This window comes from Chenopodium quinoa, unplaced genomic scaffold (assembly GCF_001683475.1).
Source record: "Chenopodium quinoa cultivar QQ74 unplaced genomic scaffold, ASM168347v1, whole genome shotgun sequence".
Taxonomy (NCBI): Eukaryota; Viridiplantae; Streptophyta; class Magnoliopsida; order Caryophyllales; family Amaranthaceae; genus Chenopodium; species Chenopodium quinoa.
In genome coordinates, this window is record NW_018742598.1 from 488,281 (window position 1) to 560,369 (window position 72,089).

The following is a 72,089-nucleotide window of genomic DNA, read 5'->3' on the forward strand; positions in this document are numbered from 1 at the left end:
TGGTAAGTGCCCTAATTATTTTTTGTATTCAGTTATTGGGTTTGTTGTTGTTATTGAGTTTGTTGTTGTTATTGAGTTTCAGAATTGTATGTATGTGTTGTTGTTGTTGGTTTTGGTTGTGTTGTTGTTGTTAGTGTTCTTGTTTATTGTCGTTGTTATTGAGTTTCGGTTTTGGTTGTGTTGTTGTTGTTAGTGTTCTTGTTTATTGTTGTTGTTATTGAGTTTCAGAATTGTATGTATGTTTGTGGTTGGTTTTGGTTGTTGTTGTTGATTTACTTACCTTACATATAACCCTTGTAGAATTATTAATGGTTTCGATCACATTACTCAGTTTAGGTTGCTATAATTGCTGATTTTGAAAGTGAAAATAGAGCTTCTATACACAAAGTACATGAGCTCAAAGTACATGTAGTCATGACTTATGCCCATGTTGAGCTTCAAGAGGTATTAAGACCTTCATAGCTCAGTTTAGGTTGCTATAATTGTGTAGTTTGCTTGCTTGATGTTAGGACATTGCCACACTGTTAATGAATTTTTGCAATCTAATATCTTTGATTAATAATGGTCTTTTCTAGAATGAAACATGGAGGTTCCGAACTACCCTCTATATTGCTATTGGGGTGGAGAAATTGTCCACAAAGATAGCGATATAACGTATAGGGGTGGGAATCAAAAATTTGTGTTTGTACATTCTGCGATGACATATTCACAAGTTCTGAACAAGCTATATGAAGAATTGAGTGTTGATCCTAGAGGTGTGGAGTTGAAGGTGGTTATGCGTTATCCTATGGCTGGGGCATATGTTGCAATTCCGTTAAATGCCGACAACGCTGTTAGAGCTATGTGGATTGCTGTGACTCAGAGTTCTTCTGTTGCAATGCAATTGTTCATTGAACAAGTTCCAAAGGAGCCAGTTGTGCAAACTAACACTGGTTCCTTTCCGGGGATGGATTTTTTTGGTAGTGTGGATCAACCGTTTTCCACTGGTGTTCAAAGTGTGGGCATAGGGTCATTCACAAGAATGCTTGTTGATCCACATTATGTCAGTGACCATCTCTCACAGTTTAGGTCTCCGGCCTCATCGCCTAATGTTGGAACCTCGACAAGCACACAACCACAAGGCATTCTTGATTCTCTTGACCCAAACAATGTTGATGTATTTGGCGATGCAGAGATGAATGACACTGATGAAGATGATGATGAAGAGGTAATTGAAGCTCGTGATAAGGCAATTAAAGGAAGCGCCCCCACTTCAGACTTCAATGAAGTGGCGCAAGTTGATCCTCGTTTGAATAACTCATGGATGTCTTGGTTAGGAAATGAGACATATAACAATGGGGGAGAATTTGAGGTTGGTCAGCAGTTTGACTCATTGCAACAACTGAAAGATGCTGTGAAATCTTACTCCATAGCTAGAAATCAAACAATTCGAGTTGTGGAGGCAGAGCCAGAGAAATATGTTGTTGAGTGCAAGAGGAAAGAACAATGTAGTTGTTCGTGGAGGCTTAGAGGAGTGAAAGATCCAACACTCTCTACGTTTAAAATTGTGAGGTACAACGGCCCTCATGAAAGTAACTGTGTTGGTGACATCGACTCGGGAGATCATAAGCTACTGACTTCCGAGTTCGTTTGCAATGCTCTTCTAGATGTCATTCGCGTTGATCCTTCATTGAAAATCAAGACAATGGTGCAACTTGTGAAAGAGAAATTTGACATCAAATTTCTCTTTCACAAGTTGCACCATTGTCTTGATTTTCAATGAAGGATCAACGCGAATGACATCTAGAAGAGCATTGCAAACGAACTCGGAAGTCAGTAGCTTATGATCTCCCGAGTCGATGTCACCAACACAGTTACTTTCATGAGGGCCGTTGTACCTCACAATTTTAAACGTAGAGAGTGTTGGATCTTTCACTCCTCTAAGCCTCCACGAACAACTACATTGTTCTTTCCTCTTGCACTCAACAACATATTTCTCTGGCTCTGCCTCCACAACTCGAATTGTTTGATTTCTAGCTATGGAGTAAGATTTCACAGCATCTTTCAGTTGTTGCAATGAGTCAAACTGCTGACCAACCTCAAATTCTCCCCCATTGTTATATGTCTCATTTCCTAACCAAGACATCCATGAGTTATTCAAACGAGGATCAACTTGCGCCACTTCATTGAAGTCTGAAGTGGGGGCGCTTCCTTTAATTGCCTTATCACGAGCTTCAATTACCTCTTCATCATCATCTTCATCAGTGTCATTCATCTCTGCATCGCCAAATACATCAACATTGTTTGGGTCAAGAGAATCAAGAATGCCTTGTGGTTGTGTGCTTGTCGAGGTTCCAACATTAGGCGATGAGGCCGGAGACCTAAACTGTGAGAGATGGTCACTGACATAATGTGGATCAACAAGCATTCTTGTGAATGACCCTATGCCCACACTTTGAACACCAGTGGAAAACGGTTGATCCACACTACCAAAAAAATCCATCCCCGGAAAGGAACCAGTGTTAGTTTGCACAACTGGCTCCTTTGGAACTTGTTCAATGAACAATTGCATTGCAACAGAAGAACTCTGAGTCACAGCAATCCACATAGCTCTAACAGCGTTGTCGGCATTTAACGGAATTGCAACATATGCCCCAGCCATAGGATAACGCATAACCACCTTCAACTCCACACCTCTAGGATCAACACTCAATTCTTCATATAGCTTGTTCAGAACTTGTGAATATGTCATCGCAGAATGTACAAACACAAATTTTTGATTCCCACCCCTATACGTTATATCGCTATCTTTGTGGACAATTTCTCCACCCCAATAGCAATATAGAGGGTAGTTCGGAACCTCCATGTTTCATTCTAGAAAAGACCATTATTAATCAAAGATATTAGATTGCAAAAATTCATTAACAGTGTGGCAATGTCCTAACATCAAGCAAGCAAACTACACAATTATAGCAACCTAAACTGAGCTATGAAGGTCTTAATACCTCTTGAAGCTCAACATGGGCATAAGTCATGACTACATGTACTTTGAGCTCATGTACTTTGTGTATAGAAGCTCTATTTTCACTTTCAAAATCAGCAATTATAGCAACCTAAACTGAGTAATGTGATCGAAACCATTAATAATTCTACAAGGGTTATATGTAAGGTAAGTAAATCAACAACAACAACCAAAACCAACCACAAACATACATACAATTCTGAAACTCAATAACAACAACAATAAACAAGAACACTAACAACAACAACACAACCAAAACCGAAACTCAATAACAACGACAATAAACAAGAACACTAACAACAACAACACAACCAAAACCAACAACAACAACACATACATACAATTCTGAAACTCAATAACAACAACAAACTCAATAACAACAACAAACCCAATAACTGAATACAAAAAATAATTAGGGCACTTACCACAAACAAGAAGATCAGCACGTTTCTTCTGAAATTAGCGAAGCCGACCACTAAAGTCGAACCCTCGGCGTCAACAGCGGCGGCCTTCGTTGCTGAGGAATGCTCCGGCGGCGTCGGTGGATTCCTTGGCTGCGCCGGCTTCCGTTGAAGGAGGTGTGATTTTGGTGGAAGGCGTGGATGGGATTTTGGTGAGAAGACGAAAATGAAAGAGGAAAGTGAAATCGGGAAATTATACCTGCTAGAAAACCGCTACTTGAAGTAGCGGTTTATTAAACAAAAACCGCTACTTGAAGTAGCGGTTTATTAAAAAGAAACCGCTACCTGAAGTAGCGGTTTATTAGTAAAAACCGCTACTTCAGGTAGCGGTTTTGCTGTAGACCGGATTTAAAATTTCTTCCCCCTGAACCGGTGACGTGGACGGTACTTTGGGAATTCTTAAAACTTTGGCTGCAATTTGGGAATTGCGGCTAATGTTGATGTGGGCATCATTTCATTGGTACTGTATGTTGGGACCACATATGTATGTGTATCATTGTCCGTGTAAAGTAGGTCAACCCAAACATATTAATTAGAATATGAAGTTAGCGATGTTTATATATAATCATTGATTCTTGAATCATTGGCAAGTAACAATACACAACCAATTAATAAAAGAAAAAAAGAATTAATATTTTGTTAGATTGATAGACGACGACCATGTTGAGACTTGGAATTGACTGACTTTTCACCAAGCAGACAGAAGTGGAGGTAAATTGTGGTGGCCGGTGTGTTTTGTGGAATATGGAGCAAACAGTAAAGAGATGAAATGTAAAAAAGAGATGGGATTTGAGACAGCCACAACATTTGAAGTTTGAGGAAGTGACAACACTGGAAAAAAGGAAAGGTTATATATACTCAGGGTTACGTTGAGAGTTTATTTTGGGCTGAATTTGTTGGCAGGTTGGATTAGTTTTACACTTGGTTTTGACACATGATTATTTTCGTGTTGCATGGGTCGTTTTCGGGTTGAAATTTTCAACCTTAACCGTCCCTTTAATTATCAAGTCGGGTTCGTGTCAACCCATTTAAGTTTCGGGTCAAAAACCTCAATCCAAATCTGTTATTTTTAGGTCGGGTTTTCGGGTCGTGTCATTTTTTGCCAGCCCTAGTGCCAATGGTGCATTTTCTAAGTTCTTAATAAGAGTGATGAACTGGCTTAGACTTGTTCTTTTGAGCTTCTTTATTCAGCCCTGCTGAAATCTGTTATGCTCTGCTGAAATATGCTCTGCCCTGCTCTACAGTGTGTGGAAACCATGTTTTGTCTGCTCTGCTGAAATATGCTCTGCCCTGCTTACAGTGTGTGGAAACCATGTTTTGTTTGCTCTGCTGAAACCATGTTTTGTCTACTCTACTCTGCCCTATTCTGTCATACCTTGCTAGAAGCTCAAAAGAACGGGGCCTTACAACTATAGATTTCATATAAGGTGTACAAAATAGATGGATTTAAGGCGTTGAAGGATGGAAGAAGAATGATACAATTGCGGTTGAAGTTGCAGCAACTAGGGGTGTGCATATATAGAAACAAATCAGACTAGATCAGTCCATTAAGATCGGTGCCCAATCCTAAGAAAAGTGCGATTTTGGGTTTTCAATACAATCTGGGTTAAAATCTATATTTTTTTTAGTTTTGAATGAAAACCCGATTCAATTGAGAGGGTAGCTTATGTATGGGTGGATGATATTCTTATTGTGCACCAAATACAAGCAATGAATTACATCTGATCAATCAAAGTTGTCCTAACAATAGCTCTATTAAATTGTACAAATAAGCCGCTAATCCAAATAAACTGTTGGCGACTCTACTAACCTAAACATCCAACTTAAGACTAGAACACTGGATCACCTAAAAAGGAGGTGAAACTATCTTCCAACTTCCAACCATACATAACAAAAATGCTTGAACCTTTCAACATTTTCTATTTCCAAAATTGATATCAATGATTATAAATAATATACAAGCCACAGAGTAGCTTCTGATTTTTGGTGGAAACCCAAGTACTTAGATCAACACATACATGTGATGCAGAACCAAGTTCCAGCATATTCAATTATGTGGACTGCAGCACAGTGAGATAAAAGGATTGGCCTGGAAAGATCCCAGAAGACTGCTTAGAGTCTGCATCACAAACATCACCTTCCGATTGCAACAATTCCCAGTGCAATTGGTAATTAGATATATCATAAGTGCCCGGTGCAAATACACAAATTTGAATTGGTACTTCGGTTGTGGACAATGGTGCCACTTTGACTCTGGTAGAGCTTGATCCACACCACATAAATGGGGATGCATTCTCTCCAGACATTTGCTGGTCATGTCGAGTGTTTCCAAGGGTATCTGAGGTGATCTTACCTTCAGAAGCCACGGAAACTTCATGCCATCCAGCTCGGTTTTCAGAAGAGACTGCATTAGAATTATTTGACTGGCTGGTGCTAGAGCCAGATTCGTTTGGATCAATGCGCACAGACACTGCAGCGTCAAGAGAGTTGTGGATTCTAATCCTTAAATTTATTTCACATAAAGAGGTACCAAAATTATGGTAAATCATTCTGGGCCCATCCATCATCCAACAAAGAGGGCCATTACTTGCAACACTACAAAGAAGGAAGCAGTTAGCGCTAGAAAAAGGAGGAAGTGGTTTCAATAGGCAAAAGATGGAAAACTAAAACTATACAGAACGGATAATTAATCTTGACACAGATCTAACCTGGAAAGACAAATGTGATGAGAAAAAAGCCGAGAATGATCTGCAGACTCAGTGCTCATATTATGAGGATGAGAGATTAAGATGAAATCCACTGTTTCAGCATATCTCCGCTGATGAGCCAAAAGTAAACTAAGTCAAATCATATACAACAACAAAATTCCAAGATCCTTAGTTCTTATCTAAATCTATAAATCTTAACCCAATTTCTATTTTGTAGATCAATACATTAACAACAAATCACATTCACGAGTTCATGATACGGCAATGTTACAGCACAATATACTAAAGTGATAGTCAAGCAATATCTACGAAATTTTCTTCTAGATTGACCCAAATTTACTTATTTAAAGATAACCAATTTAACTTGACAATGCAGTGATTCTTAACAAGTTTGGTAGCTTCTTCCGATGAAACATACTTGTCAGTAACAAAATTGCATTTAGGAGGGCAAGGGCCCTCAGGGCAACAACAGCTAGATGTATGCATCCTTATTTTTAAGGCAAAGACGCTATCTCCTAGATGTTATACAGAGCTAGTGAAGCTAAAATTTAGTCAAATTTATTTTCAACATGTGATCTATCAGCGTACAAAAGTCAATTATAATGGTAAATTTTGCAAGGCAAAAGCCATACAAACCTGTAACCAAGAACTGAAAATGCATAAAATTACAGCCATATTAGGTTTGATGGGTTGGAGTTGTAGAAAAGAATATGCAAAAGATGGTGAATTTGGGTGCAAATTACTTACATAGAATCATAGATTACTGGAGTGGCCTGTAGCATGGGTTATCTATCAATGGTGTTAGGCAAGAAATGGTGAAATAACAATCACTCTGTACAATGGTTCATGCAAGTGTAGCGCTGAAGGCAGACGCAAACAATTAAAAAGGAACATACCTGTTGACCTATATATTTCCCTTGGTTTCTATATTTCCTTGCACTTTATTTTATTTTTTATTTTTTTATTTTTTTTTAAAAAAAATGTATACACCGCTCTATTCAGATATAGTTCACTTTTCCTCTGTTGTAAATCCCAAATTAATTGCTAAGTTCTCTGTGGTAAGTTGGTAACAATTAAAGCATTTAATAAACTTATACAAAACTAAAGATACATAGCTATAAAAGAAAATTTCCATAATTTATTTCATTTTCCAAGTACTTAAGAAAAAAGTCAATTTTCCAAAGTTTTACTCACTTAATGTAGCTCTAATAACTAAGATTCCAATTTAAACAAATCTTTGATATTGTCAGATTGAACAAAACAAATGCTAAAAAAGATAATCTTAGATGCCACAGGACATTAAGGTAGGGGGTGATTCAGTGATTCTTTCTCATGTTTGCAAAGACTGCACCATCTGATGGGACTAAAGCTCCTCTTAAAACTCTTAAGCAAAAAATTTCCCCACTACTGCAGCTCTAGTAATAATAAGCTACAATCAAAATGTCCTTTGAGGGGCTACAACAAAATTTAAAAGAGACTAAATCTAACAAGACTTTCAAGGCATTACTCCTAGAAAAGAATACAAGGGAGAAAACTACATAAACTAAAAACGTTCAGAAGGCTTGAGGTTTTTATCCCATGATGTTTGTTCTTGTGCAGGAAAAATCCATCATTAAGTTTCTCTGAAAGAAAAGATGATGCTATTTTATATCTAGATACGCTAAGTACACCAATAATATAGCCAAGTTTCTTTTTTCCTATGGCTTTTAAAAAGACTTCAGATGCTTGTTCGGCTGTTCCTAACTACCCTCAAGGCCTTGAGAAATAGTTATCAGAGATAACCAAGTTAGTTTTCTCTTAGATAGTTCACACAATTCAGAAGGTAACTAAGTATGAGTCAAAAAATTTGTGTTAAGGAAACCAGTAAATATTGGCTCACATTGATTGTCATTGATGCAGCCTTTTCGCAGATAGATACGTGGATCATACAAGTTTAATTTGTTAAGGAGCCAAAGGAGAGAAAATTAACCTGCTCAAGTTTTTCTTCATGAAATCTTTCATGCTTATGGAAATCAGCAAAAGGTGAGGCAGATACATCAAACAAATCTTCATTGTGAGCCTTAGCACCTAATCTTACATGGCTTCCTCTGCTTTCAAAATGAGAAGTTTCATCTTCTTTGACGGTTGCTTTCCTGCCATCCTAAAACCAAGGAAAAGAAACAGTTTAAGGAAATCGAATGATCAGGTATTTTCTTCTCTCCTTCAACTTTTCTTCCACTAATAATTACATTTTCTGATGTGGAGTCCATGGGTGGATAAGGGGAGTTAATAATTTTTATTTTTTGGGGTCGGGTGGGGAGTGGTGTATGTTTTCTTTTTGAAACAAGAGGAACAATGAGATCTCATAGCATGTACCAGAAACTGTTTAACTGACCTGAAGCTTGAAAAAGCAAGATAATGCTTGGCCTGCCATTATAGGAGACGGGATGTTCATAGGTTGGAGCATTGTGATGTCCCACTGGTCTCCTAAACATGATAACTGATGAATTTCAAAACTCTGTGAACTAGCTTTGTTTACAAGATCCATGTGTACAAGAAATTCCCGCAATCTTGATGGGCAACGGCTGACATGGAAAGACACATCCAGCGATGGCAAAACCTATTGTACAAAGATTTTTTAGTTGGCCAATTTGTTACCAGGCACAGGTGGTCATGTGTTAACCAAACATATATGACACTTTATTAACAGTCTTACTTAAAAGAAAAGACAGCTGAGCCTAAACTTCCCAAATTTTGGTAAAATGGAAAAGTATCATTAGTTTCTTACAAGTAGCAAGAGTATACTAGTTAGAGAAGATCTGCATAACACAGCATGAGAGAAGGGAGTGGTTTACCTCACAAATATGACACATACGAAGGGTACGATATCTCATGACGCTTGATTCATCTCCCACCTCATAATAAATTGTTAAATACAAAGAAATCATTCCTGGTAAAGCAGCTCTAAACCATATAGGCCACAAGACTGGTTCTTCTCCTTGAATCACAAAATCCTGGAAAACAACCAACATGTAATAAATATAATGCACAGCAACTACTAATCAAGCATTACCTTATAGAGAACTGCTTTTACAGACCTCAGGAAATTGGAAAAGGGAAGCCGTTTCATCACTCTGAACAGCATGACCAAGTTTTTCATTATTATCCATCCGAAGACTAGCAGGAAACTCCAAATTCAAAGCTTCTCGACTTCCAAAAGCCAGGAATCTAGGATGACTGATCCTCACCTTCAGATTCTGCAAGGCATCCGCCTCAAATAAAGCTCACACATATAGGCAAAATGTTTATACTACAAACATACAAAATTCAGCTTATCCCTTTTTCATATTGATGTTCAATTGGAGAAACAAATCAGTAATAATAAAGGTCAATCATGAAGAATGATACTGGGCTAGCTAAATGTTAGAATTGCTTCCTGTCAGAAAACAATTCCTAAAACATGAAACACCTTGAAACAGTGAAAAAAAAGTGCAATGGAAATTTTCTAGCTTAGTGGCATTAAGCCATATACTGTAAAATTTACAACTCTTTGCAACGAAAGTATATAGACTTTCCTCATTGTATTTAACCACCGTTGCAAATTCTTTAGTAGCAAAACCGAATTAAGATCAATTAGCCCAAATAGTAGATCCGATTAATCTACAATGAAAGGTAACTTATTAAATCTAATCGAGTAATAATAGTTTATGAACAGTTCATCAGACAGGAGAGGGCATATAGTGTCAATAATTTCACAATGATTAGGAAGAACGTTGGGTGTACACCTATTAAATATAAGATGAGAAGAATTTATTAAGGTGGTCAGGGGCGGCGCTGGCACGGTGCACGTTGGGTGACCGCACAGGACCCCACAATTAGTGGGGCCCCAACATTATATATAATCTTATTTTGAGTATATTGACTGATATAAGTTTCCTTGGTTCATTGGTAAGGTGCTAGTACATAGAAAGGAAGGTTAGGGGATCAAATACTGATTCTAACAATTTTTTTTTTTTTGAAAAAAAGAGCCATTTAATTTGTCAGTTGTACCCTATTCACCTATTGTCCCCTAGTTGTAGTGTCGTACAGCGGTAAAACGGTAACTTTTTTTGTTTTTACCTTATTTAAGAAACTTATATATCTTCATTATTTTATTTATTTACCTTGTTACTCTTTCTCTTTCTAATCTATTTGCTTCTATCTTCTCTCTATTTCTTGAATCTACTTTCTCTCTCATTCAAGTTTTTTTTTTTTTTTTTTTTTTTTTTGTCATACCTTATTGTAACATATGACAATTTTGCAATCTTTAATTTCTGGTATTATCTTGAAGTATTTGCTACATAATGTGACAATTTATTACGAAGTAATATTTGAGTAATAATATTCTTTAACCGAATTTCGTTTTAAGGGCCCAATTTTAAGATATTTGCCCCGCCCTTGAAGGTGGTTTGGCCATGTAAGATGGAGCTTGCATGATGCATTGGCTAGGAGGCTTGAAGAGTAGCAAAGTGATGTATTGTGAAGGTTAGAGAATAACCTAAGAAAACTTGGAGGGTGATTGAGAGTGATATGAGTACACTAGGGAAGATAGTTGAATGGAGCAAAAATATTGCATAAAAGGTTTATTGGAGAATTAAATATTATGAAAAAGTGAACGTGGCTTAAAAGTTTATTCAAAAGCAAGAGACATGAGTGGAAACATATAATAGTTAAACAAAGTACGAGTTGGGAACAACAGATAAGGAGAGATATACAAGCCCTATTTGGAAAATAGGAATGAGAGGTCAGCTATAAGCTAGTTATTTGTATGAGCCGGTTTGACTCGCTGCCTATACTAGCCATGTGCATAAAATTGTACAGTGTGCTTGAGTGTGTGAAGGTTAAGAAGGAATCATAACCATTCATTTGTAATCAACAACCACGATGGAATATATGCAACACACTTTTGTGCATATTTTCATAACCAAATGGGCATATTTATTAAACTAACTATGCAACTTTTTGAGCATGTGCAATTTATTTGAACATTGAACAAAATGTGCATATTTCTACATCAGGACATTGAATATACGCACATTAAGTATTATTTAATACAAAAAAGTTGCAAAGTTAACCATTAAACCCTTCTCAATTAAAGAATCATCTCATATATTATGGTTGGGATCCAATGAGAACATTCTTAAAATGAGAAGGATTAATGTGCAAAAAAAATATTCATTGAATGTGTTTATTTTCAACTGAATGTGCAAATTTTGATTTTCAAGATGGTGATTTTTTCAAATTTCTGGAAGGATGAAAATTACTCACATTCAATTAAAAAAGTTATGCACATTCAATTCAAAAAAATGAAAATAAAATTATTTTCATCGTTCTCATTTTAAGGATCTTCTCATTTAATTTTTTTTTATATAAGATATTTTATTTTAATTTCCCTCAATTTGCATATCTCCTTAGCCTTTTTGATAAAACGTCCCTCCTTTGGGTTTTTGCTTTACACCACCCTCGTATACTTGCTCCGTATGTTTTCTATCAATTTCTTCCACTTTTTCACTCTCACTTTTCTCTACTTTATTTCTTTAACTCGTCTCTTCATTTTCCTTCCACACTTCATGGACAGTTATTCAATGATGCACGGATACACCAATCTTCAGCCATCTCCCATACTGGGGACGTATCGGGGACGGATACGGTACGGGTACGACCCAGATACATCCCCATGGCGTACCCTTGAAAAGTGGCACGCGGAGATATTTTGGGGACGGGTAGGAGTAGCTCTGGCAATGTTTCGGGGACGGATTTTCTTCTTTTCTAACGTCCCCAGCCCATTTAAAAATAAAAAACCCAAATTTACTTATCTAATTTCAATTTCTCAAGAACCCTAAAAATTGGAGAAGCCAACTACAGAGTGCGACCCACGATTCCATGGAGGCGACTCCGGCGACCACCTACGATGGACACCAATAGCCGTAAACCAGCGACCGGAGACCAGCAGCGAACCTTGCCAATTCCTCTTTTCTTCAATTAAATTGATCAAGGTTTAGATTTTTGTATTTTTTTTTCTTTCTTTTTTTATATGATTATCAGATACGAGTACAAAGTACTCTTTTTTGAAAGAAAGTACTTCGTATTAGTATTAGTAAGTTGTTTTTTTTTTAATTTACCGTAGCTGTAGCCTGTAGCTTGTAGTCAGTAGGTGGTTTTTTGTTTTCTTTCCCTCTATTTCTTTTAATTTGTAGTGTATGGAATAAATTTTTTTAAAAAGTATTTTATGAATTTATATTTTGGTGATTTTTTTACCGTATCCTTGCCGTACCCATTTTTTGGAATTTTGATTTTGCCGTATCCCGTCCCCGTACCTGTACCCGTTTTTGTACCCGTATCCGTTTCCGTGCAACCTAGCAGTTACTTATACCCAAATTCATTTTGAGACCAATGTTTTGTTGATTTTGCTGTTGTTGTAGTACAGGACCCCACACATGAAATTCATGGTTTGAAATCTCAGATGCAGTCACGATTGCATGAACAGTGACTATACCACTTTTGCAGGCAATGTATGTGGCTGTTGTAACTAAAATTTTGGCTGCAGTAATCCCAAAATCCATTAAAATGCAGCCGTGATATGGTGATGCGGCTAAGATATGATACCAAGATGAAGATAGTAGATTACACCAGAAAATTTGGATTTACATACATATGAAGTCGATAAATTGACTTAGCAATCTGCATTCCATGAAAACAACTGATCCCTGGGCTCTATTCTCATAATTGTTCCCCAAACGCATTCTAGGACACACTGAATCAAGAGCGTCTTAATAGTAATCTAACCTCTCCCATTACTACAATCTTTTATCCAACAGTAGTTCAGAACAAACAGTCTGTAATGCACTGCATTGTGGATTTTAACCACAAAAAAGATAGGAGCAGATACAGCGAGTCAGTTTACAGCCAGCCAGCCAGTCAGGTTTTATCTATGGTCATTGGGCCTCCTAAAAGGATCCACTGAATTCATCCAGCTGCTCCACAGATTCAAAATGGTATTAAAGGAATTCCTCGTCGGCTCTCAATGAAATATGTTTGGTTGAGGGCTTCTAAACACATCATAAAGCTAAACTCATGCTGAGGATACCAACCCGCAACGAATATGAAAGGTATAGTAATACTGTGAATAACCCAATATTGAACTACTTAATAGCATAGCAGTTAAAAGTACAATTTGACTTTCACAACTTTCAGTCAACAAAACTCTCTTTTACATCACAAAAATTCTAATCATCCAGGAACTCAGATCCCATCTCTACATTATCTACCATATAAAATTGCAATCACCGCAAAAAATGAGATTAATAGAAGAACATCATAAAATGTAAAATAAGAATCCATATTGCATAATTTTCAAAGGAAATATGCAAGAAGTATATATACCAATTAAATCCACCAGTATATCTAGTAAATACATACCTTTACGGGCACCTTGGAGTGGTTTTTCAGCTCCAAAACAAGACGATGCACCTCACCAAGATATGATTTTTTAGGCAGGGATCGGATGGAACCTTCAAGCTTTGGTAAAGACTAAAAACGAAAAAAAAAAAAATTAAGCATAGTGAAAAAGATCAATAAGCACACAAATGTAAAGAAAGATAAGACAGTCGCAATAGGAAGCACCTTAATAACCAAGAATGTAAGTTCATTTCCATTAGATTGTTTAGGTTTCCTCTTATGTGCATTTTTCCTCTTTACTTGATCAGACTCAAAAATTTGAAATCCGACAACTGAGCCTGATAATTTCCACCTCACTCCAACCACTTTCAGTATCCCTTCTACTTTGGGGGTAACAGTTAAATGTACCTGAAAGCATGCATGCAAATGAAGTGAAACATTTTGAATGTAGGGATTTCAAATTGATCTATTTGTTGAAAATACAGTATAATTCAGCACCATCAATTCAAACAACCGAGTAAGCCAAGTTCAAAAGTCACATCCATCCCAAAATCAGGCCTTGCCAAGTAGTTGATGCTTGCTACACTTTAACCAACAGAGAATAACAAGACTTCCTTATTAGAGCTCATCAGAACAGTATTTAATTATTTATAGAGTAGAGCTTACAAGTAGTGTTTCACCCCCATTGAGAGAAAATTCAACTTCAGACAATGTAAATGCATCTTTGTCTGCATTTCCACCACTGCATCCGTAAAGCAAAAATTCAGAAATAAGTCAATGCTAGACATCTTTATAGGAATATCATTAATCAATATTATGTAACAAGTCTCAGAAAGTATACCCTCCAGCAATTAACTCCCTCAGCTGTTCATCATTTTGTAAATTTGTGGAAGACACAATATCATCTGTGGCAATACAAAAAGTTGTGATAAACAATAAAGGGTAGATGTGCGCAAGATCAGAAGTATAACACTGACCTCTTTCCATTTCGTCACTTGTAATGAAGTACTTGCACATCAAAGAAACATTTGAGATTAGAATTGGGATTTGAAGTGGGTTTGAAAACCCTATATCAATCTTTATTGCTTCTGCAGGATACAAAAGAGAATATAAGAGAACAAGAATTCACCTCTAGCACAAGCAAAAATACTGACCTAGAAGCCTCCTGTTTTTGTTCTATTAATTTAGCACCAACAAGGACAACAACAACAACAAAATTAACCTGCACTTCCCTAATGTAGGATGGAAGCATAGCTATATCATTGCCACAACTTCCCATATAAGCCCAAAGCTATAAATCACGTGATCCCATTGCCAGGAGAAAAACTCGGCGTATTACAGCAGAGTTAAGTTTTGAAATTCTTCCCAACTATACTTGCAAGCCTACCTAGAGCACTTCTAGAATACTAGTCTATCCATTTTACTTTCAGTCCTCCAGCAACCAACTCCTTTAGATTTTCCGTTGACTACCTATCTTTCACTTATGACATCAATTTCTTTAAGAAATTTTAATAAAATAGCCCTGAACTTCAACAATGTACTTGGGATGATTTCATCCTTGTACCCCAGAACTTCACATCATACCCATTTACAACAATAAATTACTCCCTCTGTCCCCAAAAGTTCGACCCTTATGGCCAAAATTTAGTCCCAGAAATGATCATCCCACTTGCATTAAAATACCCTCCAATTTGCAACAATATTTGTGCAAAGTTAGCTTTCCCATGTAGATTTTTGCATTTCCATGTACTTTTACTACTTTCTCTCTCTACTTTTTTGCAAACCCCATGTAAACTTACCTTTCCAATGTACTTTTACTACTTATTTAACTTTCTTAATACGCGTGAAAATTGTCCATAACGATCGATCTTTTGGGGACAGAGGGAGTATGTGGTAAGCTCTTAACCTTACCAAAAATAATCACGATTACCATAAGAAGTTCAACATATACCACTTAACATTGTGAACTATATTAGACTTAGAGGTACATAACAATAAATGAAAGGAAAATTTGTGAACTTATTATGACATACATCTTGTAAATAAATAAATGTTTTTTATTTATTTAACTACCTAATATGAAAATTTTCTTTTGGTGGTAGCGGTACTAACAATGGACATAACAAATAAGAAATAATATAAAAAACCTACCCACCAACCTCTCATATAATCCTCCGGTATAATCTACCACATTTAATTTTTACCCCCTTAATAAGTTGATGAATGCCAGGCATGCCCTAAATGAAAAATCACAACAACACTGCACCTCTTAGCCAAGGTTTTAAAAATGATGCAAGGATAACTCCCAAAATCAAACCTTATCCTCAATGCCAGCAGCTTTACACCTTGCCAAGGGAAGGTATAATTTATAACATTACTGTATAGTCTATACCAGTTGAACCAGATGTCCAAAGCATAATTCAGAACCAATTTCTTACTCCTATAATAAGTAAATGTTCCCCTTCAACCCCAAACACCTCCAATGAGATACATACTTTGTCAAACAACTTTCAAGCTCTTCCCTCTCAAAATTAGCATACTTTACATGAAAAAGCTCATTATTAGACCATTTCATTAAATACTTTGTCAAACAATATTCAAATTTTTCTCTCTCGAAATTAGCATACTTAACATGAAAATGTTCATCATTAGACAATTTCACTATACACTTTGTCATACAATTTTCAAGTTCTTCTCTCTCAAATGTAGCATACTTTAAATGAAAACGCTCATCATTAGACAATATTACTGATACATTGTCAAACAATTATCAAAGTTTTCTCTCCCAAAGGTAGAACAGACAGTTCACATAAAAAGGTCATCATTAGACCATTTCACTTACTTCCCTACCACCCCCCACCCCCTCCCAAACAAATCTAAGGCCAAAAGAAATTAAGGAATTATTCACATAGATGCAGCAATTCCACAGATTAGGAATAAAGGAATTCTAGTCTCCCATTTTTCTTAAACAAGACCCGCAAACTAAGGGAAGAGCAATATCCAGCCTTTTGATCTGCAGCCTACCATTTAGTCACTTACTTTATTTATCCAGGTACAATAGTTCAAACACCTTTTTTCACAATTTTTGAAATATAACAATTGATTTTCAACATCACAGAGTAATGAGGTAGAAAAGCAGCTGACTATAGAAATAACTGATTGATAAATATTTGCAATTAAGATAGTGTTTGGATGTGGTAATTTAGCAGAACTAAAAAATAATTCAACAAAGACTATCATCCAACTTTTCTGGTTAGGTCAGTTAAGAAATGCAACATAAAATTGCAAAAAGTAGTTCTAATATGCTGTCCCCAATCCTCAACATATCACTATTTGATATAAAAGATGGAAGCAATTACACCAGCTATTCTACTACCCTGAAAATCTGAAATCCTCATACCTCCAGCAATGCAGATGCTTGATTGCTTACATTTCTTCGGCACAAGCTTCGTGTGTAATTCCAACCAGTTAGATTTGGCATTCGATAATGATGGAATCATGTCTTCCTCCAATGACTTCCATATGCTTTCTCTTACACCAACCTAGATTATAACAACACAGGTTTGTCAAACCCTTGGTTCTATCTTTTCTTTTCTCTCTTTTTTTTTTACATTTTTATTTTGAGAGACAAAGGTACACAATTAGGTTAGGATTGTCTTCTCCCAAGACAAACAGCCAAACAACCAAAAAAAACTATTTAAATCAGAGACATTTAGGAAACAAATAGCATATGGAACATAGGTTTCATTGCAGAAGCAATTTAACTCACAGCAGCAGGTGAAGCATATGTTCGATGATCTTCAAAGACGACTCTAAGTGAAGGGAGCTTGACAACAGGCAAACGAAGTCTGCAAACTTCAAATGTTTTCCCTGTTTTCTGTAGAGTATCAAATAGAATGTCAAAGGAGCCATACAATATATAACCTGCGACCCTGACTTTAAAGTTTTAAGTGCCTCAACCACTTCAAGAAGAAAGCCAGTTTGTTAATGTGGAACCAGAAGGAAATTTGTGCTCAAAAAATTCCAGACTAGGAGACAGTTCCAATAATATTTTAAAATCCAGGTCTTTGTAAGGTAGACTATCAGGAGAAGACAAAACTGAAGGCTGCTGAACTACTGAAACAGTACATGAAGCACAATGAGGACAAACTTTAACAAATCATCATTACTTTAGTGACCTACCTGAACAAGTTCAAGAAAATCCCCAAGAAATAACTCCTGTGCTGCCTTGGATTGATGGGTACAGGCCAGAATTTCTAGCATATGCTCAATTGCCACATCAAACATTCCAAGTAAAGCAAACCACCTGATGACCCAGATAAAATGTGAAGACTATCAGTTTTTAACAAGTCAATTTTAAGGTGCACCAATTCATGTATACCATTCATCTTACTTGCCAAGTTGGAAATGTATGTGATCTTTGATTAGACCCCAGGAAGTCCCACTGAATACAGAAAGAGCGGTTTTGTATGTACGAATACCGTGCTTCATCTGATGCGCATGATTAACATTAAATTTACAAAACAACAACAACAACAAAAAATATAAATACAAGGGGGGGGGGGAGAAAAAGAAAAAAAAAGAAAAAAAAAAAGAAGAAGAAGAATTACACAGTAATAAGAAACCTTGAAGGCCCTTGTTGTTCAGTAAATGTACCTGATCACATTTTTTATAAGAATCACCCGAAAGAATGAGGTGAAATCCATACTTTCGCAACATTTGTGGCACTGAAAATAAGTAACAGTAAGATGCTTGCTCAAGCATTACTGCTGACTGCAATGGTTCCTGAAGAAGTTGGTGAATGTAAGACTTTGAAGCCATGTTCACAAGATAAGTTGGTGAAAAAGGAGCATTACCTCACCAGAAACACGGAAGTAAACACTGGCTGCCTCTTTATACTGATCCCTTGCTTTCAACATTTCAGCCCACCATAGCCCACAACGAACAGCATTTTGCTGGCCTCGCAGCCCAAGTTTCTGCAGCATTTTAGAAACATTGTCACACAATGAAACCAAACAATTGGTTACAGCACCATCATCCATGGACAAAATCATCTTCATAAACCCAGTAACAGACTTTTACATTTAAGTAAGATTTTCTTAATCTAAATTCAACTATAATAAGCTAAAAACAGCTGCAAGAGAGAAGAAAGATGCATACTAAGTATGTAGTGAAGGCACTATCCAAGCAGCTCTCTGCTTCCTTGCTTGCTTGATCCATCATAAAGTACGTCAATGCCATCATTTCCTGCAACCAATAGATTGAATATAAACCACAAGAAGAAACTTAAAAGCAAAAAAACAATGCTAGTTTGATTGCCTATCATGAATATAGTTATATTGCATGTTTAAACACTTTCAGACAATTGTAACAGCCTCTCTATTCTGTACTAGACTTGATTTTGACCAGTTCCAAGAAAAAATCCATTACAAAATCAGAGTAGTAAACATTCAGAACATAATTAAAGTAGGAGACTGTGCATCCATGCATAAAATTAGCTAAGGCCTGGAAAACTCAGAGAGTTGCACCAAACGGAAACTAGGTAAACACCGCTATCCCACAAAAAATACACCCTAAGCAGTATGCATCTATAGAAGAGAATATATAATCCACTGAAGCCAGAAGACCCAAACAGTAGACTGGCAAACCGAACCAGTTTTGTCCAGTTACAGGTAAAGCTAACATATATGAAGCTATTCAAGCCCCAATAGCAAGATACATATTAGAATGTTGTTGGAATTGTTGCTGCTTTATGTTTAATGTTTAAGAAAATTGGACAAGGTATCAGACATTTATAGCCACAGCTGTCCAGAGTGTACAGAATTCTTCTTTAGTAATATTTCACAAAGAAGGGACTGGGGAGAAGAGAAAAAAAAATGATGGATACACAAATGAGGATTCACAAAATCACATTGCTTGTTTGGTTAACACGAGGATCAGATTCCCATGAGAAGTTATTTCCCTAATTAATTAGAAATTTCCTTAATTTGTTTGGATGGCAACATGGGAATTTAAAATTCCCATGAATTTTGATTGACCAAGGGGGGCCTTGGTAACTTACTTTCCCTGTTTTGTGGGAAATTAGATTTCCCCAATTTGTTTTTTTGTGTCAATCAAAAAATAATCCAACTTATCAATTCCCATGAATTTCCACCTCCCTCATTTTATGTTGTCAACCAAACAACTCAACAGTAACATTAAACAAGTTTAGCAGCAAAATGGACAAGGATCATACTTGACATAAAGGCTACAATTTGGGACTAATGTCAGAGCCTCCTTAATATACACATCAAGCAGCTCAAATGACTGATAAGAAAATTATTATAAAGACCCCTATAAATGACAGCAATATATGAAAATGAAAGATACCTGAACACCAGCATAACGTTTCCAGGATTTGTCAAGCTTATAGTCCATGGAAATAAGTCGGTAATTTGATAAAGCTAGATCATAGTCTCTTAGCATGAAGGCATAATCACCCAACACTCTAATTTGTGATTCAGTGGAGCTGAAAGTATACCTTTAATAAAGGAGAAAAGAACAGCATGATTAAAATTTAATATAAATAAATATAGGCAAGCAAGCAAAGAATACAGATTAGCATACGCTGGGCCATCAGGGGTATCTTGTGTATCTTCCCTCCCTTTTCTCCACCACAAATTTTTTATTTGGTTCTTGAAACCTTTCCTTGTAGCAGAAACCTAAATACACACAAAGATGCAAATTCCCATACCCAAAGAGGCAATTAAAAGGGCTAAAATTTACGAAAATATCGGGACTATTTAATTGAAAAGATGCCAAAAATGGAAAAAAGAAAAGAGAAAAAATTATTAGAAGAGAGAGAGAGAGAGAGAGAGAAAAGAAAAAGACAAGAGAGAAAGATAGACACAAAGCACAACAAAAGAAACCTGCTGATTAAGGGCCCGTATCTTTTGCTCCATGTGTGGAATTACATGTTTGGTTGTTAGATCTTGCATGAGGACCTTAATCTGCTCAGTTCAACAAAAACATATTAAAAGGAGGCTGATAGATCTAAATCCAAGGATGTAAAAAATGACAGAGAATCACCTGATCAATATTATCAGTGTCGAGAAAATGTTCCTTGATTTGTTTCTGCAACCAGAATGCAAAAAAGAAAAAATGAAGAACCAAAAAGCAGAAAAAATTAAAAAATAAATAAACACCACTTTGTACCTATGACTTAATCTAAACCATGCATGGATATAGAAACCAAGGACGAAGTACATATGCATATATACCAATACAAGGTGAGACACACTCTGTTCCAGTCCAAAATGAGTATTTTTATCACTAAGAAAGTCTCAAGTGAAAGATTAGATGTAGATATAAAGAATAGAGTATTAATATCTACATAGAAAGTGAAAGATCATTCAAGACATTTCACATCTTGGTATAACATTAGATCACTTTGCTAAACTTACACAAGAAGACCAAGGGTTCGCCTCACTATAACACTAGGTCACTTAGCTAAACTTACACAAGAAGACCAAGGGTTTGCCTGACTATCTACTGATCCACCCTGTGAAGAATTGATGCACAACAATTGACAATCATTTGATCCATATGTGTTTTTCATCTCTGACAAGATCTTTGATGCCCTAAAACAGAAAATGGTGGCACACAATTAGTATTCAATGTCACACTTCAAGAGTTCAAGATAAACATAACAATACAAGTGCATCTTAGGAAAGAGAAATTCATGATCAGCAACCTAAAAGTGTTACTGTAAGTAATGCCACAGTTACAAATATACGTCTCAGAAATCCAGATAGAAAAGTACTTAATTAATAATGATGTAAGATGCAATTTGGAAGAAATGATACAGGAAATTGACTAATAGAGCTCCCTAATCATGGTACATATTAGTATACGGAAGAAATAAATTAAAAGAGCGGTGTTTGCTATGGAGACAAGGTATAGCCGTATAGGGACCAAATGGGTTCACAATGGCTTTTTTCCAGGATTGTTGGGATGTGATCGAGGAAGAGTTTCTTACTTCTTCCTTTACTATTTAGAATTTTGTGATTAAGAAATTATTGGAAAAAGAATAAATTCCATCTTTATTGTCCAATATTCTAATTCTTTAAAAAGACCAATCAATCAAGGTGATGGATTACCATCCCATCAGTCTCCTTATTAGTGCCTATAAGATTGTGACAAGGTGTTAACACAAACTGGTTGGGAGAAATTTTGTCTAAAACATCACTCAGTCTCAATGTACTACTTCTGAGGAAGAAGACAGATCTTGGATACTGCTTTAGTGGCTCATAAAGCAATAGATGAGGCACATTGAAAGTCAGACAAGGGGATCGTCTTTAAGCTGGACTTTGAGAGGGCTCATGAAAAGATGAGTTGGAACTTTTGTGTATTTAAGAGTAAGGGATTTGGCGATGGGTGGAGGCATTGAATTTGCGAATGTTTGTCTAATGCTTAATTTTCTAGTTGTGGTGTGCCCCAAAAGAGTGTTTTTTCATCAGCTCAAGGATTACAGCAAGGCACTTTCTCTTTCCTTTTCTTTTCAGTTGTATAGTTGATGTCCAAGAATGTTAGAAAGAAGTATGGTTGACAGTAATTTATTTTTGGCTACTGACTTAGAAAGTTTCAAGAACATACTTAGCTATTTACCATGTAGCAGATATATGTGGTGGTTACAGGATTACAGGTTAAAAATAGTTTAGCAGAAATTAATATTGCTCAGTGTGAAAGCCGGGTTTGTTTATGTCACCGAATTTCTGCTTGCTTTGCTAGCATTGAGTCTTGTCCACACGTCTCTTTACACATCGGAGTAGCAAGTTAGATTGGTGGAGTTTGTTTAGCTTCCATGATGAATTGTGGGCTTCCCTTAAGAGATTACATGTAGGTCGCATTGTTGCTTGCAATAATAGATATATTTTTCAAAAGATTCACATAAATGCATTATAACCTCATTCACATTTTTTAGTCTAAACACATTCTTTTTACATAATATTACCAAACCTATCATCATATAAGTGGGTTATATATATGGTAAATGAATGATTGCTGAGATAAATAAGTTTCATTAACTACATACATATATTTTGGCCAGTTTTGACAAAATAATAGACGTGTAAGGAAAAAAAGAAGCTCTAACACAGCGAGTCGCCGTTACATAACGGACAACTCAATGAAAAGGTGTGGTTTTAATGGAAAGGTTTCGCCAAACAGCAACTCCAAAATCCATTACAAAACAGAAGTTATGTGCTTGACTTGGCCGTGTTTTAATTCCATGATTTACCAGGATAAGATGGATTTTTGTTTTGTTTGAGATGACTTTGCATGGAATTGGTAAGCAACTGTTAACTTAACCATGGATTTAACCTATGACAACAAGAAACAAATTAGCAAACTCAGCATGTCAACCTGACTAAGAGGCACATCTTCAACCATATATTTAAATAAATTAACAAAACTGCTCACATCAGAGAAACATGCCTTAAGGAAGTACTACTCACTTTTCCAGAGGACCATCTTGATTATCATGCAAAACAATATAGTGTTTTAGAATTTTAGGATCCATTGCACCATCATTCAGAAGAGCGGGCAACTTGGTATTGTTGAAAAGGTCAACAAATTTATTTATTGGTTCTTCATCCTTCGATGAAACAACCAAAAGGCCTGCACAAGATTTAAACAGGAGTTAAAGCGTCACAAAATGCTTTCCATTTCTTTTCTCACAATTCTTCAGTCTGTAAAAAGTAAGATAATATGATACTAAATACTAATTAGCAAGTGCTTAAGAGGATGCACAAACTGACAAGTGCCCATCTGGGACCTGCAAAAGTGAAATTTAACTAGATACTCACAAGCAACAGGATGGTCAAATGCTTCATGATCAGAAAATGATGAGGCCTGTATTAGCTCTTGGTTGAATATCTGGAACCAAGATGGCAATGCCTTTGACTCCGGAACTGCAAATATTGCAGAAAGATATTAGTTTTTAAGACCCAGATTCCAATTGCCTTCATTAAACAACTGTAAATTTAATGCCAAAGATTATGGATCATCAAAAAATCAAAATCATAGAAAGACGAGCAACGGGACCATAAGGTACAGAATAGGATATACAACAAGCAAAAAAGAATATTCTCTTGCTCAACCCTAGCCCCCATGCATGGCACACATAAATATTGAAGGTCAACTCAAACATTCATACATAGTATGTAATAATGCCATTGACTGCGCAACAGGAAATACAAGCAGAAGAATTATTCTCCATCCAGATTTCCCAATCAAGAGCACACACACACACTGCATGTTGCAGAAATATAAAGAACATGCTGCTTGCCTTCACAATTAGTCAGCAGAATACACAGGTGACAGCCTTATCTTTATAAATCAGATAAATAATTAATAGATACCAGAAGTACACTCACGTGGGAGGATATTTTCATTCCTATGTAGCTCTGAAGATTCGTGATAATTATCCTTTTCCCCAGCATCAGTAACAACTTTCTTCAACCACGCTTTTGCTGTCTAGATGAACAACAGCAAATTAAGCATTCATGCCCATGAAACCAAATAAGTTACCCCCTCTTTTGAAAATTTAAATTTAAGCAACAAAACCTTTTTCCAATTTCTTTGCATTCATGCTCTCCAATGAAAAGAGGAAATTAATAGGCATTTAGACAATTTATATTGAAAGTGCAACGAAAACACAAGACATAAATCCTCCTAAAGATCCTAATAATTTCTTCTTTTTGCAGAAAATGTTTCATAGTTATTAAAAAGAACGAATAATGGTTCCGACAGCAATTGCAAAACAATGTATAAGATAAAGTTGTCCCACAACCTAAAAGTTAACTTTTCTCCATCTTTGAAATTTCCATTCAGTAAACCCATAGACTAAAATGTAAATATACCTCAACTTCTGGTTTTCGAATATCAGAAGCATAGAATAATCGCAATCTGAACTTCCGAATCCTGTAAGGCTGGTCACTTGCTGTCCGTACAGGCACTGCAGCACAGTAAAACACAACATAGTAAAAAAAAAAATATAAGTAAAAAGTTTTGTTAGGACCCCACTCTGGCTCACATATAATTTGAAAAGAAAAACACTTTATTCTATCCCATTCCCTTTTTCAATGAAATAATAGCCACTTTCTCCAATCACGTTCACTTTTCAATTAAAAACCTTTCAATTATATCATGGTTTGTTTTTACATATTAGTAATAACATGGTTTAAATTAGTATCATAAATACCATAAAAGTCAAAGGCAATGAGAAACAAAGGAGGTACTTTTTATCTCTATAGTGGTAATTGTCATGTTTGCTAAGGGCGAGCACAAATAGGAAAGATGTAAGTCAAGAAACAAGATTTAAATGGAACACAAACAATATACTCGAAAAACCCCTCACTAACAAGTAGAGGAAAAAATTTTAGATACCTAATTTCCTGTGCAATTAGTGCCATCAACAAAATCACTCTACCCACAACGTCATATAAACCCCTTTTTTCATAAATGTTAACAAGCTTCCTAAGAATGTCAGAAGTCTCTAACTGAATCGTCACCATTGTAGAGGAGTTAATGACCCACAACCCCTTGTTTTGAGACTTAGAATTCTATTCTTTCCCGAATTACAAGATATTCTATCTCTTATAATCTAAAATAATACAAGAATAGGGAAAATCAAAAAAATCATGCAAGTGTCCTAACTTCTAAAAAAAAAAGAAAAAAAAAAAAAAAGGGCAACTGTCACAAGTTAAAAAAATACTCCCTCCGCCCCTTATTGTAGTCTTATTTGCTTTATTCAAGTACCATTAAGGTGTTGTTTGGTTTACATACAAAATCAAGGGAATTGAAAGTTCCTAGGAATTGCAAAATGAGTAAGTTGTTTGGTTGAATAAAATTTGGTGAAATGGGGGAAGTAGAACTTCCTAAGAATTTCCAATTCCCACAAAATGTAGAAATTAACTTACCTAGCCCCCCCTAGGTAAGTTGAAATTCTCATGGGAATTTACTTCCCTCACTACCAACCAAACAACTTTAAGAACTTCCCATGAATTTGATTATGGAATTTTCCCATATATTAGAAGTTCATGGGAATTTTTCCTACCTATGTTATCCAAACGACCCCTAATATTAATTATTTACCAAAATTTGCTCCAATTTGCAACAATATTTGTGCAAATTCAACTTTCCCATGTAAATTTTACTTTTCCATGTACTTTTATTACTTTCTCTCTCTATTTCTTTGCATATCCAATGTAAATTAACCTTTCCAATGTTTTACTACTTCTTATTTATGTTCATTAATTCCCGTGAAAATTGTCCATAAGGGACGGAGGGAGTATAAAAGATATAGATAAATAAATAAATAAAACATAGGAAGCATATAATAGCAATGGATTCATCTTAAATACAAAAGAAAAAGACCCAGAAAAAAAAATAAATAAATAAAAAAATAGTTGCATCCAAGGGGCAAAACAGAGAAGTAAGAACAGACGCACATGAAAGTTAAAAAAATGGACATATTGACCAATAGTCTACCTCCCTCAACTCTATGTCTCTTTCCCACAATAACATGCAGATTAATGCTGGCAGCTACCAATGACATAAGTGCAGGCAAGGGAATCACCTCACTACAATGACCAGAAGCCCTACACTTTCAGCCAACCTAGTAGGTCTTTGAGACTTTTTTGGGAAAAAGGAAGAAAAGGCCAATCTGATTAATCTTGATGATTCGTAGCTACATCCGATTTCACCCCAGGCCCCCATCCTCTCTTCTGTGTCCATACCAGGGTCTGGTGGGGTTGATACATCACATTTTTAACTTATCATAATATCCTTCATTTTTCCACAGGACCATCACATTAAAACACTTGAAGCCATGACGTTAGGCCACAATGATTCTAATATAATTTACACGTAGCCATATAATTATAATCATTCACTTTATTATGTGTCAATTACAATACTCTGAATTGAATTGAATTGTATTTTATTTGATGATTGGAGAGGTTCTCCATCACTCATATCACCCATAAGACCCAATTGAGTACAAAACCATTCACAACCTTAAACATCCTTATTAACACTTAACTCATACCACATGTGATTGACTAACAAGAGTAACACCTAACTGTGGATCAGACTATTGGAAGTAAAACGACAAAAGTACCTAGATTCACCAGTGATGAGGTATCAACTGATTATTTCTGCTGAAAAGTCTTAAGAATTTTCAGGTTTGTGACCACTGCAGATCACTGCTCTAACCCACATATGGTGAGTGCATTGCAGCAATTCATCCGGAAACATTGGATAGGCAAGCTAACCACAAGTTTTAAAATATAACAAACAGCTGAAACGAGTAATAGACAAGACCCACGTTTCCTTCAATTGCATACAGATTACAAACAGTGTATGGTTATCCAAAACCATTGCCAACCCAATCTACCACAATTCATCTAAACCCACTATCCATAAGGCTCCTCTCAAGATGTCGCCCAAAGCAAGAGACTTTTTACGCACTGCTCCCTGTATCTTGTGGAAAAACTAAAAACATCACAATCGTGAAATCAAAATACTCCATCTCAGTTAGATATTAAAACTGAGATTGAGTATTCATCAAAAACTTCCAGCATTCACTTAATTCATAATAATCTACTATCTCAGTTACAGTTAAGATTGTTCAAAAATATTAAACACCCAACAAATAATTTAGTTGCACAAGATCAATTAAAAGTTAAAACATCAAAATCGTGCAATCAAAATACTTGAACCAAACCCACTCATCAATTCGCAATGGCAATTCAAATCACAAACAGCAAAATCCAAACCAGTCCAGAAAATCACTCAGCTAAAACAACATCCCACTAACCAAATCAAAAGAAATCAACGATTCAATGAAAAATTCAAGAGAAAAAAGATGTACCGTCGACGTTGTCGAAAGAAGAGAAAGGGGAGAGCAGATCAACAAAGCTAAGACCATTCTTGTGACAAGAATCTTCAACAAGAGGAGTAGAAAGCACCATAACAACGGGAGTTATATGGTCCATTAACATCTTACCAAGCGTTGTGTTAGCAGGATCCGCCATTTTTGTCTCTCTCCTAAGAATTGGAATCACAATTCACAAATGTAATTGATTGATGATGGTATGAATTGATTTTGTGAAAGTGCAAAGTGCAAACCCAATGTCCGTGAAATGAAGCAGTGGGCACGGCCGTGAGTCGCGTCGACCAGATCAGATCGTGCTTAAGAGTTAAGAACACCCTCTTCTTCGCTTTGTCAGCACACGCAAACAAGCCTTTTTAACTTTTTTTTTTTTTTTTTTTTTTTTGGAATACTACATTTTAATAAGAAAAATTTGATAATTACCACCAACTATTGTTGCCAAAATTGAAATTACCACCTCAAGTTCTTCTTTTTTTAATTTTAACACCTAGTTTTTTCCAAAAGTTTTCAAATTCCCACCTTTTGGGAGACATGACGTCATCAAGGGCCCACGCAACCGTTTTCCCTCTCTTTCTCTCTCTCCTATCTCGATTTCCATCTTTCTTCCCACGATATCCTTCCAATTGAATCTGAAAATTCGATTTTAAACACGAAATTTTCGCAAATTAGGTTACAATTGTTGCAATCTAACGTAGAATAAACTTAATTGAGTAGTTTAATTATGGTTAATTGCATCAATTTGGGGGTTTTTGCTCAATTCAAAAAATTAGGGTTTATGAAATGATTATTTGGACAATTAAACATGTAATTGGGGGAAAAAACATAATTTAAACATGTAATTGGGCGAAAACACTAACATTGTAGTGGTGATTAATCATTTCGAGGATCATGTTCATGTGAAAAAAAATACACCATTACAGCCCAAAATACCAAAGTATGAGTGGTGAAATTAGATTAGAGGCTTCCTCCCACTCTTGCCTTCCTTGCTCACTTTCTTGTTGCCTTCCTTGCTTACTTTCTTGCTGTCTTTCTTGCTACCTTTCTTGCTACCTTTCTTCCCTTTCCCTTTTGTTGCTATATGCTTCCTTCTAGGTGTAGATCTGATAGTGTTCTGCTGCTTTTTCAAACCCTCATTAAATTCTTCTTCAGTCACAACACTGCTCTTTTGCTTAGAGAAAGTACCGCGATAAGGGTTCTTTTAGAAAGAAAAGGAGAGAGAGTGAAAGTTGAGTGTTGAATGTTAGGGTTTAAAATTAAATTTGGGTGGGTGAGAGTACAGTAATGAGAATTGAAGAGGAGAGAGATGAAACTGAAATAAGGGAGTAGAAGAACAGGGGAAGAAAGAGGGAAATCGAGGGAAGAGAGAGAGAGAAAGAGAGGGAAAAATGTTGCGTGGGCCCTTGATGACGTCATGTCTCCCAAAAGGTGGGAATTTGAAAACTTTTGGAAAAAACTAGGTGGTAAAATTAAAAAAAAAACTTGAGGGGGTAATTTCAATTTTAGCAACCATAGTTGGTGGTAATTATCAAATTTTCCTTTTAATAATCCCAATTTGGACTAATTTTCTTTGAATAATCTCAACTTTTGATTACTAAATTTTGCAATAATCTCAACTTTCACTTGTGTTTTCTTTCTTTAATTCCAATTATTAGTTACCTGAAAAAAATGGTAATTTTTTTTAAAGCAAATCACAAACTTATCTTGGCATTTGAAAGAATGGTCGGGTTACTTGGTCAGCCATAGGAGTCAGCGGTTACTCAGTCAGTCAGGGTTACTCGGTCGGTCATAAGTTGATGGTCAGAGGTTACTCGTGTGTTAGCTTGCAACACGGCATGGCCAACCACACAAAAAAGTTGATGAAAACAAATTATTTGTTGCTTGTTGCAATTTAATAGGTTCAAAACAACATGAAGATTTTTTTTTTTAAAAAAAAAAAAAAAAAAGAAACACCGAAAACTTTGAGGGGTATAGTTATAAACAAGATAATTTACCAATGACCGTTTGACATTTTTTTTATTAACAAAATTGCTTAATGATCTAATTAACTCCTAATCAAATTTTTAGTATGGTTAATTTCTTCGTAAATTTTAATTACATTATTAATAACTTTTAATAAAATAATTAATTAAAATTTTCCAAAATAATTAATTAATTTTTGTAAGACCACTCCCCTCCGACCTCTTTCACTAGTCACCAGACAACCACTTTTCTCGAAGCAGCCCGTCCTCCCCAATCCCACTTTCTGGTGCCCAACCCTCCCCCTTCCCCCTTGCTGGCCCGACGCCCTTCCTCCTTCCCCTGCTGTCGGCAGTCACCCCTCCCCTTCCCCCTGAAACACCTTTTCCAAAACCCCCTCCCTCCCTGACAGGGTAAAGTCGTATCCCCTAATAAAAAATAATTACCTAAATCACTAACTAAGGTAGATAGGGAAGTAGGGTCGATCTCCACAGGGAAACAAGTCTTTTTACTCCTAATTAATTATTATAATCTAAATTATTTAAGTAACCAATATTTATAATTAAGTAAAAAGACTAAACTACTAAGGTTGAGATTGGGAAGAAAACATTATATGAAAGGATCTAGGGCATAGGTTCACCAATAAATAATACTCCAGGGTAAAACATAGTAATCAATCATTGACATTGCATAAATAACATGATTAACAGGCTCTCGCAATTTATTAATCAACATAGATCTAACAGGCTCTCGCAATTTACTAGATCTAAGTTCTTATTGAAAATAGCCTTTAATATCAAATTAACATCTGCTCGATTCATCAATTTAATATTGTTATACTTTTACAAGCCGCAATTGTAAAACATTAAAACAATCCAATAAGAAAACATCATGCAATACCAATAATCAATAATAGTCAATCATCAATGCATCAATTAACCAGATTGTAAAGGGCTCTCGCTACGTATTACAATCACACAATTAATTTACCGGTATTAAATCTCATCTCTCGAATCTTGACTTAACCATTTATAAATTAACTTGCCTATTGAAACTAGAACTAAACATTAATTCTCATCTCTCGATTCTTGAATCAATATTGCCAAACTCATGCATAAAAGATAGGCTTAATCTAGTCACAGAGCATTAAATCAATCAATAGGAAATTAATCTAGCATTGATAATCAACAACAATAATTTACCCCTTCATATTATTTATTAGATCCCCATAAACCCTAGAAATTAAACTACTCACACATATTAAAAACTAAACTAATCAAGGTAATAAAATAAATCATGATGAAAGGAATAAAATAAATAGCTAAGATTAAGGGAAAAGAAATCGTTACCAAAATAAATCTGGAATTAATGAAAGAATTAAGAACAAAGGTTTAGAGAGAGATTAAGAGAGAGAGAACTAAGTAGAGAGAGAAAGTCTAAGAAAGAAGGTACTAAAATCGTATTACGGAGGAGTATTTATACTCCGTACAAAAATCCTAAACTAAAACAAATTAAAACGACACTAATCGTCTCCTAAAAATACACGCGCCCGATCGGGCGAGCCTTTTTGTCTCTAATAACAATCTCGCGCCCGGCCGGGCGCGTCACCGGGCGCCAGCCATAACTTCTCTCGCCCGGCCGGGCGGCTCATTTGGGCCACTATTTGGACTTCGATTGGGCTCCAATTCTTCGGGTCAATCTGGGTTTCCTCTTTGGGTCTTGAATACTCGGTCCAAATGCCCCGGTATCATCTATACCGAGCCCTTAATCACCGGTTCGATGGCTCTAATCGGCTCTGGGCTATAAAATCTGGTCGTGTTTCTCCAATGCTCGTGATTGCTCTAAAATATCTCGGGAAAATACTCCAAAAGCATAAATCCCTACAAAAGTCAACCAAATCTACGAAAACACTAGAAAACCCCAATTAGTAATAAAAGTGGCTCTAAAGAGCCAAAAACACTACTAATTATGACCAAGGGATGGGGGTAAAATACTATATAAAATAGACACATCACTCCCAATGAAACCCGCTAAAAACTCCTCCCCACTCTTAAAACCCTAACCGCCCTTACCTCTACCCTCAAAAACCCTACCCGCTATGGTTTTAGGGATGGGGGTCAGGGAGGGCGATTTACTAGGGTTTGGGAGTTTTTAGCGTTTTCGTGGGGGTTACGGGAGATGGGGTGGTAATGGGAGGGCGAGATGTCAGGATTGGCGTTTCTGGTGCGAGGAGGGGATTATGACGTCGGTAGGTGATCGCCAGAGGGTCGGGCACGGGAACGGGTGCTAACAGCCTGATAGGGATGGGAAAGGGTGGCTGGTGGGGGAGGGGTTATTTTTTAATAATAATAATAATAATTAATATTATTATTTATAAAAAAATTAAATAAAAAAACTAATTAAATTTTTCAATCAAACATTAACACGTGTCCTATATACCAATTAATCAAGTAAACAATAGGTCATATTACTAATTCTTCGTTGGTGAAGTGGTGATTGAGACTACACTTGGTATGAGGACCCGTGTTCGATCCCCACAACAACAATTGGGAGGGGACTGCTACCGAACCACGGTAGGACTTTATAGGTATTATAAGCGGAATTTCATGAATCATATTTATAGTATCTAAACCAAAATCACATGCATAACACACAAGAATCCCATAATTATACCTTTCAAGCGTGAATTCCACATAGCTATTCGATCGGCAAATCAGGGATAGAATAGAGCTCCAAACATGACTCTCTACTTAGTCCACGAGATTCGAACGAGTCGTCCAACAATACTAGATTGGTCGTGTGAAGGGGAAAACCACGATCACCACCTTTATGGACAACTGGACCACCACGAACGATCACCACCACCACCGAGCACTACCGGCCGAGAGGGGAGGAGAGAGTCGTGAGCGAGAGGGAGTATGAGAGGGGTTGGTTTCGTGTTGGTTAATTAGGGTTTGATCCAACTGATCATGAATTGTATGTTCAACCCTAGACGTTTATTTATAATCCTATTATAATTAGATCAGGTTACGAAGCCTAAATCCTCTCAAAACCCTCCATATGGCCGGCCTCGTCCTCTAATGCTCGATCTATGCACTTTGTGCGACCTTATAGAATCCGTCTAATTACACTTTGACCTATTTTGCTAGCTCAAAAATCGTTAATAACTCTATTTATAATATAATAACGACTTATCTCTATAATTTAATCCATTTATATGGGTAGGAATTCAAGAATTGAAACTGCATTACTTTACAATACTTGTTGAAACCCTGAGACCCTGAGTATCGACATCACTGGAATTACTCCGTACTTTCTCACTTCTCATTCAGAAGCTCTCAACTGCCAGTTTACTTTACAATGAGGTTCGCTAATCGCTACTCTCTCTCTCTATATTTTAATGGGTATACAAATTTCAATTAATATCGTGTTTAATGCATACATTTGTTGTCTGTTTTTCCTAATATGAATTGGGTTCTTGGATCATGTTTTTTTGTGCAGCAATTTCATCATAAACTGTGAAAAATTCCTGGGTTTTTCATGGATTTTCTTTTATTTGCTTGCTATAATTTGAGATGTCAATTTTGTATGAATTTGTTATGTTTATGGTGGAATTTAGAAAGTGCTTTTTGCGTTTATCTGACCTTTCGATATCATACTAGGACGCCTGAAAGAAACTGGATAGTTAACTAGATGTCTCGGGTTCGAGCCTTGGAAGCCCGGTTCGAATCCTGGTTAGACGGAGTCTAGCTACACTAAATAAAAGTAATGGATTGATGGGGTGATTTTAAAATGGTTTAGACTTTAGAGTATGCAATGTACTTTGATCAAATAAACCAACCTTTGAAGAAGAAGAGGAGGGGGGGGGGGGGTCGAAATTTGAGCAATTGATTTTCGAACTTTTGTGTAATTTTTGTTTCGTTGAGGGTTTGTTCTGGTGGTGAGACGACTTGTTTGTTTTGCATTTTCCTCGTAAGTAGCTTGTACACTCCGCTATTTCTTTGTTGTTTAAAGAGGAAGGAACATGAATCACGAAAGTCTAGACTTAAAAATAAAGTGCATGTTATATGTAGGTTGTTACACTGTTACTGAACCCCCTTTGGGTTTTCTTGTTCATCATGCTTTGTTTGGTTTAGAAAAATGTACGCTAATGGCTGCAATGGTAAGTGACACGATTTTTGTGTTTATTGAGGATACAGGTTGCTTTGTATACCTGAACTGATATCCTCATTTGAATGACTTGAATCTAATGCAATCTGTTATTGGTTTTTATGTATTTTGTTTTATTTCTTGTCAAAACATGCATTAATAAGAAAACAAAATTGTTTCTCTCTATTTTCAGTCGCACCCCAGAGATTCTCTGGGCTCAACGCTCTGATAAGGTCTATTTGACAGTTTCATTGCCTGAAGCCAAAGATATCGTAGTGAAGTGTGAGCCCGAGGGACTATTTAAGTTTTCAGCCACTGGGCCACAAGAAGAGAAGTATGAATTTACTCTGGATCTGTATGGAGCCATAGCACCGGAGGTTTGTTCCCTTTATTTTAACTTCTGCTGTTCTATTCGCTTTGACAACTGTAAGAAAGCTACTGCTGCTTGATATAGCAAATTAATATTTTATAACTGTAGTTGTGATGTTCTGTAAGCTTCCTATGTATCTTATGTTCTGTGAAGTTAGATGCATGTCATTTGCATTCTTTGTTGGGAAATATGACCTCCAATCTCCATTCGGATCTAAGGTACGGGTGGGGGTTTTGGAGGGGAGAAGGGGGTTTCTTTTTTGAAGCATTGGGTTAATTATCTGAAACTCCAGTAATTATATTAGCTTGATATTGAGATCCCAAACTCTTTTCAGATCTACTTAATAAAATGAATTCCTTGAATTGCTTGTGGGATACTGAATATCTCTGCTTATGCGTTGTTGTTATTGTTCTGTCTTTCTTTTCATTTTTTATATCTTAATTTATGAAAATGCAAAAGATTTCCCTTTTACTTTCTTTCCTTTTCAATATGGAAAATATATTAACTAGTATATCTATGTCTGAAGTTTGGGCGTCAAATTTTTCTCAAGTTCAGGAAAATTTATTGAAGTTTGGACTTATATTTTACATATATAGAGGCTCTTGTAAGAACATATTTTTATAGTATCATATTTTATTTTTGTCAAGAAGAAAAGGGACCATATTTGCCTTAAATAGAAAGTTACATTATAAATTATACCTCCTCCTAAAGAAGACTCCTTCTCTCCTCAAGTATGCAACTCTTCATCTCCCTTGAAGTTTGAAGTTTTGTTCATTTTCACTCTCCTCCATTGTCTAAATCTTGAAGAAGATGCTCTCCTCTCTCCAAAATTCATGCTAACAAGTTTGTAAATTTCTCCAAAACTACCAAAGAAACATCCAATTTGCTTCAAATTGACAAAATATTAATTTAAAAAAATGAAAACTCTTGAATAACTCTTGAATCTCTTTGCCAAGAAAATTGAAGTGTATTGATGCTATAAATCATGGAGTTGTAAAAACATAGAACACAATTGTAAGAATATATAGTATGTGCTTGAAAATAAAATATAGAACAAGGTTTGGAGTTTCACCTTTTTTTTAGCTTTTTATTTAATTATTTATTATCTTACCAAGTTCTTACGTACAATCATGTTCATTTTTAAAATTCATTCTCTATACATATTCTCTCACTAAGGTAGCTTTTGAACTTAAACACTGGTAGTATATGTGAATATATGGTGCTGTGTTCCCCCACCTTTATTGTCTAGAGAAACTCAACATTTATGGAAGCAATTCTGGAGATATACTTGTAAGTTGTGATTATGTGTTAAAAAGTTGACCTATGCTTGAGTATGGTTATTTTACAATGTCACTTGTGTTGCTAATGCCTGTTCTTGAGTAGCATCAACATAGATGGAATACATACATGAATGGAATTTACACGTGCCTGATATCAATTGAAGAAAAGTTTGAGATATCCCTTTTTAGAGGTTTGGGGTTTTGATAGTAGTTCTAAAAATATTGTTAACACAAAAGGAAAAAAAAAATCTTTATCACCTAGGGATGATGAAAATAAAAACATTGAATTTATCACAGATGCTCTATGGAGTAGTAAACTTTTACCAGAAAATGTATAAAGCATGTTAGGATTTAGAATTACGATTTTGGTGGGGTAATGTAAATGAAATGACGGTGCAAAATGCAAGATCATTTTTCTTTGCTCCATAGGATGTGGATGAATTAGGAACTTACACTAGCGTCGAGCCATCGACCACGTTAGAGCTGGCCAAGATTTTAGTAGAAATGGGCAATGGGAAATGGGAAATGGGAAATGAGAAATAAGATTTTTCCTTTTGCATCATGATTGGAAAACAGAGAGACTAGTCAAGATCTAAGTGTTATCCTTGCAAATTGTTTATCTATTTACAATTCAATGTATCCATATATATCATCGTGTTTGGTATTATAGATTAAATAGGTAACTACTTTTTTTTATAATCACAATTATAGGTTGTGCACTTCTCCTTACTTTTTTCATGGTTGGGGCTTCTTTGGTGGCATTGAGAAATAGTGTTGGTGTTAGTTTGAGCCATCCTAAACAGCCCCCTGTGCTACATTTTAGCAGTCTCACATATATGCTCGAGCTGTATCGACATGGACCTTTGTTTATTATGACCAAATCTGTGAATGAGTACATAGTGTAATACTTCATAGTTTCGTACATTATTGGTTAATAAGTAGCTCTGTAGAATTTTTCCAAAATCTTGTAACTGTCAAGAGTTTGGAGCATTTAATGGTAGAAACATTTTTTGATTGAAACAGCTACAAGTGTTCTTATGATCATTTTCCCATCATCATCTAAATAACATGTCACTTTATGACAACTCGGCCAAGCATTTTGATCAATTGTTTTGGGAGTTAGGATGTGTAGCATCTTATGTTGTGCTTCTTGGAAGTTTGGTTAGGAGGCTCTTAGGAAATTTAGTGCTCATATTCTTAGTTCTTTACCTTTTCCTTGCAGGGGTGTAAAGCTAAAACAGGATGGAGGAATATATTGTGCTCAATACAGAAAGAGCAGAGGGGCTGGTGGAAAAGACTTCTAAAATCAGAAGAAAAAACTCCTCCATATCTGAAAGTTGATTGGAATAAATGGCGTGATGAAGATGACGAAGAGTCAGACTGTAAGTTTTTTGTTTTTATTTGGATGTGTCATGAAGAATCCATTACTCCTTGGGGTAAAAGACCCATATTTCTTTTTTACTAATTCTTTCCCTTATATTACATTTTAATCCCTCAAAAAGCGATGTCTCCCTTCCTACTAACAATAATAAAAAATATACTCCACTACCAAATAACACACAATAAATTAAGAATGCCAATTGTTTTTCTTTAGATTCTGTGTCGTCAAACCAATGGGAGCACATCATTTTTCTTTAGGAAAAATTGCAAAAAATCACCTTTTATAACAACTTTTTTGTAAAAAAACACCTTATAATTTTTTTTTTTTTTTGTAAAAGAACACCTAAAACCGCTTTTTTTTTTTTTGCGATATCACACCTTAGTCCGGTTTCCGTCCTTTGACTTGGTTTTCAGGCATTGACTTGCACGTGAGAAGCACGTGTTCCGGTGAGTTCCCCCTTTTCTTTCCCCCCCCCCCAAATTTACCCTCCATTTATCCAATTTAACTTTCTCTCTCCTCTCTTCTTCTCCAACAAAATCCCAATTATTCACCATTGATGAAGAAATCTGCATTTTAAAGCATGAATTGTTGCAATCAACCTAATTTCAAGTAGGGTAAGTTGTTGTAATGACTGAAATTTCTTGTAAATTATGTTGGGTTTTTGAATTTTCATAAATTAGGGTTTGTAATTGAAAATTAGGGGTCTTCGTTTTTGCCCACAAATGATGAAATTAGGAGTAATTTCGAGAGGCCAATGTACATCAATCGTGCTTGCTCTATTGGGCTTTAATGGAGGAAGGGGATGAAGAGGTGAAGTGGGGTTTTTGGGTGGATTGGGATGAATAAACGGGGTGCAATTTTCATGGGAGCATATTGGGTGAGATGGTGTTGGTGAGAGTGGTAGTGAATTAGTGGTGGCGGTGAGGTGGTGTTGGTGTGGGTGGCAGTGAGGTGGTGGCGAGGTGGTGGCGGTGAGGGAAAAGAGAAAAAAAAAATAAAGGAAAAAGATCACGTGACCCACACGTGCAAAGTCAACGTCGGAAAACCAAGTCAAACACCGGAAACCGGGTTAAGGTGTTACTTCGCAAAAAAAAAAGTGGTTTTAGGTGTGTATTTACAAGAAAATTTTTATAAGGTGTTTTTTCGCAAAAAAGGTGTTATAAAAGGTGGTTTTTTGCAATTTTTCCTTTTTTTTTAATAGAAATTCTATGGTTTGTATCCCTCTGAAACTCTTTCGAATGGGTCGATAATTGTAAAAAAAATTGTGGTGTATATGTACCTGCTATGTAAATTGCTTCTTTTAATAAGCCAGCGTATTAAATATGATTAAGTTTAACTGCTGAACCACTATACTCATATAAATAATTATAAATTAAGCACCATCAAATAGTGACTTTACTGATCAAATCTACTATTTAGGTGATTATTTAGTCTAATCTTGTGAATTTCTCCAATCACTCTTTACCAAAACCTCTTGTAGTTGTTTGTTTTAGTCTTTTTTTTTTTGGTGGAATTGGTGTTGAAGATTTTTGCTAGAAGACACCAAGAGGGTATTAGCTCTATACAAAAAGAAGGCTTAGGTCTATATGCCTTGAAGACACTGGTATCCTATACCAAGATAACATATACAGATGTTAATATTCTCAGGTTATACAACCATCCATGATATTATCTATAAAATCAAGGACAAAGGACATTTGATGCTAATGCAAATATGGTTGAAATTCTCACAAAATAGAATATAAACACTTGTCCTGATTAGGCTTTCCCTGAAAATCTTCCAATTCCTCTCTTTCCCTGTACATGATTCTATGTATCTAGATTCCACCTTTCATCTACTCACATTCAACCTCTTTTTCAAGCTGCAGGAACACCTTTGAAACCTTAGAACTTCAAAGAAAGATATCATTTAGTTCCCACCAAGAAAGCACCATAGAACAGAAAAATAGAATTTGGTTTGACTGGCTCTTTATCAACAACTTCAATTTTTTGCATTCTCAATTTCTCATTACCAATTTATACGAACTATGACATGCCAATAAGTGTTATGCTTCATGGGAAACTATTAATGCTGAAACATTTTCGCTGGTTGATTAACTAGTCTCAATTATCTGCAGCAAAGTATCAGTGTCACGACTATATGTATATTCCTTTTTAAAAACATTGCATGGTAAAACGCTACAGCGAATCCATGCGTGAGTTCAGATTCAAATATAAGTCCATGATAGCCTTTATTGATTTTAACGAGTCTATTGCTATCATACTGACGGTGATGAACAAGTCTATTCTAGTTAATCGCATTTTGAATCCAAAATAAGTCATTTCTCTGGAAAGTCTTTTCTAAACTATTCGGCTTGAGTTATCTCAAATTCATGTGATGGTGCTTATGGCAAAGGTCACTCTTGTTTTAGTTCAAGGTCTTGCATTAACATTTTTCCAGTCACTTCAATATGCAATAGTTGTGGTCTTCATTATGAAAATCAAACTACCTATCAATGTGACAGTTGAGGGTCACATCAGGCATTGTGAATCTTTTCAAGGTTTTCTGATTTCCCGACTGTTTTGGTTGCATGAAGTTATATCATTCTCGTGTAATTGACTGAAATTTGTAATAAGCAACTGTAAATAATTGAATAGAAAATAGATTGAAAGCTTGATGATTGATTAATTGAAGCTGAAGGTTTACAGGGATAAGCTGATAACTTGAGGCTCTCACTCTCAAAAGGGTAGCATTAGGCTACTACTCTCATCACAAAATATCACTCTCAAATCACCGCATAATCCTCACAACTATTCTACTGCTCTTTATATAATCAAGCCATACAACAAAAGATAACATATTATTGATTGGAGCTTATCTTCTTCTGCACTTTAGCAATTCAGAAATCAGACCCATGTTGCCACTCCCTTGGTGTTTCCGTAATGACCCTTGTCTTCATGTGCTGAAGTGTCCTCTGCCAACTGCTGTGGTTGATTCTTGTCCCCTCTTCCACTTTTCTTCGTTGTGTACACCCTCAATGGTGACTCAGTGGAGGCCGATAACGGGTCTATGACATCTTGCTTAGAGTTGGCATTCTTGTATATGGAATTGTGATTAGTGACCCCGTTTATGAGTGTACCTTTTTAAGTGTTTCTTGTAAGGCATCATTTTATTGCTAAAAACTTTTCTGTTTCACTTGCAGCTGAGTTGGCCTACAATGATGATACTGCTGCGGTAATATATAACATTTCTGTTATTCCTATACAATGAATTTCTACTCTTGAGGTGAGGATTATTGATATGTACTATTTACTCACGTGGCCGTAATCTGTCTTTTGCAGGATAATGATGGGGAAAGCAGTGATGATGATGGATTACTCTGTGAGTTCTAAGATCTTGTTTCATTTACGTGATCTTAATTTCGATTGCTCATTTGTTATTTTTGAATGATCTCGCTTGTGTTAGTATATACCAATCTTCTGTGAAAAAACTATCATTAAGACGGTGCAGTATTTGTGCAATTTATTCTGATAAACCTCTTTTTATGTACATTGTAGATCTTCCCGACTTGGAGAAAGCTCGGGGATTATGAATTCCTGAGGTAGCTACAATGGAAACATTCAACTGCATGACCTATGCAACTAGTGCTCTCAATTGACTTCTGTAGTCTATAAATGCGTGATATAACCTTTAGGCTGTAACAAAGTGTTAGGATTCTGTTAGTGCAAGTAATATTCTCTGTAAATTGACCTAGAAAAATAGAACTTGATGTTGGTAGATTAAAGACAGCCCAGCTGTGCCTTTCTGAGAATCTCTAGTTCTTATTGGTCTCTATATGGTGTAAACTCAATTGCATGTAATCTAGATTTCTTAAGAGTGCAGTATGAAAGATGATGAATTTGATGTTCTTTAACCTTTAGATTTAACTCCAAAGCTACATACTTTAAGATTTAGGAACATATATTAATCGAGGTCTCAAAACAGGATATCCTGAAAATTTTGTAATTGTTATGCACCAGAACATTATAAATGATTATAGCCAGTATATTGATTGGGTAATATTGCCAATCTATGGTTTATATGGTACTCCCTCCGTTTTTAAATACTTGTTCTATTTCTCCATGCACGGAGTTTTAAGAGAAATTAATAAAATATAGAGGAAGTGGGGTTGGTGGAAGAATAAAAAATTATAGAAAGCAAAAGTAGTAGAGAGAATTGGAGGAGAGAAGATATATGTTGGGACCACTAGGTGAGAGAAATTGATTAAATATTGTAAAAGCTTTCAAAATAAGGAAATAAAGCAAATATTTAAAAACGGCCGCAAATGGAAAGTGAAGCAAGTATTTAAAAAAGGAGGGAGTATATATCAACTATCAAGCATTAAGACTCCTGTTTTCTCTTACCTTATGTTTGCTGAATGGTAATTATGTTTGCTGGGTAAAAACTATCTTTGTTGAACTTAAGTTATATTTAATGAATTGAAATAAAGTTTACAAATTAAAAGTAAAAGTAATTTATATTTAACAAAATTTTGAAGCTCATTTAATAGTGGAAAAATTGCCAAAAATAATCCCTATTTTGCTCCGTTCGCTTAAAGTGACTCAAGCTTTCGATTATGTTTACTTGTTTAGTAATCCCAACTTTATACACTATTCGCCCAAAACAATCCTAACCGGTCATTCAACTTGTTGTTACAAATTATCAGACACGTATTATTCTATTATTGGTTAAAAAAATTTAAAGCAAAATATAAAAAATAATCAAAGAAAATAAAATCAAAAAATAATTTTAAAAAACCAAAGCCTTCAACCCAGCCACCCCAACACCACACACCCAGCTCAACCCCCTGCCTCCAAGCGCCGGCCACCGCCCAGACACCCTCCCCCTCCCTTAGCCGCCGCCCAAACAGTCAGACACCCTCCCCTCCTTTGACATCGGCGCCGCCCAAACACCCTCCTGAAACGTAAGCCTTTACTATTTGTTCTCGTTCTGCTCATAGTTAGGGGTGTACAAAAATTGGCCCGGACCTGAAACCGGACCTGAACCGACCTGAACCGGACCGGACCTGACCCGGACCTGTTGATTCAGGTCCGGTCCCGGTTCTTAAAAATCCAGGTTCCCGGTCCCGGTCCGGACCCGGTCCAAACCCGGGGTTTTCAGGTCCGGACCTGAAACCCGGGAAATCGTAATTAAAAAAAAAAAAAAAAAAAAAAAATCTGATTCTCTCAGCCTCCCTCAATCTCTTTCATATTTTTAAGTTCTAACCCTAACTCCCTAAGCCCAAACTCTCAGCCTCCCTCAATCTCAACTTCTCAACGCGACTGTCCGGCTGTCCCAACTCGCTCCGGCCACCGCCCACTGCCGACACCTCCCTCATTCTCTCAGGCGATGCACACCGATAATATCTGGTAAGTATTTGCTTATAATTTTGGTATTTTTAATTCGAAATAATAAATTAAGTGTGAGAATTTATATGTTTATTCTTGTTTCAAATTTTCAATTGCTTTTAATGATTGTTTGATGTTTGCATGTTGAATTTCTTATTTTTAGTTCATCTCTTTCGAATTTCTGTTTTTTTTTTTTGGTTTTTTTGAGTTTAGGGTTCATTAGAATTAAGAAGTTTAGGGTTTAGGGTTCAAGTGCGAAATTTAGTTCAAAATTTTGTGTTTATTATGATTATTAAGATTAATTTAGTGCGAAAATTTGTGTGGTAGGGTGGGTTGGGGTGGGGTTATGGTGGGGTTACGGTGGTACGGTTCTGGTGTGTGGGGGTTAAGGGTTAAGGGGTGGCAGTGGGGTGGGGTGGGGTGGGTTGGGGTGGTGAGCTGGGGTTTTTGGGATGGCTGGATGGAAAATTGTGAATGTTGATGGGGTTGTCGGGAGTGGAGATGGGGTTTTCGTGGTGGCTGGTAGGGTCACCGAGAGTGGAGATGGGTTTTCGGGGTGGCTGGGTGGTGTTTTGGATTGGAGGGGGTTTTGGAGTGGTTGAAAGGAGTCAGGGCAATGTTGGTTCTGTTTCGGAGCGTGTAGGGGTTTTTTGTGGATTGAGAAATTGGGTTGGATTGGTGTTTGGCTCGATTCATTTGGAGCAAGGTTAAATGTGTACTGTTGGTTCCGATTGTGATTTCCTCCTTTTCAAAGGTGAGAAGGATGGAGTAGCAAACTCACGGGGTCTTTTGTTGGATTGAATGTTCTGGGGTTGAGGTGGGTCGATGGTTTTGAAAAAACTCTTGAGATTCACTGTGGTTGTTCTAAATTTTTCAGTTCTCTTTAGGCCAATATTCATGTTTGAGAGATTCTGGGCAAGCAATATAGCAGACTTACATAACCCACTCTTGTCAACCAAAAAAGGAACAGACATATAAGGATTCAAAGAGAAAGTATCTGCTTATGGCCAACTCTATTACACCTAGAGCACAAAATAAACAAATTCTCATATCTGAGTAGCTGATTTGATCAAGGATGGCCATTGGTGAGACATTTCTGTCAGCATTTCTGCAGGTGTTGTTTGAGCAGATGCTGTAAACTGGAGGGAAGAAGTTCTTGAAGCTGATTGGCGGATTTGATCTGCCCAAAACTATCAATAAATGGAAAACGCAACTTACTGTGTTGGAAGCTCTGTTGGAGGATGCTGAGCTGCAGCAGTTTCACAGCAAACCTGTCAAGTTATGGCTAAATGATCTCCAAGATTTAGCTTACGACATGGAGGATATCTTGGATCATTTCGCAATTGAAGCCCAGCGTTACGAGTTGGAAAAGGCGGAGGAAGATCAAGATCAAGATGATCACTCTCACCAAGGGATTCTAGACAATATGGTTTGTGCTGCTACCTTGCTAATTTTACTTTTCTCCCTAATTGCGATAATACTAGTTAGAATATTAGATACTAGTTTTTGTAAAAAAAAAAAAAAAAAAAAAGATTGAATAGCAGTGTTTTACAGAAGAAGAAGAAGAAGAAGAAGAAGAGCAGTGTTTTACCTGTTCTCAGGCTGAGTTACCATCATATGCCATATCATTTGAAGCGTGTCTTTGCTTATTGTTCTGTGTTTCCAAAAGATTACAAGTTCAAAGAGATGGAAGTTGTCTTACTATGGATGCCTCAGGGCTTCCTGCCAGAAACCCAAATTGAAAGTATGGAAGATATGGGCCACAAATACCTTAATGACTTAAGATTATGTAATTTTATGAGTTTTCGTGGACTTATTTGTATTTTCGGTGGACTCATTTGTATTTTTGGTGTTTGAGAATCGGGACTTTATAGACTTTATGTAGTTTTCGGTGGACACAAGTATTTTTGGTATTTTTGGTTTGTATGTAATTATTAAATTATGCAACAGGTCTAAAAATCACAAAACAGGTCCATATGCAGGTCCAACAGGTTTTGTATTAAAAAAAAAAACGAAAAAGACACAAAACAGGTCCATTCAGGTCCAAACCCGGACCGGACCTGATTTTTCAGGTCTGGCCCGGAACCGGACCTGTTAATTCAGGTCCGGTCCCCGGTCCTCATAATTACCCAATTTAGGTCCCCGGTCCAAACAGGTCCGGTCCAGGTCCGGTCCGGTTTTGGACCGGTGTACACCCCTACTCATAGTTACCCATTGTTCGTATAACCGAATAATTTTACTCACATTCTGAATTGGTGTAGAAAAGTCTGCCATATATTTTCCTTCATATCACTTGATTAAGATGGAATTGTATGATATCAATTGAGCTTCAATTTACTTGAGCAATTAAAGTATCTCGACCAATTGCGCTTCTATCACTTCAAAGAGCTTCGAACAATTGAACTCTCAAGTCGACATACGGTCTCCTATAAGGTGGTTCGGCGCCGAAATTTAAAGGGGTGAGGGATGGGGTGGCGCCGGCCGGAGGGGTTGAGCCTGGGTAGTGCTAAGCTAAGGGATGGTGGTGGTTTTTTTTTTTTTTAATTTTTTTAATTTTTTTTAACAACGGTTTAAATAGATATAAAAGTATTACAACCTATGAGTCTTGCTAGCTCTTCTATTACAAAGAGAAAAACTTAAATTAAAGTACTTCCATGTTTGATCATGCCGATTTGAATAATCTACCACTTGTCTTCAAGCATGTGACGAGGAACACACCATTTCATTTATGTATTCCACCATTGAACTTGGAGAATGCATTGGAGGACGATGACGAACAAACAAATTTTGGCATACATATTAACGAGCAAAAAAGGACACCAAGTGCCTATTACATTTAGTAAATGGGGCAGGAAACCAAAGTGGTCAAAACTTAACAACACAAACTGAATCATCAATTCAAGTGATGCGATACCCTTAACTGTGGGTACCATTGATCTCTTCTCAAAGGAAGAGACCATTGACATACTATAAACCTCCAAAATTGTCTTTCAAAGGCCCCCGAACATTTCATTTTGGGGAGCAGTGTTAGGATAAGTAATAGATTGAAAATCCATTATTAGGTTCAAACAAAGGACGTCAAGGGACATCCTTCTGAAACTCCTTCGATCGAAAAAATCGAAAGAGGAAACTACAAACAAACTACGAGCCATGACCAACCTTGTCAACCAAACCATTCCACAATGATGGAAAATTCCCCACAAAACGAAACTTGCATGTCCAAAATTCTTATAAATAGGAGCATAACACACCCATTTAAGTCCCCCAAAAACCTTGACAAACTCCAATAAGAACAAAGAGAAACGCATCCAAGACCATCAAAATTAGATCAAAGACCCATAAAAGCAAGTAAAACTAATTCCAAACTATTAAAAACAAGTAAGGCCATAAAGCAAGAAAAACAACCAACTTATGCCGACTTCCGATTGCAGCCTTTACCGTGAAGGCCAATACTCGACTAACTTCAACGGAGGCCACGAAAACCAATAGAAACGAACCCGATCCGAATATATGAAGAATACGGAGGAAAGGCACGAGAATATAGCCCAACGCAAGAAACTCACAAACCTTAACCCTAACTTTACCTTTACCAACTCGATCTTTCTGATCACCCGTAGTCGGCGACGTTAGAGGTAGTCGTGAAAACTTGTTTTGTCAACGAAACCTTAAACCCAAACTGAAAAAACAACCTTCTTACCCTCCAATACCCAAACCACAAAGCTATTTCTACTTAATTTTTTTTAAAAAAAAAACTCAAAAGAACACCATCACAATAACTTTTCGGCGAGAAGAGGATAAAACTAAGTGGAGGTAGAAGCCCTTGTAGGAGCCTGGTTCCACTTCGACTTCACCGCTATAACAAGATCTAAAGAAAAACGTAGAAACAGGGGAGAGAAACCCGCCGGAGAACTGGCCGCGGCGCCGAAACTCCCGCGGCTGGTTCTCCGATGAGTTCTAGGTTTCAAAGGAGAGGGTTTAATGTTTTAGAAGAGAGAAAATATAGTGTTTAGAGGGGTGGGTATTTTTATTTTTTATAAATTAACTAGTTCATAATAATAATACTAATATAAATATTAACATTAATTTTTTATTTTTTATTTTTTTAAAAAAAAAACTTTTGATCAAATATGAGGTGACATTTGTACATTAAACTTTTTAAAAAAATTTACCTGTTTAATAGGTAACCGGTTACTTGAGACTGTTTTGGACGAATAGAGTATAAAGTTGAGATTATTAAAAGATAATCAAAAGTTGGTATTATTTTGAGCTGACGGAGCAAAGTTGAGATTATTCTTGACAATTTTTCCTTTAATAAATGAGCTTGAACATGAACCTAAATATCCTCGTTTAGATATGTTCATGAACAACTCGTTTATTTATGTTTGTGAACTACTCATTGATTTATATTCATGAATTATTGATTTATACATAAGTGTTAGTTTGATTCGAAAGTTTATTTATTTATTTTTTAAAAATAATTAAGATTTATTTCATTGGTTTATAACTAAGATTTAATTATTATATTAATTTTGAGATTTATAAATGTCAAAATTACAAAGCTTGTCTATTAGAGAAGCTCGTTCATGAATTGATCGTGAACATATAGCGACATATAGTACTATATGAGTCGAGGTTAAACAGGTTTTTAAGCTCACTTAATTATGCTCGAACTCGTCTATTTAATATTTTACTTGAACGTGTGCAAGATAGTACTCGACTCGGCTCATTTATACCCTACTATATAAGAACTCCAACAACTCCGTAAAACGTTTAGAACATTACACAATTTCTATATAAACGTGCATAAGTCTGAAGTAAAGATTAGAATAGTTGTAGACCCAACCTTCTAGTATACCATACGAATGTGATTATATCATACGAAATGTGATTATATCGTCTTAAAAAAGTGATTATATCATCCAGAATGTGATTATATTATTTAAAAGTGTCAAATTTTGGATTTAGAATAATTTATTGTAGATCGATCCATACAAGACCAATTGTAATTTTGAATGTCAAAAACGAAAAGAAACGATCGAGTACCTTGTCTAACTACAGTCATCAACAAAAACCACCGTTTGCTACCTAAAGGTAAAGGGCCCTCCTGCTACGCATCTCTCTCTCCTAACACCAAAAAAATGCCGAAAGAATTCCGCATCCCACCCGTCTCCTTCCCGTCATCCGGCTCATCTCCGGCGACCACCACCACCACCAACATGCTGCACCAACGCCGAATCCCCACTGCACCATTCCAACCCCAACGCCCTTCCTCCTCCCTCCCTTTCATGTCCTTCGACATCTCCTCCGCCACCGCTTCCTCCTCCTCCTCCGCCTTCCCACCACCCCACCTCCCCTCCTCCTCTTCCTCCGGCGCCCTCTTCTCCGATGAACCCCCTCTTCTCGAAGAACTCGAGATCAACCCTTCCTTAATCTGGCACAAAACTCGCTCATTACTCAACCCTTTTCGAGTCAACTCATCTCTCCACCTCGATCCCGATCTTTCTGGCCCTTTCTTGTACTACATCGCATTCGGGTTGTTCCAATTACTCGCTGGGAAAGTTCAATTTGGTGTCATTCTTGGTTGGATTGCGATTTCTTCCATTTTTCTTTACACCATCTTGAATTTTCTTGCTGGGAGAAACGGGAATTTGGATCTCTATCGATGTTTTAGTGTTGTTGGGTATTGTTTGATGCCTATTGTTATTTACTCTGCTGCTTCGCTTTTTCTTCCTTCTACTGGATCTACACCTGGGTTTGTTGTTGCGGCGGTTTTCGTGATCTGGGCTACTAGGGTCTGCTCTCGCCTTTTGACTGTCGATGAGTTGGGCGCTTCGGAAAATCGTGGGTTAATTGCTTATCCTTGTTTCTTGATTTATTGTCTCTTTTCTATGCTTGTCATGTTTTGATTTACTCTACCTTTCAATATTATTACTTACACGGAGTATTACATTAATTAATTTGGTTGTAGATGATGTTATCAAATTTTGGTATTGGAATACAACAATGTATGAATCGCAATACAACAATGTATGAAAGTATAGTATCTCTTTTGTAGTAAATGGATATCATCAAATTGTTATTGGTTCTTTGGTTGATTATGTTTCGGATTGGTTGAAAAGTAAAGAATGTTTCGTTGTAGTTGATCAATTTACTCTTTTTCTTGGGTTGCATTTTGAATTGACATTGTCTATTTTGCAGTAACTTAAAGTCTTAAACTATTAAACCGGGTGTGATGGTTGTTTTTAAAAATCTGTTATTGTGGAAATGAGATTGGAATTGTAGCTGAGCCATGGAGCATATGGCTGCTGAAAATTGCATTTTCTTGACAATTTTGTTCACTTGTATTACGAAATAGCTAATGGTTGATTTGAGGATGTTTAGTATACTTATGATTTTCTATACATCAGCTTAATGAAAAGGAATTAGTTTTGTTTGTTGTCCAATCTTGTTTCTGACCAATATTGACTAGTCATCCAAACTCCGAACTTCAAATGCTGTTAGACTGTTGAACACTGAGCCAGATCTATGCTTAGCTGATTTGGAAATCATAGGCTACATCAGACTCCTTCTGTTGTGAAATAATAGTCTATTATTTTTCTGTGATTTTTGAGGCTGATTAGTCTTAACCTTACATAATCTAATTGCCAAAACTGTTAAAATAACTTATTTTAATGACAAATCTATTGTGTATTTTAGCTCATCTGAAATTAGTTCTGAAAGAAATGTAAATTTTGTTGACAAAATATGATCTATGACCTAAGTGAGTTTTTTAATGTTTATATTTCTACACAATTTTTGGCAAAATGTGCTCAATATTCAGCTGTTTGATTACTTTGGCAAGTCTACAGTTGAGGAAGCTTTCTAGTTTTCTACCATCAATTAATGTGTAGCATTCTTGTCGGAAACATGCTGATTAAGTTTAACTGTATTGACAACTGTTGACAATATAGTTTGAAATCTATTTATAAAATTTGCATATTTCTCAAATGGAAAGTGTAGTTTTGGATTAAATTCCTGCTGTAAACTTATTCTACTAGTTTAAATATTTTTGGTTGATTATTATCAGTGTCTCGTGTATGCTACTTTATGTTGTGCAATTTGTATATCGATGGCACTGGTAAGTTCCATGATGATACGCTCTATGTCCCAATGTTTGTTTTAGTAAGTTTCTGTTATTTTCTGAACGTTTTCCAAATATTTTTCGAATGTTGACGTCATGGATGTGAAATTAACCCGAGTGCTAGCTTCACGTGGAGGTCTATTTGTCTGCAAGGGATGTAGTTAGAAAGGGGGCTCGAAAGATGGTTGGGAAAGGATCCTCAATTGACATATGGAGGGACCCATGGATCCCAAATATGCTTGATTTCAAAGCTCTGCCACGACTGCAGACTTTGGATGAGGCTATTAATATTATTTCTGAATTGATGTGTGAGGGCTCTTGGAATGCTGAAATTTTGAGTGATAGCTTCTCAAGATGGGAAGTGACTGAAATTGCTAAAATTCCTATTGCTCTTTATAGTGGGGAGGATAGCTGGACCTGGCACCATTCAGATAATGGTGAGTTTTCTGCCAAAAGCGCTTACTATGTGGAATTCAAAGCAAAGAGAGACCCATCTCGCGCTTCTTCATCTGTGTCACCATGGGCTGCAAATGTCTTACCAAAAATTAAACATTGTGGTTGGAGAGCTCTCAATGGTGGGATCCCTGTTCGCAGTAATTTGAAGAAAAGAGGTGTTTGTATTGACGACATATGTCCAGTGTGAGGTGAATCTGCTGAAACCTTGATGCACACTGTTCTTATGCAATTCAGCCGTGGAAATATGCCACTTCTTGCCCCTTTGCTTGGACTCAATGAAAGGTGAGAACCTGTCTTAAACTGGGTTTATTCCATTGGTTTTGTTAAAAAAGTTGAGTGTGGAATTTTTTTCCGGAGTTTGCTTTGGGGTATTTGGTTGATAAGAAATGCCTGGTTTTTGAGCAAAAGAGAATTCAGATTAATTGATGATGTGATCCGAAAAGCTGTAAAGAAGGTCTTCTCCAATATTTGCAGCAGACAACCAGTTCGTAATACCTGGGTGCCTCCTGCTATGGGCCTTTTTAAAGCGGATTCTGATGCTGCCTGCTTTATGTATAGTTCAGCGGGTCTTGGGGGAGTAATTCGTGGTGGAGATGTGATGGCTGCCACCTTGCCCACCTGCTGCAAGCTTAAGGGGAGCTTTGCTGTGGATTTCTGGAAGCCTTTGCTGCTAGCTAGGCACACCCTATCTATTGCGCTTGATGGTGGCTTGAACAAAGTGATCTTGGAGACTGATTATCTAAAACATTATCATCATTTAAAAGGCAAAAAGAGTGAGAATACCAGTTTGGCTTTATAGTGAGGGACATTCTTCACTTGGCTTAACTTTGTTCTTCAGTCGAGTTATCTCATGTAGGAAGGTTGGGTAATGGTGTGGCACATAGACTTGCTAAACTTAGTACTTGTTTTGATGTTATGAGGGTCTGGATTGAAGAGGTACCTGTTTGTGCTCTTGATGCTGTTGTTTTTGATACTTCACGTTTTAATTAATAAATTTTTCCCTGTTCTTGTCAAAAAAAAAAAAAAAACAAAAAAAAAAAAAAGTTGTATAACTTCTGTTATTGTGGAAACAAGTTTGAAATTCACATGTATTATGTTTTTGCTGGCTAACTGTTCCTTTGCTGATGTTGTATTTTACGGAGTAATGATTTAGAATAATGCAAAACTATTTTTAATGAGTAGAAATTATTGCTCACAAATCATCTTGTCAAAATGACAAACCTCTTAACTTAAATTGGTATCGACTCTTAATTACTAGAGTACATTTTTGCTTAGCTCAGAACATAGGCTACATAAGATAATTTTTGCGATAGGTTGATGTTCCCAAATTAACACTTTTTGGTTGTTGGGGCCAATCCTCAGAGTTTTGCATCTTAAGTAGCTAGTCTATTCTAATCAACTTGCCAACATGATGAAAACTTACTGTTCTATCAACATGTGTTAAGGATCACTTTTTTACATCAATAGAGTTGAGCAAGTCTATTCTAATCAAATTGCAGCTTATGTAAAAAGAGTAACCATCAAAAATCACAGGACGAAAATAAATGAGCAAAGCACGATAGTAGAAATATAGAAACTCAAGGGCAAGCTACACTCTCTTGCATTTTGTTGTTTAGAGCCTTCATTTGTCTAGAAGCTTTCTTATCCTATTTTCCTGGGTGTAACTCTGTAATATTTTAGGCTCCAACGTCCTGGGCGATCAGTTAAAAAATACAAAGCAAACTATGCGCATAGTGATGTATATAACCGTTTTTGTTTTTTGTTTTTGTTTTTTTTTTAATAAAACTAATCAGAATTATTTTGGATCTAGTTTGAGTTAAGCTAAACCAACTAGATCTGCCACTGATATTAATATATTACTTAAAAGGACCATATAATTATGCAGAATCATGAAACTTTATACATTCAGAACTCTCAGGAGTCATTTGCTATGTGTTCTGTGCACCTCTTACCCCTAAAACAAAAATAAACGAAACAAAAGCTTTTAAAGGAAAGTATATACCTTATTCAAAACTAATCCTATCGCCCAAAGAGTGTATTGCTTGGTGCAGCTGATTGCTCCATGCAAAATGCTGTTACCCAAGTGTTTATTAACTACCAAGTGTGTTGTAAAACCCTTTAAGGTCGTATAATTATATAAAACATTGACTGCAGTTCACAACTCAATCATCTGTTCTCTGGCAGTTCGTCCACAGTTTCCACAGGAATAACAGGAATGGAGTCCCACCATTCCTTCAATCGCCGATTTCCTGCTGAGTCGTTTTTCATGAGATTCTTGTAAACTTTTGAGTTTGTTGCAAATAGATACAAGGTGGAAGCCATAATCATATACTTGAAGGGGATAAGAGCTACTATCACTGCTATTCCAACCATCATCATCATCACCGTGTTTGCTTGCTGCAAAAAAGAACCGCAATCAGTGTCTAATTAAGTAAAATGTCCTGTTCTCCAGCATGAGTCTACATGTTACTGCCATTATTATGTTAATATTTTATTTTCTTGTAACTTGTGTAAAAGAGAGGCAAGAACAAGTGAATCAAGTACCTTGGGAGCTCTAGAAACCAATATAGAGTAGATCTTAAGTATTGCAATGTTGACCTGCTGCACCAAGTCATGGGCAGTTCTCAGTCCTTGCTGTGCAGATATAATGCTCTCCATTGTTGTCTGGTCTGAAGCAGTACAAACCACCATCTTATTATACTTGTCTCCAATCCTCCGCTGCCTTGCTCGTAGCATTTCATAGGCTGCCCAAAATAAGATGGTAGCCAATGCCTTTCCAATCCACTCCCTACAATTAAACTGCTGATAAAACAAACCTGCTACACTAAAAAATGCAGTTACAAATTGATCTTTATACCGTAAAATTACCTGTAGGCTATGAAGAGAATAGCAGTGGTCAAATTGATGGTAGCACCCGGCCTCTCCCATGCCAATACTTCTTGAAGCCAAATCCAACTGCTTTTCAGTGGTTTCAAGAGCTCCTACAAATGATACCAATTAAAAACATAAAACTTGTTCACGAAGATTATGATGGTTAAAATCACTCTGCTTTACCCGTGATCCCAATTACAAACTAATAAATAGGATGAAATGACTTCAGTAGGATACACCCTAACTTTAGCATGGACGGCATGGACGGCAGTGTGAGTTTTATGTGATTTTGCTGGTAAAGTCGTACAAACTCGTAAGTCATAAGCATTACAACAATTTATTACCACCTATCAATGGGCATAATATTTTCTCTTTCTTTCTTTTCTCTATAGACAATGAATGCCATTCTGAAACAGAACCAGTCATCTCATCCTGACCAGCATCAATTATGGAACTAAACTAAATCTTCTATAAAATGGTATAGGGCTTGAAGACAACACCTTTAGACACAGTGGTGCAGCTTAGACTAGTCACTATGGAAAGGAACTAGTGTAATCTACATAAGTGCAATGAAGTCGGTAGTAGCGATTTAAAGTAAGAATTCAGGGCACTCTGACAAGTACTCTATTACTAGATAGTGAAATCAGAAAAGGAAGGATATATGGCATTTAGAAAAACAAAATGCCAAGGAATTACAATACTCCGTTTAAACAAGCGAGAAAATTTTCCGTTATAGTCCATTAGTCCTAATATAGTTTGGGTACAAACTTACCAAAAGTACAAGAGCACTATCAACAACCCCTTCTTCTTTAAAGCTTTCAGTGGTAGCTTTTGCCGACTCGATTTCCTTTGCTTGTTCCTTCACCTCTGTAACAGCTTCATCCAATGTTGCAAAACTGTCTTCTTGAGCACTTTTTAAAGTGACTTTTTCAACCACATCTGATTCCTTCGACTCCATTTCAGGGGCAAACTTGTGCGGCATGTTCAGATTCTTCAGGATTGAACTTGCACTGCAGGGTTCTTCAGTTTCAATCAGCTTTAAAGTTTCTGCAAGTTCTTCTATAATATAATCTCCTTTAGGCAGCTCATCAAATAGAGTAAAGATCAAAAATCTTTGTGGTAATGGAGGTGCCATTCTAAGCATTTCTCTTGCAGCATGAAGCCTTGTAAAGCCTAAAACTGTCCTTGCATGCATTTCCCATACTTGGTTTGCTGACAGTAGCGACTCCTTTTTCGATAAGAACTGATGTAAAAGAATAATTTCCTTCGTTAAGACCAACCAATGATCTCGTCTTGTAGAACTGGTTAATTCTGGGAATTCTAGCAGTATACCTTCAGTCCTATAAGAAAATACGCAAATCATCAATTTCGAAAGTTTGGCTATGATGGTAGAATGAACTAATAGAAACTAGTGCTTTTCAGTACACTAGTGCTTTCTGAAAATTCACTATCAAAATTATTCTAATGTCCCCCTATACCAACAAGATGTGGAATCTAATTCATGTTCCTGCATAACAAGGGACTACCACTCTTGATTTGATAGGGATGATACGGCATTTTAAATACTTGTTGTTTGAATTACTCAAAAGGGTATCATAAATCTTAATGTATGCCAGGAAACTTTAGCTGTGTAAAGCCTGTACTGTTTTATTGAAGTTTCTGACTGTAAGCAGAAGACGATTCAGATTAGTTTATTCAGAAAATAGCTCAAGTGGTTAGAGCTCCTTCCCGATTCCAGGGAATCCTGGGATAGATTCTCATCTCCACCCTTAGGGTAATTTGATGCCGTCCAATGTACAAAATTTCATTCATTTTAATTCACGAATCAAACAATAATTTCAGATCCAAAAATGAAACAAAAAGCATAATAAGGTTAATTCTAACTAGCTGCTCAAAGTCTTACAGTTCTGAAGATTCATAAAGCATGGCTTTATCAAAAAGTGGAGCGCCCCATGGACCTGTAGCAGCAGGTTTCACACTCTGCTCGATATTCCTTGAGAGATCCATTTTTATTGAATCTTCATGATTTATAGATCCCATGGCCTCAAAGTAGAGAGCATAGTTGGTGAGTGTCAGTCTACCTAGATAGAACAGCAGCAGAAGTGAAAATTCTCCAGAGTTCAATGTAGAATGATTCTTAGAAACTATATAAAAAAAAAGCTAAATTACAATGGCTTAACCAACCTGGCCAGCTTGTTCCTCTAATATGACGGATTACCCGTTGACTACTAGCAGTCCCCTCAACATGCAATATATATTCATCATCAGCGAGTTTGACTCCCTTTGGTGTTCCTTGCTTTTGCAAATGCCTCATGCACCTGAAATAATTCCAATAAAATCGAAACTAAAAAAATGCCTATATCTGTATCCTTGGTGAAAGTAAGCTAATGCCTTACTATATGAACAAATTCATGAGTTATATCTCAGACAGCCACAGGAAAAAAGAATGATGCATTACAATTCTTTTATTATCTTCTGACCAAAAAAAATAAACTTCATGCCAGGTGAAATCAGAATAATTAAACCTGTGAAAGTCCAAGACTCATGAAACCGTGATAGCTTAAGTGGAAAGTTAGATTGTTTACATATTTAGGGAGATGAGGGAAGATATTATAGGTGGCTACATATAATACGGAGTACATCAATACGGAGTACTAATTTTATAAAGCACTTCTTTAGATTTGGAATAGTTATGATGCCATTTCGTCTATATGGAGGTAATATCCAAAAAATTGCAAAGCAAACTAATACATGTTGTGAATAAAAAAGTCATCTCACTTGGCAATTTCTGTGAGAAATCTATCGTAGGCTGGATAATGGAGAATGTTTGCTGTAGATGCCGTAAGAGTTTCGAAGATGAATCTACCATTGATTACATCTCCAGGCAAAGGGAGCATTGTTGCAAACCACACAAAAGCATCTTCCTTAACACCTTGTCCATGATCAACCTACCAATGCAATGTCATAATTCAAAATTGCTGTCAATGGACTGAAAACAAATGCTAAATATATGAAATATTTCTGGTTCCCACAATTGTTTCTACAGATGATGGAAATGTGACAGAATTGTAATAAATGTGAAGATCTTACGAGCAGTGGCATGATATCAGAATAGAACAATGACACATCTTCGTGTGGTTGAGTCGCTACAAGGGATTTCTTCTCTTCTTTCTCTTTACCTAAAGATTCCTATAAATCAATACAAACGCGGGGAACTAAATATTCACAATGAGAGATGCTTTAAAAATGTATATCAAAATTCTGATGGTTCCCATACAGCCATATCATTACTACTATTGAACCTGTACTCGAATCAACAGGGAATTGAAAGCAACACAATTCCATGAAATAAACTATTCCATTATGGCTGCACTATTATACTCTCGTTGGGACATGTCTTCAGACTATCCTATTGAATGTCATACCGTCGATGTTGTATTGCTGAATTTGGACAGTATAAAGGCACTTAAAGCACAGCAAAACTGAGACTTGAGGATCAAATCTATCTCCGAAAATATCAGATACAAATTGCTTGGCATCTACCTTACCTTACTGGCATACTTGACAAGGGTAAACTTAAGAGGCTGCCAGGCAGGTCTCTTATGTTATTTTTACATGATGTTATCTGGTCTACGTTCTCCACAGACGGTATAGTATATATGCTACAAGTACGAATGGAGAGAGTACATATAAATAAAGATGCATAAAAATGTACCCTGTAAGATTCTTCATCAGCAGAGCTCGGCATCTGCCATGCTAACATCATGTCAAATGTAAAGCGGCTAAAGGAACTATCACTAATATAGTCATCTTCCCCACAAGCTGGCCCCTGTCTTACAGCCTTTGAGCAGCAAAACTCCACTAATTTTCGTGCATATTCGCCCATCTCTGGCTTCCATACTCCCTTGAATTCTTCCAGCAATGCATCCACAGAGGTGTGTAATTTCCTACACAGTAAAAAAGAGAATCATATCTTCAACACTTCCTTAAGTATTTCAAATTGAAACCAAGCTATGAACAAAATTGGATGATTAAAAATTCAAGTAACTTAGATTGAAGAAATGGTTTATCTAAATTTCTATGTTCTTCCTAATACGGAAACTACACTCTTACCACAGTTACCATGTTATATTCGTATAGCGTACCTTCTTGGCTATTTAAGTATTTATACATTAACATGTCAATTCCTCTTCAATTTATAGTACTCCAAACTCTACCATGTTTTAGAGATATTACAACAGACAATAGTAGTCCTAAATTTTAGAATGCACCATAATTTAACTTTCCCAGATAGCAGAAGCAAGTAAAATGTCATGTACTCATATTGAGCTAATCCAGTACACACCGATTGTTTACATCTCGGATTTGACATTTGTTACTTATTCTCTCTAACCGGAGACAATAGTCACATGAGGATGCCGGTTTCTCATGGTCCAAACCCCTCGTTATCAAAAATATGCCACAATTTCATTCAAAACATCATTTAAACCATTTCATACTCCGCCATTTGCTCACTTAGTATGATTACATGGTAAAACCATAAACTTCAATTTACAGTTCTTAATTTGGAGACTATAGAATCTACTATACTTTTATTCACCTTCCACGTGCAAACAATAAAAAAAAAAAAAAAACCCAAATTGAAGAAACTAACAACGATAGAGAATTACGAAAATATCAAAGTTTGTTACATACAAACGGGTGCAAGGTGCACCCAAAGGTAAATTTTTTGCTTATTTTGATGATTAAAGGAGGATTATTGCTCGATTAATCATCAATGAGCACAAAAAAAAAAAAAACCTATTGCACTCGGGTGTATATTAACATTTTCAATAACCTGAACCAAAATGAACAACACCACTTAACGAAATTAATTCAGCTAAACAGCAATAATACAAATAACAAAAACAATCATACACCCGTGCATTAGCGCAAATAAGATTCAGTTCCATATATATAATTATATATCCCGTGCATTAGCGCAAATACAAACTAATATATTCGGATCATAGATAAAGCACACAAGTACGCATCCAACATGTAATGGAAGATGAAATTATAGATAGGGAGAAAGAAAATGTACAATGAACATCGATGGATGACAGAATTAGCAGTGGACGAAAGATGCTTCAAATTCATGATGCACGAATAAATCACAACACAATTTTAATTGTGAATTGATCAAGATGAAAGAGTAGTGTTACAAAATTTAAATACTTAGTTACTAAAAATAGAATATGGTACTTTAGATTTGTAGGATATAAAGTGTATGAAACGAGTGAATGAATGCGGTGAGAGAATGGAGGAATGAAGGCAAGGACGTGGCATGAGAAACGGTATGTGTGGGCTTCTAAACAAAGACACGTGTTTCTCATGCAACTGCGTTCGTTTTGTTATTATCGCTTGTACATTCATGTTTACTACTCCCGCCTAAAACTTTGCCCCGTTATTAATATTTGGGTCAAAATTTTCAAACTTTGATCATTAAAGTAGATTTTTTTTTTTATTTTTTATTTTTTTTTGACAACATCATTAAAGTAGATTAATGAAGTAATAATTTTTTTCCATACTAAATTTGTGATATAATATAAAAAATGGGGCAATTCTATATGTATAAGAAAATTGAAATAATAAGGCCAAAACTATTAAAATTAAATTGAGAAAAAAATTATTACAGAGTATTAATTAGTTGTGTTAAAAATATTTAAAAATAGTATACATTATTATATTATGTTGATGATGCATGTTATTTCCAAAAATAACTACACAATGTACTTTTAAAAAATACGCTAAGTAGAATAACAAAAACCATAAAAAAAATAACATCATATATTGTTTTGGCGGGATATTTTTTAATAAGAGTTTGACATGTGTCAAAAAAAATGTAAGCATTTTTTGTTTTAGTATTGATTAATAGATTATCAATATTCTATAAGAGAATATAGTTTTTTTTTTTTTTTTTTTTTTTTTTTTTTTTTTTTTTTTTTTAAATTTTTATATGGTAAGATACAGACGAGCCTCCCACCACCATATCACAGGGTTGGGGTCTAAATCACTGGGGGTGGAGATAAAAGGGTTATTCCTCAATTGCATTCATCTCAATATATACACTAGATATAAGCCCGTGCGATGCACGGTTCTAGTAATTATTTTATTTAATTTAAAATTGTGTATATTTATGAAGATCATTCATTTAATATACGGATAAAATTCCTAATATCATAAGATAATTTTTTAAATTTTAACACTAAAGTTATCTTTTGTTGTTTTATTTATTTATTTTATATGACGCTTGAATTTAAAATCCCAAACCTTATTCACTAATTTTGCTTATGTGACCATTTAAAATTTTAATTCAAAAAAGAAATTTCAAATCTCATTTTTTTTATTGATCAACATAAGTCTTTTGCCTATGCATTTATTTAATATACTCGTTATGTTTAAACTGTTAGTCTCATTTATAATCGTTTAACTATAAAATATCATGGGAAATTAGTCATATGAGATTTAGTTTTATTCATCTCGATGAGTACTGATATGTCTATTTTATATAGTGTTTTACCCCCGTCCCTTGGTCATAATTAGTAGTGTTTTAGGCCCTTTAGGGCCACTTTTATTACTAATATGTGTTTTCTAGTGTTTTCGTAGTTTTGGTTAAGTTTTGCAGGGAATTGCACCTTTGGAGCATTTTCCCGGGATTTTTATGAAGCGACTACGAGCATTGGAGGAACACGACCACTTTTGGAGCCCAAGGCTGGCTAGAGCCATCGAGCCAGTGATTAAGGGCTCGGTTATTTGGATCACGAGGCAATCGGACCATGTATTCGTGACCCGAGAGGAAATATGGATTGGGCCGAGAAATCTAGCCCAATCGAAGTCCAAGCCTTGAAGATGAAGACCGGGCTCGATCGGGCAAGCATACGCCCGATCGGGCGGTTGCGCGCATGAAGGCTATCAAGAAAGGCGCGCCCGATCGGGTGAGCGTGAGCTCGATCGGGCGCGGCACTTTAGACTGGGCATAGAAAAAAGGCGGGCCCGATCGGGCGCCCCTTCGCCCGATCGGGCGCGTGTTTTTCCTAGTATCTGATTTAGTTTAGTTAATTCTTGTTTTAGGGGAAGTATATATACGTTTTGTACGAATTATTTACTTACCTTCTTTCTCTTAGACTTTCTCTCTCTACTTAGTATTTTTCTCTCTCTTAAATTCTCTCTAACTCTTGTTCTTAATTCCTTCATTAATTCCAGATTTAGTTTGGTACAATTTCTTCCCTTTTTAATTTCAGCTATTTTAATTATTTTCTTGTTTATGTTTTAAATTATTTATTCGATTGGATTAGTTATGATGATTAGTGAGTAGTTTAATTCTAGGGTTTATGGGGATCCATAATTAATATGAAGGGATAGTTTGTTATTATTGATTATTGATATTGCATGATAATTTCCTATTGAATTGTTTTAATTCTTTGCAATTAGATTATGAATCGAGCAGATGTAATTTGATTGTGAATGTTTAGCAATATTGAATTGATGAATCGAGCAGATGTTGATTTAATATTAAAGGCCATTTTTAATAGGAACTTAGGTCTAATAAATTGCGAGAGCCTGTTAGATCTATGTTGGTTAATAAATTGCGAGAGCCTGTTAATCATATTATCTATGCATTGTTAATTATTAATTACTTCGTTCTATCCCGGAATATTAATTATTGGTGAACCTGTGACCCTAGGTTTCCTTATTATTGATTCTTTTCTCCCTAAACTCATTCTTCGTAGTATAGAATACACATTCAAAATATTGGTTACTTAGATAATTTAGATTATATTAATTAATTAGAATTAAAAAGACCTGTTTCCCTGTGGAGTTCGACCCTACTTCCCTATCTACCTTAGTTAGTGATTTAGGTAATTAATTTTGATTCGGGGATACGACTTTACCCTGTCAAAATTTGGCGCCGTTGCCGGGGAGACGGTTTTATTTTTATTTTCTGATTATATTTTTGTAGTCTAGATTATCCCCCTTTTGCCTCAGAGAACATTAGTTCTTTGAGGCAAATCTCATATTTGTCTCTAGTTCTTTGTTTATGCCCAGGTGTTCTAGATCAAGTGATATCCCTTTTACTCCTGAGATCGAGCGTTCTTTTCATAGGCAAAGGAGACTCTATAGACAAATTCTGGCGGGTTCTGAGGAGGACAACGATCGAAGAGATCCTCCCACTGATTCTAGTGATACAAATATTCCTTCAGATTCAGAATCAGAGATGACGGCCCAGAAGAAACTCAGTGATTATTCGCAACCGAATCTCACAGATTTCCCGCACCTTACTCCTACTCCGGCTCTAGATGGAGTTCAATTGAGATCAAGACCCAATTTATCACTATGATAGAGAGGAAGCAGTTCAGCGGAGCTAAGGGTGAAGATCCTAATCTTCACATCGCAGATTTCTGCCAATATTGTAACACCATTAGACAAGTCGGGGTTACGCAGGACCAAATCAGGGAGATTCTTTTTCCCTTTTCTTTATGTGGCAAAGAAAAATTATGGTTTAATGGTTTGAATAGAATTGCACTTGGTATTACTGAATGGGAAACTCTTGCTTTGAATTTCTATAATAAATATTATCCTGCAGAGAGAACAGCGGTGCTAAGAAGTGCTATTCAGAACTTCGCTCAAGAGGTCGACGAAACATTATATGAGGCTTGGGAGAGGTTCAAGGATCTACAGAGAGAGTTCCCCCACCACAATCTAGCACAATGGCAATTGATCCAAGCATTCTATAATGGACTTGGAAATTCTTCTAGATCAGTACTAGATTCGGCAGCTAGTGGGAGGTTTATGAATTTAAATGTGGATGATGCAGGACAGGTTATCGAAGACATGTCAATACACAATTCCCAATATGGGAATCCGAGGGGGTTTGCAAATAAGGGAAAGCATAATGTCGATTCCGTATCCTTTTTGCAAGCTCAATTAACATCTATTTGCCAAAAATTAGATAATCTTACTGCTGCTCCTAACTCTGTAGCTAATGTTTTTGCTGTTGCTAACCATGAAGCTTTTTGTGAAAATTGTGGAATTGTAGGTCATTGGGAGCAAGATTGTAGGAGCTCTATGGAACAAGTTAATGCCTTCCAAACCTATAGGCAAAATAACCCCTATTCCAATTCCTACAATGCCGGTTATAAAAACTATCCTTATCTTTCGTACCGGAGTACCAATGTACAAAACCCTCCCCCTCCACAACAACCACAACAGCAACCCCCACCACAGCAAAAATATTATCATCCTAATGCCGGCAAGAAAAGCCAAGCATCACCCTCATCATCTTCCGACCCTGCCATGACAGAAATTAGAGCGATGCTAGCTAATATGCAAAAGCACATGGAGAGTAGGGATGTGCAAATTGATTCTATTCTAGCCCATAATAAAATCATGGACAATCAAATTGCACAACTTTCATCTACCCTACAATCCCGTCAGCAGGGAGCTTTACCATCACAACCTATTCATCCTACAGATCATGCTAATGCAATCACTTTAAGGAATGGTTCACATTATGATGGACCTCCTACGCCAAAGGAAGATGGACCAGTTCCTGATCTAGATTCCTCTATATTAAATGGTAATCCTGCTAGCCCTACAGGGCTACAAAAAGATACTAACCCTACTAATGTTTCTGTGCAGGGTAAATTGCAGGATAAGGGAGGAGTTGTGCAGAGCCCAGTTATCAAGCTTCCATTCCCTAATAGACAACTGAAGAGTAAGCTTGATAAACAATTCGGTAAGTTTTTAGAGGTTGTGAAAAATCTGCAGGTAACAGTTCCTTTCACTGATTTAATCACTCAAGTACCTGCTTATGCTAAATTCATGAAAGACATTCTGACTAGGAAAATGGCCTTTAATGAAGTAGAAACTGTAGCTTTCACAGAGGAGTGTAGCGCTTATTTGCAAAATAAATCTATTCCTAAATTAAAGGATCCCGGCAGTTTTTCTATCCCTTGTCACATTGGGAATGTTTTTATTGATAAAGCTTTATGTGATCTGGGTGCTAGTGTCAGTGTCACGCCATCATCTATATGTGCTAAATTAAATATGGGGGAATTAAAAATTACTAATATAACTTTGCAAATGGCAGATCGTTCGGTAAAATATCCCTTAGGTATTTTAGAGGACGTTCCTGTCAGAGTTGGTAAATTTTTTATTCCTGTTGATTTTGTTGTTTTAGATATGGCAGAGGACACACAAATACCCATTATATTAGGTAGGCCTTTCCTCCATACTGCAGGAGCTATTATTGATGTGAAAAATGGTAAACTAACCCTTTCTGTAGGTGACGATAACATTACCTTTAATTTAGGGAAGGTTTTGAAAGGGCCTATGTTAGAGGAAAATTGTTGTTATATTGATACAATTGATATAATGGACGATATTTGTGTTGATAGCTTGCCACAGGTCCTTGCGAAGGATCCCTTGGAGGAAGTTCTCTACGGGAATTTATCTAGCGACAATGCAAGCATTTGGGGTAATGAGATACAGGATATTGAAAAGGCTCTTTCCTTAGAAGAGTTAAGCCCCAAGGAGACAATGAAGGTAGTAAATTTAGTTCAGGAATCAAAACCTGCAAAGGTCAAGAAACCTGAGCTAAAACCTCTCCCTTCTCATTTAAAATATGTTTTTCTAGATGAGCAGGAACTACATCCCGTGATCATCAGTACTGCACTCACTGACCTACAATCTTCCCAACTTCTAGGGGTCCTTAAAACCCATAAGAAGGCTATAGGGTACAGTATTGATGATCTCAAGGGTATTAGCCTTGATTTTTGCATGCACAGGATTCATCTAGAGGAAAATTACAAGCATTGCATTCAACCCCAACAAAGATTAAATCCAAACATGCAGGAAGTAGTCAAGAAAGAGGTGATGAAATTGCTCGATGCAGGTATCATCTATCCTATTTCTGACTCCAAGTGGGTAAGTCCTGTGCAGGTTGTACCGAAGAAGGGTGGGATGACTGTGATAACTAATGATAAAAATGAATTAATTCCCACTGGAACTGTAACAGGGTATTTGGACGGGTATTCGGGATTTTTCCAAATTCCGATTCACCCTGAAGATCAGGAAAAGACCACCTTTACATGCCCTTATGGCACTTTTGCATATCGTAGAATGCCCTTTGGTTTATGTAATGCACCTGCTACCTTTCAACGTTGCATGATGAACACTTTTTCTGATTTCATGGAGGTCTTTATGGATCATTTTAGCGTATATGGTTCTTCATTTGATTCATGCTTAATTAATCTCGCTAAAATTTTGAAAAGATGTGAGGAGTGCAACTTAGTACTTAATTGGGAGAAATGTCATTTTATGGTGACAGAGGGAGTAGTCCTTGGTCATTTTATATCTGATAAGGGCATACAAGTAGACAAAGCTAAAATATCAGTGATTGAGCAATTACCTCCCCCAGTCAATGTTAAGGGAGTTAGAAGCTTCTTCGGTCATGCGGGGTTTTATCGCCGCTTTATCAAAGATTTTTCTAAAATTGCTAAACCACTGACACAACTTTTGCTCAAGGATGCCCCATTTATTTTTACTGACGAGTGTCTTGAGGCTTTTCACAGGATTAAGCAGGCTTTAATATCGGCACCCATCATATGTGCTCCCGATTGGAACCTCCCTTTCGAGATCATGTGTGACGCAAGTGACTTTGCACTAGGAGCCGTGCTCGGACAGAGGAAGGATAAGGTTTTGCATGCTATTTACTATGCTAGAAAAAACTTAGATGAAGCTCAAGTCAACTATGCCACCACAGAAAAGGAGTTTCTTGCTGTTATTTATGCTTTAGAAAAATTTAGATCATATCTAGTTGGTTCTAAAGTTATTGTTTTTACTGATCATGCAGCATTGAAATACTTGATAGCCAAAGCGGAATCAAAGCCAAGGCTACTCCGTTGGGTTCTCTTGCTCCAAGATTTCAACATTGAAATAAAAGATAAAAAGGGAGTAGAGAACGTAGTGGCAGACCACTTGTCACGTATCGGGTATGATGAGGGTAAGGGTTCTTTACCTATAGATGATTCTTTCCCTGATGACAACCTGTATGCAGTTGTAGAGCATCACCCTTGGTACGCCGATTTTGCTAATTATTTAGTGGGTGGTACTCTACCTCCTGACTTGTCCTACCAACAGAAAAAGAAATTCCTTTATGATGTTAAACATTATTTTTGGGATGACCCTTTTTTGTTTCGTGAGTGTGCAGATGGATTATTTCGCAGGTGTATTCCCGAATGGGAGGTTCACGGCGTCCTTACCAATTGTCATACTTCACCATATGGTGGACATCATGGCCCCACTAAAACGTTGGCTAAGATTAATGAGTCAGGCTTCTTTTGGCCTACTATGTTTAAAGATGCTAACACTTTTGTGCAGGCTTGTGACTCTTGCCAGAGGACTGGCAACATTTCGCGGAGGCATGAGATGCCCCGAACTGGGATTCTCGAAGTTGAAATATTCGATGTTTGGGGTATCGATTATATGGGGCCATTCCCATCTTCCAATGGGAATTGTTACATACTTGTAGCCGTTGATTATGTGTTCAAGTGGGTAGAAGCCATAGCTTCACCAACAAATGACTCCAAGGTAGTCATTAAGCTCTTCAAGAAGATCATATTTCCCAGGTTTGGTGTTCCACGCGCTATTATTAGTGATGGGGGTACCCACTTCCATGAAAGATAATTGGATAACCTCCTCAAGAAGTATGGCGTATATCACAGAACAGGGCTTATTTACCACCCTCAAACTAGTGTTCAAGTTGAGGTCTCTAATAGGGAAATCAAGGCGATCCTAGAAAAGGTAGTAGCCAAGTCAAGGAAAGATTGGAGCATGAAGCTTGATGACACACTTTGGGCATACCGAACAGCATTTAAGACACCGATCGGTACTTCACCTTATAGATTGGTTTATGGTAAGGCATGTCATCTTCCCGTAGAATTGGAGTACAAAGCTTTTTGGGCGATCAAAGAGCTTAATATGGATTCTAAAGCCGCGGGTAAGAAGAGACTCCTCCAACTTAATGAGTTGGATGAGTTTAGATTGTCGGCATATGATAGTGCGCGGATCTACAAGGAGAAGACCAAGAAGTGGCATGATAAGAGGATCTTACCAAGAGAGTTTGCACCGGGCGATAAGGTTCTTCTCTTTAATTCTAGATTAAAGATTTTCCCAGGAAAGTTGAAGTCTAGATGGTCCGGTCCCTTCACTGTCACAAAGGTGAGCAAATTTGGTTCGGTAGAGTTGGTGAATGACAAAGGTGAAGAATTCAAGGTGAATGGCCAAAGGTTGAAAGTGTATCATGAAGGTGCTACCATTAGAGATGTGGAGGAGACTCTCCTAACTCCACTTCCAACATGAGTTTCAAGGTTATGAGAAGGTCGCGCGGGACCTAGATAAACCAACGCTTTGCGGGAGGCAACTCGTATTTCATGCTTTATAGGCTAGTTTTCCTTTTTCTTAATTTTTCTTTTTTTTCTTTTTATTTTTTTTAAGAGAGGCGAGGAGAGTGAAATTTCACCAGTTTTAAGTGTTGTGTATAGGTATGAATTTGACAGGTATAAAGACTTAGAAAAAATTTGAAGAAGAACCGAAATCGGAGAATAAGGCTCTCTCGGGCGCGCAAGCTACCTAGAATTCAGCAGCAATCTTGCCCGATCGGGCGCGTAAGTGAGCTAAAAATCGGAACTAATTTCGCCTGATCGGGCGCGCAAGCTAAGTTGGATTCAGGGGCTATTTTCGCCCGATCGGGCAATTTTTTTGGAAAATCGAGTAAAAGAAAAAGAAATGTCGGGCAAAGCTCGCCCGATCGGGCGAGAAAAAGGGCGAAAATTCATTCGCGTTCGCGCCCGATCGGGCGAAGCTCGCCCGATCGGGCGCGCAACTTGAGTTCTGGATGTTCGCACTTTCGCCCGATCGGGCGGGCCATCAGGCCAACCCCCCTTTATTTTCTTTTCTCTTTTTTCTTTCCTCATTTCCTCCTTATTTCATCTTCTTCATTCAATTTCGCTCTCTAAAACCTCCATTTTCAAACTTTAAACTTACACTTCACTCCAAGATCTTCTCCAATTCTTCCATCCAAAATCAAATTTTTTTACATATTCCATCTCCCCTCACCTTCCTCTACACTCTATACTAATTTTCCCCAATTTTCTCTCAACTTTTCCCAAACCCTAAGAGAGAAAAACCTCAAATTTTCTACTATTTTCAAAGATAATGGCCTCCAAGCGTTCAAGAAATCAAAGGGGTGAGAGCTCTAGTGCACCACAACCAACAATCAACCCGGGCCTTCAAATTTCGGGATGGGAGGAGGTTGTAATCGCCTCGGAGGAGCAACGGGTTCGGATGATCAACCTCATCGATCGTCAGGTAATTTCTACCCGTTTCATTCATCATCCTACTTTAGCTAGGCTAGGTCTTGATAAATACGTAGAAAAATTATTTAAGGGCATAGGCATGAGTGGTTTGTTTCAAATGTGCCATGATACTTATGATTATTTAACATTGGAATTTATATCAAGTTTTAATGTTATCAAAATGAATGCACTTATCACTCATGTCCAATTTCGATTGTTAAACAACAATGTGAGACTAACTTTGAAAGAATTTGGTAAGTTGTTTGACTTGAAATCAGACAAGCCTATTGAAACCTCTCAAGACCACACCGCCATGGTCTATAAGAGGTTAACAGGGGAGGATTTGGTGAACCTCCAACATGCCAAAGGGACATGGATTCAACATCCCGTCCCCAAACTTTGGCAAAGATTTGTCGGCCTCACCATTTTTGGGAGGCATGAACCGGCAAATGTTCGGAGGGATTAATTGGAATTATTGGCTTCCTATATAATTCCTAATGTTGAAAAATTAAATATACCCCATAGGATAGACAACCATTTCCAAAGGGCGGCCAATGCGGCCGAGGCTAGTAGGTCTAGAGCGCCTATTTACTTTGGGGGGATAGTGACCCATATAGCTAGGAAACACTTAGGTTGGAACCCCGATGGCCATAGGAAAGTTGTGGGATCGAACCTAATGGACTTACCCTATTTAGGGAGCTTGAATTGGGTACAACCGGTGGGGAGTGATACTTGGTGGATTGTCTACCGACAATCGGGTAGGAGGGACCAAGCCTTTACCTTACCCAACCCCGCCTTGACCAAATATGAGAGGGGGAAGCCCTCTTACACTTTCGAGTTAGATGGTCAAGGTGAGGTTCAACCACCTCACCCCTCACCACAACCTCACCAATCCCCCATTCACCAATCCCCCATTCACCACTCACCCCACTACCAACCACCCCCACCTTTCACCTACGGCATGCCCACTTCCTCGGTCGATTACAATGTCGACCCAAATTCCCCATATGACTTTTCGGCTTTTAGGAGCCAACTAGACCGCATTGAGACGGGGCAAGGGAGGGTTGAGGGTATGATGCAAAACCTAGACTCTAGGTTAAGCACCCTAGATGGGAGGGTTGGTCTTATTGAGAGGAACCTAGGGAGGGGCCTTTACCCCATGTATGATGATTATGCCCATCGGGGGGCTATTCTTCCCGATTCCCTTACTCCCGATTGGTTCCAATACCCCCAAGGTGGGTATTCTCACCCCGGTGCTTATGGTACTTATGTGGACTACTCTTCGGTCCACGGATATGGGGGTATGGGTGGGAATATAGACCCTAACTACTATGCCGGTGGTTTGGGGTATGGTGGTGGTGGCTCTAGCCATGGAGGTACCGGCTCTAGCCACGGTGGGGGGTACTCTAGGATGGATGAGGATGAAGAGTAGGCTACTCTCCCAAGTCAATGAGGGCATTTCTTGATTTGGCTTGGGGGGGTGTTCTTTCACTTGGAAATTCTCTTCCTTCTCTCTCTTTATTTGCTTTCTAGTATAGTTTTTATTTGCTTTCCTAGTGTAGTTTTTTATTGCTTTCTTATATTTGAAAAATACAAAAAAAAAAAAAAAAATTGATAAAAATAAAAAAAATTCAAAAATACGTTCCAATGAATTGTAAATCATACTTCCCTGTGCCCCATACTTGAGAAAATTGTTTTGATTCTTGGTATTTGATGATGAATATTGTGGATTTGTTAGTCATGATTTGAAGTCTAATTGTTTGGATTCCTAAACATGCGTCAATTTTGTCCAACTACTTGTGAATATAGTGCTTGACTAGTTGATTTGGTTAGGAAATGTGTGATAGTTCCATAATTCCTGGTATGTCAATGAATTTGAGTATTGATTTGCAACTATGAGTAGTGTTACATGAATTTGTTATTATGCACATGAGGAGGACGAAGGCATTCATTCTTTTAGGTAGCCTTCAGAGTATTTAGATACATTTGTTCCCTTCTTGTCACCCATGTTGTTTCTTGTGCCCTTTTATTGGTTATAGCCACATTACAATCCTTAATTGCCCCATTGGTTAATAGTCCCAAGCTTGGCTTGGGGGAGCTATTAGTGAGTGAGGTGAGGGAGTTTGTAGTGTGCACATTATTTGCACAATTTGGGTGGGTTTTGAGAAGTAATTTGTTCTTGATCATATTTTTGTTAATATGAGTTTGAAATTTGTATATATCTGAGAAAATAAAAGGGTGATGAAAAAAAGGAAGTTCAAAGAAAAAAAAAAGTGAGAAATTTGAAAAAAAAGAAAGTGAACTTCTAAGAAAAAAGAGGAAAAAATGCTTGATATTCAAATGTTCTAAGTGAAGGTTAATTAAAAGAAAGAAAAAAAAAGTTGAGTTTCAATGTAAATATTTCAAGTTATGAGCTCAAAGTTTGTTATTCCCTCTTGTTCTACATTATCATATTTTTATGAGTGAAATTGTGAGTGTTGGGATTGTTATATTGTTTGGAGTATAATTGGTGTTTTGTTGTTTGAAGCTGGTTATGTTGGAGATGTGTATGCTCATTATTTTTTATCATGGGTTTATTAGGATTTGGCTCCCTTAATGCATAGCTTTTCTCTCACATAATCCCAAATTTGTCCTATCTTTACCCTAGCCTTACATTACAAGCTTAAAAGACCTTCCGACCTTGTGCATAGAAGTTATGTAAACGTGAAAGTGTTGTTTTTCAATGCAAGTTATGACTTGACATATTTCGAGTCGACTAGTAGGATGAGCGTTCAATGTTTTTATACACACAAGAGTGCGAGGTGGGAGGGCATTGTTCACATTAAAGAGGTTGGGTGGAGAGCGATCGAGTACATTCTTTACTCGCCACATCAATGAGAGTCGAGTGTGTGAGCACTAGTCTTGAATTCTATATGCTCTTGTGGTTTGCTCTACTTGACAATTGTTGGGGAGGAAGGGTGATTAGATGAATAAGATTGATTGGTGTTGAAGCATATTTGTTTAATTTTAACTTGAATCGTTGGCTTTTGATTTGTTTATTGGGGTGAAGTATGTTTTATATGTTCATTGATGAGCTCTTTGCTTAGGGACAAGCAAAGGTTTGGCTTGGGGGAGTTTGATATGTCTATTTTATATAGTGTTTTACCCCCGTCCCTTGGTCATAATTAGTAGTGTTTTTGGCCCTTTAGGGCCACTTTTATTACTAATATGTGTTTTCTAGTGTTTTCGTAGTTTTGGTTAAGTTTTGCAGGGAATTGCACCTTTGGAGCATTTTCCCGGGATTTTTATGAAGCGACTACGAGCATTGGAGGAACACGACCACTTTTGGAGCCCAAGGCTGGCTAGAGCCATCGAGCTGGTGATTAAGGGCTCGGTTATTTGGATCACAAGGCAATTGGACCATGTATTCGAGACCCGAGAGGAAATATGGATTGGGCCGAGAAGTCTAGCCCAATCGAAGTCCAAGCCTTGAAGATAAAGACCGGGCCCGATCGGGAAAGCATACGCCCGATCGGGCGGTTGCGCGCATGAAGGCTATCAAGAAAGGCGCGCCCGATCGGGTGAGCGTGAGCTCGATCGGGCGCGACACTTTAGACTGGGCATAGAAAAAAGGCGGGCCCGATCAGGCGCCCCTTCGCCCGATCGGGCGCGTGTTTTTCCTAGTGTCTGATTTAGTTTAGTTAATTCTTGTTTTAGGGGAAGTATATATACGTTTTGTACGGATTATTTACTTACATTCTTTCTCTTAGACTTTCTCTCTCTACTTAGTATTTTTCTCTCTCTTAAATTCTCTCTAACTCTTGTTCTTAATTCCTTCAATAATTCCAGATTTAGTTTGGTACAATTTCTTCCCTTTTTAATTTCAGCTAATTTAATTATTTTCTTGTTTATGTTTTTAATTATTTATTCAATTGGATTAGTTATGATGATTAGTGAGTAGTTTAGTTCTAGGGTTTATGGGGATCCATAATTAATATGAAGGGATAGTTTGTTATTATTGATTATTGATATTGCATGATAATTTCTTATTGAATTGTTTTAATTCTTTGCAATTAGTTTATGAATCGAGCAGATGTAATTTGATTGTGAATGTTTAGCAATATTGAATTGATTTAATATTAAAGGCCATTTTTAATAGGAACTTAGGTCTAATAAATTGCGAGAGCCTGTTGGATCTATGTTGGTTAATAAATTGCGAGAGCCTGTTTATGATATTATCTATGCATTGTTAATTATTAATTACTTCGTTCTATCCCGGAATATTAATTATTGGTGAACCTGTGACCCTAAGTTTCCTTATTATTGATTCTTTTCTCCCTAAACTCATTCTTCGTAGTATAGAATTCACATTCAAAACATTGGTTACTTAGATAATTTAGATTATATTAATTAATTAGAATTAAAAAGACCTGTTTCCCTGTGGAGTTCAACCCTACTTCCCTATCTACCTTAGTTAGTGATTTAGGTAATTACTTATGATTAGGGGATACGACTTTACCTTGTCAAGTACATTATTAAAATCAAACTTTTACAATATTTTCTAGAGAGAGATTAAAGTTAATTGCGATTAAAAATTTGCATCCATAAATGTAAAAAATATAATTATTACTCAGTTTTTTTTTTATTTTTTTATTTTTAGAGAAGATAATTACTGGTTTTAAAAATTAATTTAAATTTTAATTATTCTCAATTCATTGTTTTTACCTATGTGTCAAAATTCTTAAATCTTATTCGTCACTTTTGCTTAGGTGACGAGTAAATTTTTTAATTCTAAAATAAATTATTAATCTAATTTTCCTGACCCAGACCGGATGACCCGACCCGAATGACCCGGTCCATGATCCAAAATCGACCCGAAATTGACCCAAAACCCGAATCAACCTGACCCGACCCATACCTGACCTGAAGCGGAACGGACCGACCTTGACCCGAAACCCAAAATGACCCAACCCGAAACGACCCGACCCAAGATGACCCGACCCGAAGTTGACCCGAGACCCGACCTTTAATTTGAATTGACCCAAATAGATTCAAAACCCAAAGTGACCTGAACCAAAATTATCTTATACTTGAAATGACCAGAATCTATGTAAGCTAAAGATCAATAAGAGAGTGAGGTATAACCAAAATTATTACAACAGTTAAAATGATAATAAGAGTATTAAAACTAAGATCAATAAAAGTGTGAGGTATAACTCAATTAGTTAGAGCATCCTTC

General features: G+C 36.7%; 4 protein-coding genes and 1 long non-coding RNA gene across 6 annotated transcripts; 2 read left to right on the forward strand and 3 right to left on the reverse strand.

Annotated features, from left to right (window-relative positions):
• Positions 1–5,184: 5,184 nt before the first annotated feature.
• LOC110721171 (trafficking protein particle complex subunit 8-like) lies at positions 5,185–27,664 on the reverse strand. Its single transcript, XM_021900303.1, has 28 exons — positions 27,502–27,664; positions 24,488–24,582; positions 24,002–24,101; positions 23,432–23,536; positions 23,081–23,243; positions 21,085–21,205; positions 20,655–20,699; positions 20,495–20,575; positions 20,193–20,287; positions 19,956–20,106; positions 18,747–18,833; positions 18,443–18,562; positions 18,243–18,371; positions 17,980–18,077; positions 17,769–17,892; positions 17,356–17,463; positions 16,987–17,128; positions 14,564–14,674; positions 14,428–14,491; positions 14,253–14,328; positions 13,812–13,994; positions 13,608–13,718; positions 9,248–9,406; positions 9,005–9,163; positions 8,545–8,769; positions 8,140–8,310; positions 6,171–6,280; positions 5,185–6,057 (listed from the first exon to the last, which is right to left on the reverse strand). The coding sequence occupies exons 1-28, from the start codon at positions 27,662–27,664 to the stop codon at positions 5,514–5,516; spliced, it is 3,840 nt and encodes a 1,279-aa protein (XP_021755995.1). The 3' UTR covers positions 5,185–5,513.
• A 5,037-nt stretch (positions 27,665–32,701) lies between these two features.
• LOC110721173 (uncharacterized protein At3g03773-like) lies at positions 32,702–40,571 on the forward strand. 2 transcript variants are annotated; one of them, XM_021900304.1, is made up of 7 exons: positions 32,702–32,843; positions 33,821–34,004; positions 36,500–36,659; positions 37,072–37,104; positions 39,841–39,872; positions 39,980–40,019; positions 40,196–40,571. In XM_021900304.1, the coding sequence occupies exons 1-7, from the start codon at positions 32,839–32,841 to the stop codon at positions 40,228–40,230; spliced, it is 489 nt and encodes a 162-aa protein (XP_021755996.1). In that variant the 5' UTR covers positions 32,702–32,838; the 3' UTR covers positions 40,231–40,571. The 2 variants fall into 2 exon arrangements, with proteins under 2 accessions (XP_021755996.1, XP_021755997.1); XM_021900305.1 differs by lacking the exon at positions 37,072–37,104.
• A 1,638-nt stretch (positions 40,572–42,209) lies between these two features.
• On the reverse strand, positions 42,210–43,884 carry LOC110721174. Its single transcript, XR_002511404.1, has 2 exons — positions 43,617–43,884; positions 42,210–43,490 (listed from the first exon to the last, which is right to left on the reverse strand). It is a non-coding gene; the product is annotated as an uncharacterized LOC110721174 (long non-coding RNA).
• A 3,164-nt stretch (positions 43,885–47,048) lies between these two features.
• On the forward strand, positions 47,049–48,176 carry LOC110721176 (protein YIPF5 homolog). The gene has a single exon (XM_021900308.1). The coding sequence runs from the start codon at positions 47,164–47,166 to the stop codon at positions 47,929–47,931; it is 768 nt and encodes a 255-aa protein (XP_021756000.1). The 5' UTR covers positions 47,049–47,163; the 3' UTR covers positions 47,932–48,176.
• A 3,088-nt stretch (positions 48,177–51,264) lies between these two features.
• LOC110721175 lies at positions 51,265–57,737 on the reverse strand. The gene is made up of 10 exons (XM_021900306.1): positions 57,556–57,737; positions 56,188–56,419; positions 55,563–55,661; positions 55,251–55,420; positions 54,657–54,790; positions 54,376–54,553; positions 53,245–53,812; positions 52,470–52,582; positions 52,146–52,389; positions 51,265–51,998 (listed from the first exon to the last, which is right to left on the reverse strand). Exons 1-10 carry the CDS (start codon positions 57,609–57,611, stop codon positions 51,768–51,770), a joined length of 2,025 nt encoding a protein of 674 aa, XP_021755998.1. The 5' UTR covers positions 57,612–57,737; the 3' UTR covers positions 51,265–51,767.
• Positions 57,738–72,089: the final 14,352 nt, after the last annotated feature.

Excerpts from the sequence above, each read along its gene's own strand:
- LOC110721176 (XM_021900308.1), top strand. The coding sequence starts at position 47,164 with ATGCCGAAAGAATTCCGCATCCCACCCGTCTCCTTCCCGTCATCCGGC.
- LOC110721175 (XM_021900306.1), bottom strand. The coding sequence starts at position 57,611 with ATGAATTTGAAGCATCTTTCGTCCACTGCTAATTCTGTCATCCATCGA. Across the intron at positions 56,420-57,555 it reads GTCATCCATCGATGTTCATT|GAAATTACACACCTCTGTGG; the intron begins GTACATTTTCTT and ends TTTACTGTGTAG. Across the intron at positions 53,813-54,375 it reads CTTTATGAATCTTCAGAACT|GACTGAAGGTATACTGCTAG; the intron begins GTAAGACTTTGA and ends ATTTTCTTATAG.
- LOC110721173 (XM_021900304.1), top strand. Across the intron at positions 34,005-36,499 it reads ATGGAGCCATAGCACCGGAG|GGGTGTAAAGCTAAAACAGG; the intron begins GTTTGTTCCCTT and ends TTTTCCTTGCAG. Across the intron at positions 37,105-39,840 it reads CGTGAGAAGCACGTGTTCCG|CTGAGTTGGCCTACAATGAT; the intron begins GTGAGTTCCCCC and ends TTTCACTTGCAG.
- LOC110721171 (XM_021900303.1), bottom strand. The coding sequence starts at position 27,664 with ATGGCGGATCCTGCTAACACAACGCTTGGTAAGATGTTAATGGACCAT. Across the intron at positions 20,107-20,192 it reads GATACCCCTGATGGCCCAGC|GTATACTTTCAGCTCCACTG; the intron begins GTATGCTAATCT and ends CCTTTATTAAAG. Across the intron at positions 6,281-8,139 it reads ATGAAGAAAAACTTGAGCAG|CGGAGATATGCTGAAACAGT; the intron begins GTTAATTTTCTC and ends TTGGCTCATCAG.